Source organism: Dromiciops gliroides, chromosome 1 (genome assembly GCF_019393635.1).
Source record: "Dromiciops gliroides isolate mDroGli1 chromosome 1, mDroGli1.pri, whole genome shotgun sequence".
Classification (NCBI taxonomy): Eukaryota; Metazoa; Chordata; class Mammalia; order Microbiotheria; family Microbiotheriidae; genus Dromiciops; species Dromiciops gliroides.
Window position 1 is genome coordinate 303,171,436 of NC_057861.1, and position 72,089 is coordinate 303,243,524.

The 72,089-nt window shown below is 40.0% G+C and overlaps 1 protein-coding gene across 1 annotated transcript; it reads right to left on the bottom strand.

Moving 5' to 3' along the window:
• Nucleotides 1-4,465: 4,465 nt before the first annotated feature.
• LOC122735284 (gastrin releasing peptide) lies at nucleotides 4,466-23,975 on the bottom strand. The gene is made up of 3 exons (XM_043976668.1): nucleotides 23,650-23,975; nucleotides 11,853-12,106; nucleotides 4,466-4,831 (listed from the first exon to the last, which is right to left on the bottom strand). Exons 1-3 carry the CDS (start codon nucleotides 23,789-23,791, stop codon nucleotides 4,778-4,780), a joined length of 450 nt encoding a protein of 149 aa, XP_043832603.1. The 5' UTR covers nucleotides 23,792-23,975; the 3' UTR covers nucleotides 4,466-4,777.
• Between the last annotated feature and the right edge of the window lie 48,114 nt (nucleotides 23,976-72,089).

A 72,089-nucleotide genomic window follows, 5' to 3' on the forward strand; every position in this document is an offset into this window, starting at 1 on the left:
TTTACACTTAGCTTACTTGATCTTCATCAGATGAGGAAACTGAGGCAAATAGCAGTTGTTACTTACCCAAAGCCACACAGCTAGTGTCTGAGGAAGGATTCAAAATCATTTTCCCTTTCATGTATGCTTCCACATATGTTCCCTGTTTGTTCGAATCCTTAGGTATGACTTGGTCACAAACTTTCTATGTGCCACACACACTCCTCTCCCATGATTCCTATGCATATATAGTATTTCCAATGATAGTGTGTGTGTGTGTTTATGGAAGAATGAGTTCTGAGGGGGGGGGGGTTGGGTGGGGCAATGAGGGATAAGTGACTTGTCCAGGGTCACACAGGTAGTAAGTGTCAAGTGTCTGAGGCAAGATTTGAACTCAGGTTCTCCTGAATTCAGGGCTGGTGCTTTATCCACTTTACCACCCAGCTGCCCCCTGAGTACTGAATTTTTGTGAGAGAATGTGTTTTCCCTACTCTTCTTACTACATTATTGCATTAAATTCCTTTGAATTGTGTCCTCTGTCTGGTCAATTAAAGTAAACCCATTGGTAAAGGCTCCTGAGCTATGGTTTTGAGTGGATACAGCTCCAAAGAGTACCTTGAAGCTGGAATAGCTTTTCTGGGAGCTCATTTCTGTTGTACTTTTGTAATAAATTCTTCCTTATTGGTCAGTCAGGTCCGTGATAACAGGCCCCTTAATAATCTTCACCTTTTGAAGAATAAAATAATTGCCATTCACATCTACCTCACCCTCTCTGCTAATTTAGATATTATGAACTGTCATAAGCCATTCATCCAGAGCAACTGTCCCCTAAGCCCCTTGGACGCAGGGACTATAATGAATTTAGGGCAGGGGGAAGAAAAAAAAGCAAAAAAAATGAGCTAACTTCTCCCAAACTCTGTCATCTAAAGCTTCAGATTCAAGGCTATGCTCCTAATTAGCTGGGAGAATGTAGTTAGTTTGATGGAGCCATAATTGGCAGTATCAACAGCATTTATCATGTAACTGTGTTGTACAGAATGCTGCTTTGCCAGGCACTTCCAAGGAAAGGGAACATGCTGTTTGAGTCTCATCAAAGCACAAAGGAAAAATGCCTTTTATGAAGTCTTTCAGCTCAAGCTGAAGAGTTAGCAGCAACCCCCTCATTTCTTTCCTTGAAGACCAGTAGGCTTTCCCACTAGGTTTGCAAGATACTTTACAGAGACCACTATGATGTTGTTGTCATTGGTTTACTCTTGTTCTGGAAGAGGATCGTGACATCGGAGTGATGTCATGACTTGCAGTGAACTGGATTTAAGTGAGGGAGGGCTGTGTAAGGTCATCAACCTCACTCTCACCTCCAGAGCCATCTTTGTCCAGTGGTGAGATACAGATCAGGACCACTGGAGATGGCTTCCTCCTTATAACACCATGTTTTCATGGGTGCCATTGAAGTGATTCTCTTAGCCCAACAAAGCCAACATCAATGTTTTGATGCTGTTTGCCAAATACCTTGAATGGACACCTTACCTCAGAATCCACAGGATCAGGGCATCTAACACTATAAAGGATCTTAGAGATAGGTAGTTTGACCACCTGATTTTAAGGATGAGGAGACTAATGGAGACATTAAGCAACTTGCCCAAGGTCACATAACTTTGAAGGGTCAGATCCAGGATTGGGTTCAATCCTCACCTCTTACAGGATTCCTTTCCTTCCACCTTCCCACTCCTCCACCCCCAGCCACTAGTGCCTACTTCATATTCTTAACAAAATTACCTTGTATTCCTTATACATATTTAAGGAGGGCTGATAGAGGCCCACCACACATATATTTTGTATTTATTTATATGTGGACATGTTGTTTCCCTCATAGAAATGTAAGTTCCCTGGGGGTAAGAACTGTTTATTTTTTTTTTGTATCTCAGTACCTAATAAATTCTTTTTCATTGATTGATGACTCTAAGTTGGGTGCCATTTTTAAATCTGCAAGAAACAGTTTCTTTTTTTAAAAAAAGTACTAGGGCTGGGTGGAGTGGGAAATAAGAAAAAAAAATTGAGGGGGTCTGTTTCTAGGCTTTTGTTTAAGGCTAACTTGAGAAGGGAACGTATGGAAAGACAGAAAGGAATTAGGTCCTAAAGTAACACATACAGCCCCAGGCATCCGGTGTATTTGGTAAGTATGGTTACTCCTGTTTCCAAGGTAATTAGTTACCGGAAGTGTCTTCAGAACGAGTGGTTTTGTTATCCTTGAAGAGTTATTCCACAAAGCACTCCCCATTCCTGATTAAGGCCATCTATGGTTAGAAAAGAGAATAGTATATTTCCTACATTTTGCTAGTGATTATACTGCATGTCTGGACTGGGTTAAAGTGTTTTCTGATGATCAACTACTCCCAGAAGAAACTCCAAGGTGGGCTTTGTGGGGCTAGAAAATTGTAATGGGCCGCCTGAAGTGTCTACTGAGGCACCTCTGATCATAACCACAGGCTGAATTACCCACAGTCGCCAGCCCTGTCCCACACAATACAAGGCTTTGCTCAGAGAATATATTTGAAAAATGCTTATTGCCTCCCTATAGTGTTTTTCTTCTTTATTATTCTGCTCTGCTAAAAGGATTTCTAACCTGCCTCACCCTCTCTTTTTAATACACCCTCCTTTTCTCACTGTACAACCTCCTGTGGCCCACAGCTATCGTGAATCTGCCCAATTGGGTTTGGCTTTTCACAGAAGTTGGGGCTAGGTTATTATGCAACCCCAAATGGTTCTCTGGAGTCAATATGAGGTAATGCAAAGAGGCAACCTAAGTCCCAGAACAAGGCAAATGAAATTCTGGTTCTACCTACAAGTGAGGTTCTGGGATGGATTCTTTGGGTAGGGGAATTGTGAACTTGTCTTCCATAGGAAGAGACCTCAAGTTGCCAACTTGAATGCACTGAGTTACTGCTGGTCACTGGTGTTCTGATTGGAAGGTTTACATAAACAAATCATATGGGGTACAGCTATTGAAAATGATGGAGAAGGAAATGGCAAGCCACTCCAGCATCTTTGACAAGAAAACCCCCAAAAGAGTGATGAAGAGTTGGACACAGCTGAACAACAACAAGTTAAAAATGAGCGATAGCTTCTAGAATATAAGATTAGGGGATAAACTTAGCTGTTGTCCTAGTACAGGGTGTGATAGATGATGATGTACTTCTCTGCGACTCTTAATGCCTCTCCTACTTGTCATGGTGCCAGAAATGAATGTCTTTAGCTTCTCCATCCTCAAGTTCCCTTGGTAAATGCATATGCCCCAGGAAGGCCTAACAATTTCAATTCTTAGCTAATACCTTAGTGAAGATAATTGTTGTTGTTCAGTCATTCAATCATGTCCAACTCTTCATGACCCCATGGACTATATCGCACAAGGCCCTTCTATCCTCTACTATCTCCCAAAGTCTATCCAAGCTTATGTTCACAGGTCCTTTTTTCTACAACAAAGAGGGGGCAATCCTATCCAGGTATATGATTCACTTGTATTGCTGGCTGGTGCAGATGGCATTTGGCTGGCCTGTGATCATCTACCTCTGACGATGACTTCCCAAAAAGCAGTTAGTGAGTTTGCCCATTATAGAATCACAAAGTTTCCCAGTTGCAAATTCAACCTGAAAGGGAATTTTTTTTTTGGGGGGGGGGGGGAATGAGGGTTAAGTGACTTACCCAGAGTCACACAGCTAGTAAGTGTCAAGTGTCTGAGGCCAGATTTGAACTCAGGTCTTCCTGAGTCCAGGGCCAGTGTTTTATCCGCTGCGCCACCTAGCTGTCCAAAAGGGAATTCTTAATACAACATGCTCAATAAGTGGGAACTCCTTTCTACTTTTCTACTCATTAGGAAATTTCTCATGACATGTAAATGAAGTTCACCTCTTCAAGTTATACCCATTGCTTAAGGTTTTATTATCTAGGGTCTAAGAGAATAAATCCATGGGGCAGCTAGGTGGTGCAGTGGATAGAGCACTGGCCCTGGAGTCAGGAGGACCTGAGTTCAAATCCAGCCTCAGACACTTAACACTTACTATCTGTGTGACCCTGGGCAAGTCACTTAACCCCAATTGCCTCACCAAAAACATTTTTTTAAAAAGAGAATAAATCCAATCCCTCCTCCATTTTGCAGCCCTTCAGATAATGACAGCTATCATATATATAGCTTAGGAGATAAATTGTGAATTAATATTTAGCAACCAATAGTCAACTTATCTAACTTCAGTGTGTCCCCATTATATAGGTTGGGATGGTCTTAAGCAGAAGAGGAAATGAAGATGAGTAGTAACCACAGGAAAAACTATTTGGTCTTATAAATGTTAAGTGAGTGGCCTTTCTCCAGGTTGCAGAAGCTGAAAATATTGGGGATTAGCATGAAATTGACCAAACTGATAACCAGTCATCAAACAACTTGACAAATGTAAACTCTATTTCTGAACTAAAGCAATAGCATTAACTTGCCTTTTCAAAAGAATTTTAATTTTTATTGTGAATGTTGACATATCAGGAGTCTCCAAACTAAAGGACACATGGATCAGAAAAATACATAGATCAGAAGGTCTTTCCACAACAATTATTTACAGCAAAGTAGTTCAAACAAAATGCTGTTTGAAAAAACATGGATTTCATCAAGGTGAAATGATACAAGAAAGTGATAAGATCTGCACAAAAGAAATCTTGTTTACACAAAGCAAAAAAAATTGTTGTCTGATACAATCAATGCTCATAGATCATAGTCTCTTAAGGATAGTTTCTTTGAAAGGGGGGAATTTCCAGTTCAGCTCAGGATGCTTTCCTTCATGTTAAGAACCTGAAGTAAGGATTCCACCATCTTGAAGGAGAGAAAAGAAAAGAAGGAAAAAAAAGGAAGAAAACAGGGTTTAATGAACATTGTCAATCACAAAGTCAAGTTCTGGGAATCCACTGCCAAGAAATACCACTTCCCAGACCATTTAGAACAAATACCATCTTGGGGAAGGATAGAGAACACCAGCCCTGGAGTCAAAAAGACTTGAGTTTTCAAATTTGACTTCAGACACTTAGCTGTGTGACCTTGGGCAAGTCATTCATCTCCCAAAGCCTCAGATTCCTCACACATAAAATAGGGGGTGGGTTCAATCAGAGAGACCCCAGAGATCATCTAGTTTAAATCCCCCTTCCCTATTTTACATGAGGAATTCCAGACCCACAGTGAATAAATGACTTGCCCAAAGCCACACAAGTAGACTGTGAGAATTCTCAGCACACAGCAGAGCTAGAATTTGAACCCAGGTCTTCTCTTCAGATCTAAGTTAATTTTCACTACATAATCCTATCTAGCCAAAAGGACAGGGCTTGCACTAGGAAGGAAACTGTATACTAGAAGCTGTCTCAACCTGATTTAATTTCACTAAGGGGCAAAGTTGTACAGTATGTTAGACAGACCACAAGTTCTGAAATTAAAGGACCCAGGGTCTAAACTTGACTGCTGCTTACTCCTCGTGTGCTCTTAAGAGAAGCCATGACCTCTGTGGGCCTCAGTTTCCTTATCTCTAAAATGAGGGGATTAGAACAAAGCATTTGTAGATTCTCTTCCAATAACTCTGTGGTTCTTGGAGATCATCTGTTAACATTGATAAGGATAACAACAATAATAAATCACTACTATTTATAGAACACTTTAAGGCTGAAAAAGTGCTTTACTTTGTGTAATTTCATTTGAAACTCACAAAAACCCTGTGATTGCATTTACAGATGAGAAAAGTGAGGTTGAGAGATATTAAGTAAATTGCCCATGGATCACAGAGCTAGTAAGTGTCTGAGGCAAAATTCGAACTCAGATATTTTGGACTCCAAGTCAGGGCTCTATCCCATGCACTATCTATTTGTCCTGTCTGGTCAAACTCCCTCATTTTACATATGAGAAAACTAAAGACAAGAAAGATGAAACGACTGATTCAGGGTCATGTTGAGGCAAAGCCATGCTTAGAACCCATGGACAACATTCTCTGCACAGTACCACATTTCCAGCTGTAAGAGGACTGTATGTTTTCTTTAACTTATTACTGCAGACTACAGTGGTTAAGACAGGTATTCATTTGGGTTTTTATGTTTCGTTTGTAGCTGGCTAAGATTAACTATATTGAACAAAGGATGGGTCGTTATAATGGGAAAATACTACTTTGTTCCTAAAGAACACTTCATCTGTTTAGATGAAAAAGCACCTGCCAGCCATGCTCTCATTAATCTTCCTAAGATAGTCAGGCCATTCAGGTTTCCTGACTTCCAATTAATATCTAACTAGCAAATAACAAAAGGACTGATATCCCAGGTGATGCTATTATATTGTCTGTGACTTAACTGTTTTGCTCAGGGTGACAAAGTCCTGAGTTCAATTCCCATACTGACCAATTAACTTCCCTTGTCTTCTATCACCACAACTTGTACTACTAGCCTCTGATAGCTATATTGCAAATATCAGTATCATCCATCTTGCAAATGTATGCCATTGGTTATGAAGAGGGACAATTTGAGGAGGAATGGATGGATCAATAAAAATTCATCACTGTCTCAAAGTGAATGTCCTACTGTTGATTTCATGTCTGGCCTAAGTAGATTAAAGAAAAGAAGAAAAAGAGAACCAAACTATTCATGAACACCATTGAGGGAGAGGGTTGTTAACCCAAAGGCATCTTTTTTTGTTTGTTTGTTTTGTTTTGGGGGTTTATTTTTTGGATTTGAATAGAATTTTATTTTCCAAAATATATGTAAAAACAAAATTTTAACATCAATTTTTTTTTTTTTTTAGTGAGGCATTTGGGGTTAAGTGACTTGCCCACGGTCACAAAGCTAGTAAGTGTTAAGTGTCTGAGGCCGCATTTGAACTCAGGTACTCCTGACTCCAGGGCTGGTGCTCTATCCACTGCGCCACCTAGCTGCCCCTAACAAAATTTTTAAAAACTTTGTATTCCAATTTCTCCTTCCACTTCCATTCCCACCCCCCACCCACAAGAACTCAACAATTCAAAATAAGTTATACATGAGTAGTCATGGAAAAATTCCCATCTTTAAAGAAAGTTCTTGTTGAGTATGGATGGTGCTGTGAAAAAAAAAGAGGGTTGGCTTTGAGGTCAGAGGATTTGAGTTCAAATCCCAGCTTAGCTACTTACTACCTGTGTGAATTTGAATCTCTCAACTCTTTCCTCTGGACCTTCTCATGTACAAAACAAAGAGGTTCAATGACATAATCTACAGCATCTCTCCTGGTTCTGGATCTCTGGTCCTGAGTGGGAGGAATTCATATGTTCTCACAGATATGTGCATGACTGTTAAAAGTGAGGGGCAGCTAGGTGGCACAGTGGATAAAGCAGCAGCCCTGGATTCAGGAGAACTTGAGTTCAAATCTGGACTGAGACACTTGACACTTACTAGCTGTGTGACTCTGAGCAAGTCACCTAACCCTCATTGCTCTACAGAAAGTGACCATGCTCTCGGCAAAGAGGTGAGGGAGGAAGAGAGAAAATTCAGAACTCATAATTTTTTTTAAAAAAGAATGCAAAAGTTGTCTTTACATGTAACTGTGGGAAAAAATTAAATATTATTAAAAACATTTTAAAGTTATATTTCTATTAAAAGTGATTATGGGGGCAGCTAGGTGGTGCAGTGGATAGAGCATCAGCCCTGGATTCAGGAGGACCTGAATTCAGATCCAACCTCAGACACTTAACACTTACTAGCTGTGTGACCCTGGGCAAGTCACTTAACCCCAACTGCCTCACCCCCCCCCAAAAAAAGTGATTATGTTTTCAATTGGTGGAATTGATTCTGCTTTTTACAAGGATGACCAAGCCACTCAATATGCATGTGAATGATTCTTGGCTGCTTTTGAGTTTTCCAGTCATTACAACTTTTGGGGTTTCAGATACTTCAAACATAAATAAACTGGAGTCACTCAGTGAATGAATCTATAGGGGCATGCGGCAAACAGGAATCTACAAAGCTCAGTTTTCTTCCTCTCCATCCTTTCCCAAAGAATGCTTCCCAGCCTCTTCTACCCATGGCCACCATAGACAAAAACTAGAAGTATTTATTCCTCTGGGGACCCACCTAGAGACAGAGGGAAGCTCAGATTATCTCAGATTACAAATGAAGCCCTAGAATAAAGTTGGACTCAGGTATATATGCCTGGAACTGCTGGAAGGCAGTTCCAAAAACCCTGGATGGAGCACAGAATTTGAAGCCAGAGCACCTGGTTCAAATCCTAGCTCTGATACTTCATATCTGTGACCTAGGGCAAATCATTTTACCTCCCTGAGCCTCGGTTTCTTCATCTGCAAAAGGACAGGACTAGAGCAGACAGCCTCTGAGATTCCTTCTAGCTTTACATTGATCAACTGTGACGAATGGAGAGCCAGCAGGAAGGTAAATATTACTGAGATATTGACTTGGCAGAGGCCTGTTAGGGCCCCTGGGCATTGTTCTCAATGACACATTCATTGTTTTATAGTCTGGGGGCACAATGTGGGCGGCTCTTCCTCCTGGAGCTGAGGAAATATGTATGTAATGAAAACAAAGGAGAGAGGCTCCACATTACACACTGCAGCTCAGGGACAGCCAGCATCAGGACATGTTGCTTTGTGCCTGCGATGGAGGCATTTGAAGTTTAATTTGAAGTTCTTCATCTCCTCAATATGTCTTTGTAGATCTATCTGAAAACTATACCTAATTTTAGAAATGCTCAGTGACTTTGTAGTCTTTTTATACTACCATATGGGATCATTAAGAGAGGATTTTTTGGAGGGGGGTGACCAAGTCTATAATTCCATTGTTCTAAAATCTGCAAGAGTATACATTCTCTCAACCAATGAGATGGGCAACTGGTCTGTAATGACCTTTTAGAATAGAGAGCTGCTTGGAGTGAATTGCCCAGGATCACACAACTAATATGTGTCAAGGACAGGACTTGAACCCAGGTCTTCTTGACCCTAGCTCTATTCAATATGCCACCATTGACTCTCAGTGGGAGCCCTGTGGGCTCCTAAGAGCACTATGTTCAGGGTATGCCCTCTCTGTGAAACTTTTATATATATATAAGGCAGTTAGAACTGCTAAGAAGATATTTGATATTTCACCTTGGCCCTGCACTGTTCAAACAACTCCTGGTACATGTATATATATATAAAAGTTTCACAGAGAGGGCATACCCTGAACATAGTATATGTGTGTGTGTGTGTATGTATGTATGTGTATATATGTGTATGTATACGCATACATATGTATGTGTATTTATATGTTTATATGTATGTATGTATAGCCAATTTTCCAACAAGCACATTGTCATAATGGGAGGAAAATGATCAACACTAAGGAAATGAGAAACTACCTTGTCTAAGAGTTAAAATACAGGGAAATCCTCTTTAAGAAAAAAGATTTGATATTGATGTTACCAGGAACAAGTATTTGGCATATGGTAGAATAAAACAGAATGAGCTTCCAAAGTTTTTTGTTGTTGCTGTTGTTCATTCATTTGTTCTTGCTTTTAATGCTTTCTTCTTCTTGCTCTTGTAGGAAATAGAAATGATAAGGTTTGTCCCATACAGTAATTCTTGAATGTGCTTTGTGAAAATTCAATATCCAAATGAGTGTTGTTTTCTTCAAAGTCATCACCTGAGGAGGCTACATGACTGATCTGCTAATGCTGGCATTGGGAAAACAGTTCTGGGATTTCTTTTTAGAATTGGCTTCAGAACCAGTTGGCATCATCTTTAGAATAGTTTTGGTGTCTGCAAATCTTTGCCCTTTGAGTACAATTTTGACTTCAGGGAATGGACAAAAAACTATTTAGAACTAAGTATGATGAATAAAGGCTGTGATCAAGCTAGAGAATGTTGCTTTTGTCTTAAAAAAATAATTTGCAATTATAAAGTTAGTGGTTTTCTTGCTTCCAATATGTTCCTCTCGTCTAATTTGTAACGTTGTTACATAGTCTAATTTGCATCATGCTTCTCTCTCTCTCTCTCTCTCTCTCTCTCTCTCTCTCTCTATATATATATATATATATATATATATATATATATATATATATATATTTCTTATCTCCCCTACTAGATTCTGAAGGGAATTCTGAGAGAGGGAGTTCCAACAATACTTTGAGCAATAGCAGCAGCCCCGGAATGATGGCCAATAGAACAGAAACTCTTTGAAGGCAGGGCCTGTCTCATGTTTGTCTTTGCCTTCAGAGTGTTTAGCACATAGTGATGCTGGATTATGAACATTTGAACTGAATAAGAGTACAGCCTCTCAAGGGTGACATTTGAAGGAGACAATAATCACTTTAAAGTGGATGGACTGATAAGCTTATGAGTCTCATTACTTTATGAAGATACCTTGTGGTTAGATCTCAATCCTTTAGAAGTCTCTTTTTTACTTTCATGAATAAATCCACAGGAATGGTTATGTCCATTGCTGGTTCACATCCATCCCCAATCAGAAAAATAGAAGATAATGTCTGGATTGAGGTTTCTGTTATGAGCCTAATGTTTTTTGTCCTCATTAGAGACTGTGATTACATCAAAACACTGTGGATTACTCCAGATGATAGTGAAAAATCTCATTTGTGCTGATTCATTTATTCCTAAACTGATTTGGGTGGGGGGTTTATATATTATTTTTGATTTATTGAATCCCTTGGATCATAAAATTAAGCTGTGGTCCAGTCAAACCCACTCATTTTACAGATAAAGAAACTAAAGCCCAGGGTCATGGTAACCATACCATTTAATGCAAGGGGACTCAACTAGTTGAGTTTGGACTTGGGCCCCTAGGCCGTCTTTTTTTTTTATTTAACTTGGTGTTTGTTCTTTCCTGACCTTATGGAATGAGTATTTAACCCAAGATAAACATATCTTGGTAGGTCCAGAGGCTCTGGATCCCACTGGTTCAGAGCTGAAAGGAAGAAGACCGTGGCAACTTATTCCAATGCTCTTAGAGTACTCCCTAGAGGATTGGCCCAAACCTAGCTATTTAGCCAGAAGACATGTACCAGGAGTTGTTTGAACAGTGCAGGGCCAAGGTGAAATATCAGATATCTTCTTAGCCGTTCTAACTGCCTTATATATTTCATAAGATTTCTAACTGCTTTATATATTTCGTAAGATTTAAGTATTAGGTTCCCCAAAGATTATGAGTAGTTATGAGTTAAATAATTGTTTTAAGTCATTCTGTTAATGCATTCAGTGAGTTTTATGTTTAGCATTTATTTTGTGTTTAGGAATAAGTATGGTATCAGAATAACTGTCCCATATTTGAGTCATATTGAGTATCTTTTTATTCCCCCTTTCTGGAGAAACCTTAAGCAAATTTATCCCCATGGTGCTAGGGCTGAGGGAGGAGTATAAATAGTTGAAGAGTAAGAGAAAAGGAATCTAACCCTTTCCAAAGGCCAGGCTCCCAAAACTGAACCTAGTGCAGAACAGCACAGAAAATGTGCACGATATCCCAAACCCTCTGAACCAGCAGTGACTCCTCAATCTTAAGACTACTATGTAGCACCAAATTGGAAAAGAGAAAAAAGAAAGAAGGGAGGAAGGGAGGAGGGAGGGAGGAAGATGAATGGAAGGAAGGAAGGAAAGGAAGGAAGGAAGGAAGGAAGGAAGGAAGGAAGGAAGGAAGGAAGGAAGGAAGGAAAGAAGGGAGAAAGGAAGGAAGGAAAGAAGAGAGAAAGGAAGGAAGGAAAGAAGAGAGAAAAGAAGGGAGAAAAGAAGGAAGGAAGGAAGAAAAAAGGGAAAAAAACTTCTCTACTTCCTTCCTGTCCGATCTCCCCTCCCTACCAATAATACATAAACCTACTCTGTTCACATTTTCTTTCTACTTACATCTTTAGTGCTGTCATCACTGTGTAAGTCCCCAGTGGACTGAGGGTAGCCCAGGAGACTATGCCGAAGTAGCTCACTGCTTCTGCTACCCTTTCCTTCTAACAAGGGCAGTAAATTCTTCTCCATTTCTTCCCACTGTAGGAATTCACTTAGTGGCTTGGAACTGTCAGGTACCACAGGTGAAAGTTGTATCTTGTCCTCTCCTTCATAAGCATATGGCAAATCTCCAGTGCTCTTTTTCCCCATTAAGTGTCCTAGAAGGGAAAAACATTAGAAAACCACCTACTTAAGCCAAAGGGTAATGGGGAAGTGAGAAAGGAAAGAAACTGTGTTATTTGGGGCCAATTACCTGTTAATTGGAAAATAAAAACAATGTTTAAATATGCTGAGATACTTCTTTATTGACTGATCTCTCTCTAGGCTCCCTGCCAATTTTGGGGAGGCATTATGGGAAAATTATCAGACTGAGAGTTAGGATACCTGGGTTCTGATCATGATCTTAGAACTTGATCATAGGGGCAGCTAGGTGGTGCAGTGGATAGAGCACCAGCCCTGGAGTCAGGAGTACCTGAGTTCAAATCCAGCCTCAGACACTTAACACTTACTAGCTGTGTGACCCTGGGCAAGTCACTTAACCCCAATTGCCTCACTAAAAATAAAAAATTAAAAAAAAAACTTGATCATAGCTTTAAAGCTGAAGGGGACTTCAGAGTTCATCAGCTGTAACCCTCTCATCTTACAAATGAGGAAACTCAAGCCTAGAAAATTTGTGACTTGTCTGTCCATGGGACTCCAAACCCAATCTTTCCATTAGACTGCACTGCCTCTAAGATCCTACCTATACCTGAGGGACCTTAGACAAGTCATTCTTTCTCTCTAGGCCTGAGTTTCCTTCATGGTAAAAATGAGGAGTTTGGATAACCGGATCCCTTTCGACTATTGCATCCTCTGGAGTCTAATAGCATCCTCTGATCAATTCTCTGTGTAACAAATTCTATTCCCAGATGAGAGTGCCATTGTCTGAGTAGTTTCCCTAGCTGTTTTTTGAGTTACTGCTGACAATAAGTCTCAAAGCTTTTCTTTGAGTTGAAAAAGAAAAATTATGTTTCTATTTCTCTGTAATCCAAATTGTCACAGGAATTTTTTTCATTTAAACCATGCTGAAACTTTAGCTGAGACTGAATTTGGAAAATTTCATCCATAAATGACAATTTTTAATAAAGTAATAACGAGAGGGGAAAAAGCCAAAATATTGGCCAAAGCTTCCCTCCCACAAAGCAGCAGTGATTACTCCTGACACAATCTATTTAAGGCCCAGTTTCAACTCAAGGGTATTCATCTGATTGAAGTAGAGGCTTCTGTGAAGTGGGCAAATCCACCGAATGGATGGAAATTTACCAAGCATGAGAAGTGAGATTTGTTGCAGATCATATAACCTCAGACTGGGTCAATGAATTCAAGGTTCAGATTGTTCAATTTTTAACATTCTTATTGGTATCTTTTGTTCATACAACACCTTCATTTTGATATAAATTCATGCCTCCTCCTTTACCCAGAAAGCCATCCTTTTGTAACAAAAAAATAAAAAAGAGTCAGCTAGGTGGTAGTTGGAAAGAGCATTGGGCCTGGATTCAGAAAGATCCTAGTTCAGATCTAACCTCAGACACTTATTAGTTGTATGACCCTGGGCAAGTCACTTACCCCTTCTCTGCCTCAGCTTCTTCAACTGTAGAGTGGTGATAAATGGGATAAAATGGCACCTACCTCCTAAGGATAGTATAAGGACTAAATGAGAGAATTTTTATAAAGAGTTTAGCACAGTACCTAGTAAATGCTTGAAAAAAAATTAAAAAAGCAATTCATAAAAATTAATCATCACAGACACCAACACATCAACTGAGCCTGCAATATATGCAAAGAAGGAATAGAGTGCATTTTGTCATCTGTTCTTCAAGAACAAGCTTGGTTAATATAATTACACTATGTTGAGTCTCATTTGCAAGGTTCAGATTATTGCTGCCACATAGGTCTGCATTAAGTCATTTCCTTTCTTAAGTGGACTTGCTGAAGCTCTAGATATACAGAAATGGGCCCCACAGCACAGCCAGGCTGGTAATATTTAGAAATGTAATATGCTTTTGATTTAGGACTCACAAGTGAAGAGCTCTTTGTGATTTCAGTTTTGAATTGCTTCAAGGTCAGTCTCACTTAAGGGGACACTACCAGGAGTGAGTGTTTACTAAGCCTTTCTCCACTGCAAGTAGAAAAAGATTTTTATCCTACTGATTCACCCACTCCTGGATGAAGAGCAGTGACTTCTTTTACAGGGAAATTTCCACCACTTCAAGATGATCATCAAATAAGATTCCAGTAAGTTCCTAAAAAGAAATGGCAGAAATTTCAGTGTCTGGGAAAGGATAACGACTGTCACCAGCTTTCTCCAATACTATGGGGAAGATGACATCTGTACATTACATCTATATATTAGACACAATTTTTCATACTATGATTGAGTCTGTGGAATATCAAGGACCATTAAGGCAAGGTGTAGTCCTTCAGTAAGTAGTTGATGGCATACAGATTTCTAGAATAACTAAACAGAGTGTAAACTAAATCTAGTGCCTAGAAATAAGTTTAGAGGATCCTAACTCTAGACCTGAAAGGGATGTTAGAAGTCATCTAGTCCAGGTCCTTAATTTATAGATGAGAAAACTGAGGTCCAGAAGTAAACTGATTTATTCAAAGTCACATAGGTAGTAAATGGTAAAACCAAGATTCCAGGCAGTTAGGTGGCATTGTGAATAAAGTACTGGGGCTGGAGTCAGGAAAACTCATCTTCCTGAGTTCAAATCTGGTCTAAGACACTTACTAGCTGTGCTACCCTGGGCAAGTCACTTAACCCTGTTTTCCTCAGTTTCCTCATCTGTAAAATGAGTTGGAAAAGGAAATAGCAAACCATTTCAGTATCTTTGCCAAGAAAACCCCAAATGGGGTCATGAAGAGTTGGCCGTGACTGAACAACAACAAAGAACCAGGATTCAAACTTGGACCCACCAACTCTGAATCCAAAGCTCTTTCCATAATTTGTATTGACAACATGTTTTAAGGAAAAGCACATTGGCCTAAGTCAAAATTCCAGACAATGGGCCTAATTAATGGAATGAGGAGCTGGATGAACTTGGGCTCTACCTTGTGAGGTCTCAAGTTTCCTCATCCATAAAATGGAAGTTCTGGACTAGAAAAGCTCTAAAGATGCTTTCCTTTTGATATTGTTAAGATATCCATCATAGAGATTAATCCCCATGACTTTTCAGCAGAACTGAGATAGAGCCACTAAGAATTCAAAGTTCTGTCAGAGCTTCCAGCCCTAGGGGAGTCCCCCAAAATTTCTTGACTCTTCTTGCTTTCTAGAGTAGAATGCCATCTAAGGAGGATGCAGGTAGTGGGCCAAAACACAAGAATCTTTACCTGCCTATCATCAGAAGGAAAGGAAGTATATTTTGTCATCTCTTCTTTAAGAACAAGCTTGGTCAATATAAGTACAGTGTTTACAAGAAAGACTTCAAAACAATGAAAAGTAAAGGAACCTGAAATATGTTACAGAGGGAACTTGAAACATCTTGTTTTCCCTAAAGATCTTTAAAAATAAGAGATTTTCTTTAGTGTGAATAGTTTCTGCAACCATTCCCATGAATGTAATAGATTAGATGTTTTTTTTCTTTCTTTTTTTTTGCAGGGCAATGAAGGTTAAGTGACTTGCCCAGGGTCACACAGCTAGTAAGTGTCAAGTATCTGAGGTCAGATTTGAACTCAGGTCCTCCTGAATCCAGGGCCGGTGCTTTATCCATTGCGCCACCTAGCTGTCCCATTAGATGGTTTTAATAATGATAATAACAATTGCTATCAACAATGAATATAGGTAGTACACATAGGGGATAAAGAGTAGGCATCAGAACTGGGAAGGCCTGGGTTCATTACTTGCCTCTGGACAGTCAGGTTCTCTGATCCTGAGCAAGTTATTTTTCTTCTTCTCAATGCCCCAAGCAACTTTCTAGGACAATTCATTGCAGAGAAGGTATAAATCTGCATTGCTAAAGGGGATCTCCTCACTTGACAATCTCTGTACCAATGAAATCATTGGTCCAGTCTAAACATAAATAACAATAGCTCACATTTATATAGTGCCTTAAGATTTACAAAGCACTCTTTTTAAAAATTAGTTTTATTTATTTTTTGTTACATTTTAAGTTTTGAACTATCTCCTTCTTCCCTCCCTCCCCACCCTACCCTAGAGAAGATTGCCATTTAACATAGATGGGTAGATGGATGGATAGATGAATGGATGGATGGATGGATGGATGGATGGACAGACAGATATGTAAAACTAATCTATGCATGCTTTTTAAAAACAATTCTTTCTATGGAAATGGATAGCATTTTCCTTCATAGGTCCTTTGTAGTTTATTTGAACATCCATAATACTCAGACTAGCTTAGTCATTCACAGTTATTCTTTGAACAATATTGCTGTTGCTGTACATAACATTCTCTTGGTTCTGCTCATTTCACTCCATTATTTTGTGCAAGTCTTTCCGTGTTTTTCTAAGATCATCAAGTTCATCATTTCTTATAGCCCAGTAGTATTCCATTACAACCATATCCCACAACTTGTTTAGCCATTCTCCAATTGATGGACATCCTATTGATTTCCAGTTCTTTGCTACCACAGAGAGTTGCTATAAATATTTTAGAAAATACAGGTTCTTTTCCTTCCCCCACCCATGACATTGGGAAACAGACCTAATTGTGCTATTGCTGAGTCAAAGGGTATGCAGTTTTATAACTCTTTGGGCACAATTCCAGATTTCTCTCCAAAATGGTTGGATCAGTTCACAATTCCACTAACAGTGTATCAGTAACCCAATTTTTCCATATCCCCTCCAACAATTGACATTTTCTCCTTCTATCATTTTTAACCAATCTGATAGGTGTGAGATGATATCTCAAAGTTCTTTTAATTTGCAGTTCTCTAGTCAATTATTATTTAGAGCATTTTGTCTTATGACTATATATATAGCTTTGATTTCTTTATCTTAAAACTGCCTGTTCATATCATTTGACTATCAATTTGGGAATGACTCATATTCTTATAAATTTGACAAAGTTCTCTCTATATTTGAGATATGTGACCTTTATCCAAGAAACTGTCTATAAAAATGTCCCCCCATTTTCTGCTTTCCTTCTAATCTGGTCCACATTATTTGGACAAAACATTTTAATTTAATGTCATCAAAATTATCTATTTTACATCTCACACTGCTCTTTATCTTGTGTTAATTCATAAATTCTTCTCCTATCCATAAGTCTGATAGTTTACAAAGCATTCTATATGAAAACTCATATTGTCTTAGTTCCTGATTGGTATGTACATGTACTTTAGTCGCTTCTGAATTTTCCTCAGATTTGTTTACATTATATAGTATATAATAAACTCTTGTTGAATACAATCCACTGTGGTTTCTTATTTTTGTGCCTTTGGGTTTCATTACTGTCAAAAAATCCAATTGTCTCTACAGTATCAATAACATGTGCTTCATTTCTCCACCAAAAGCCATTTGTTAGATGATTCCACTTTACATGTAAGAAGAACTTGGCGATTGAAAGGAAATCTTATTTCCAACAAAGCTTTTGTTTGCTGTCTTCACTTTGTGTCACAGAAAGATGTCAGTACAAGCCAGTTGGTGAGACCAAGAGCCTCAGGGATAGCAGGGCTACATACTCCACTGGATCTGCTTTTGGATCAGCCACCAAAGCTATCATTCAGGAGAGCAATCCCTACTTATCAACTGCCTACCCACCACAGGGCAGGCAAACCAGCTTAGCTAGATGAAGCTACAACTCACCCTGTAGAAGAGACAAGAGGTGGCATGTTCCAGGTTAATCCAATTATTGCCACCATATTGACCATCACTTCCCTTCTAACTGACATGGAGGAAGTTCAGAACCCTGAGTTCAGGAATCCTGTGAATAGCAATGACTTTCCTCTCCCAAGACCACCAACCCTGTTCCACAGTCATCATCCACAGAATCAACCCTTGTGGTGATGTAACCTGATGACCACCTCTGCAGGTACTACAGATCCTGCCACTTCTTCATCCACAGCCACTGAGAGTAGGAGAAGAATCATTCACTGAAGTCCTTAGCAAATGGTTCAGCATCAGAAATTAATATGGTTTTATCAGTGGGAATAGCATACACATGAGGCACTACCATCTGCTTTGCCACTGAATCCGAAGGATCATGGCGGGGAGGCCCTTTCCATTGGACTTGCAGCTAAAACCTTATAGAATATTGTCTCTATTAGAACTTAAGCTCCTTCAATACAGGGTTATCTGTGCTTCATTCTTTGTATTCCTAGTGCTTTGTACATAGTAAGCATTTAATAGATACTCTTCATTCATCTGGGTGGAACTGGTAAGAGGATGAACATTCATGCAAGCAACAACTTGATAATGGCCATCATCCAGTCCCAAGACTAGGGACAAGCCTGGCTCTGTAGAGTCTATGCTTCAAGCCTATATTACTGATGATAAAAACAATGCCATAACAAAATCCTTTGGGTCCTTTGGAAATAAGCCTTTCTGGACTGGCTCCAGGGCTTCTTTGTCCCTTGCTAAAGTCTATTGACAAGGAGTGTCAGAAGGAATCTCTGGTGTATTTCTCCAGTTTCAGGCTTAGATGTACGTTTTCAATTCAGAAGCAAAACATTTCTATAAATATCAAGCCAAATGAAGCCATATTAAATTTTCAATCTGGAAACTTGTTCTCCATTAACAATTTAGATTGCTCTATCATGCTTCTTTCAGATTGAAGAAGTAATTCACTTAGAAATCTGCAAATATGTGCTGACAACTTCCTCCTGGACACCAATATATAGCTATGGTTTGATGTAATTAAAACTAAATTATGTGTCTTCAGTGATGAAGGAGGATGTGGCATTTGCTTGTTGTATCTGGGGGCCTAAATTTAAAGCCCTATCACCATTCTCCTTCTTCATCAGCGTCTTCAAATAATTCAGCATAGGTCTAGCCAACACAAACCATGCTCTTTCCAGCCCTACTGTTGAGTCAGAAAAGTGTTTCTCCTCTCCTAGATTTACTCTCACCCTCCTTTATATATCAGGAAAGGAATGACATAGAAGCCTTTAGCACCAAATATTATGATAGCCCTTGAGATATCCATTTAAAAGAGTTCCTCCATGGGAAAGCCCAAGAAAGCCTTTTGGGTATTATTTCAAAGACTCTAGGGATAGATTTAAAGGAATTTAAGTCTTCAGAGACCCTAGGAATGAATCTTTACAAGCCCAAATAAACTTTGAACTGTAGGGTCTGACACAGAACTGAATGAATTAGGAGGTTGGAATTCCCTGTAAACATGAATTAACTCCATTCTGAGCAACAGGTCACAGAATGTGAAACCTTAGAATGTCATGCTTTGGGGGATCAAGACACGAAACCCTTGGAGACAGACCATTCCATTTTGTTTGGAAGCTTTAAGTTATAAGAAACATTTCCTTCTATCAAGCCAAATCTGACTCTTGTACTTTCTGCCAATTAGTTTTACTTTTTCCTTCTTAGGGCCACACAGAACAAATACAGTATACAGAGTTTTAGAACTGGTTCACCTATTCAGAACCTCTTATTTTACAGATGAGGAAACTGAGCCACAAAAGGTAACATGACAGCCCAAGGTCACACAAGTAGTAAGTGGCACAAATGTGACTCAATGCTAGGTCTTCTAAGTCCAAGTTAGATGCAGTTTTCAATATTAATAAGAATAATGATAAAAACAACAATAATCGCTAGCATTTATACATATAGTACTTTAAGGCTTGAAAAGTGCTTAAATTTCCTATTGCCTCCAGGATCAAATATAAAATCCACTGCTTGGCTTTTAAATCCCTCTATAACCTAGGGCATTTCTACCTTTTCAGTTTTCTTATACTAGAAGTGGATAGAGCACTGGCCCTGGAGTCAGGAGGATGTGAGTTTAAATTTCACTCAGACACTTATTAGCTTGTGTGACCTTGGGCAAGTCACTTAACCCCAATTGCCTCAAACATCCTGGGCCATGATGTATATATCCTGCCACTAGACCCAGATGGTTCTGCAGGAGAGAGTGAGGTTGGTGACTTTGCATAGCCCTCCCTCACTTAAATCCAATTCAGGGCAAGTCACATCATCACCCTGATGTGATGGTCCTCTTCCAGAACTAAGGACAAACAACAATACTTTACTACCTGCCAAGTACTTTGGGATAATGTATGTAAAGTATTTTGTAAACTATAAAATTCTATGTAAATATAAATTACTGTTATTATAATGCATGTCTCTATTCTCTGAAGAGGCATTATAAGCATCTATCTCATTCAGGATGGTGTTTCCATCCATATAGTGACAATGGCCTTGTTACAACAAATACAACACTTCCATCTCTTGACTCAATGTTTTTGTTGGCTCTCCTCCATCCCCTCCCAATTAATCTTGTACATATCTTATTTGCACATAGTTGTTTGCATGCTTTCTCCCCCATTGCACTGTGAGCTACTGGAGAACAGGGACTGGTTTTGCCTTCCAGTATGTCCCCAGTACTTAGCATTGTGCTTGGCACACAGTAGTTGCTTAATTAAAGACAGCTGACTGAATAACATGTTTCATGTGACCTTCACAACAATCCTATGATGTAGTTACTATTATTATTCCCATTTTACATATAGAGAAACTGAGGCTGAGAAGTTAAGTGGCTTGCCCAGAGTCACACAGCCATTATTATCATTACTGTTATTGTAAAAACCACATTGCCCTTGGAACTAGAAGACCTGACATAAAGTCACTTGTGCTACTTACTAGTTGTGTGACCTTAGACTGTCACTTCACCTTTGGGGGCCTCAGTTTCCTCAACTGTAAAATAAGAGGTTCTTAGTCAGACAATGTCTGAGGGAGGATTTGAATTCAAGTCTTTCTAACTCCAGATCCAGCACTCTATTCATCATACTACCCAGATGCCTTGTTTCACTAAATCATGCTGACTCATGCTTTCCTCTACCTGAGGACTCAAAATGTATTTGAAGAAACCTTATCACTCTATCCCTACCCTCTAAATCAATCTTTCCTTCTTTTTTTCTTTTTCTTTTCTTTTCTTCTTTTTTTTTCAGGGCAATGAAGGTTAAGTGACTTGCCCAGGGTCACACAGCAAGTTAAGTGTCAAATGTCTGAGGTCAAATTTGAATTCAGGTCCTCCCGAATCCAGGGCCAGTGCTTTATCAACTGTGCCACCTAACTGCCCTAAATCTTTCCTTCTACAGGCTAAACAAACACTCCCTGGTTTCTGAATGGAGTGGAATGAATGGGAATATCATCCCCAAAGGAGACTGATGCTTATAATGCTCCTTTTCCATAGAATAGAGACAAACATTATACTATCAGTAGTTGATAGTTACATAGTATTTTAAGGTTTACCAAGCACTTTACATACATTATCCTCATTTGATCTTTGCTACAATCCAATGAAGTAAAAGCAACAAGAATTAGTTATATGGCCTAGTAGAATGCCCACTAGTTTTGGAGTCAGAGGGCTTGCATTCCTAGCCTACCTACTTCACAGGCTAATTGTGAGGAAAATGCTTTGGACAACTGTAAAATGCTGCTCAAATGTGTCCCATTACTATTGTCCAGAGGCAGTGTGATGGAAAGGGTCAACCTTGGAGTTGGGAAGACTTGGGTTCAATCCTGTCTCTGACACACAAAATTACTGTGGCCTCCACAATTAAGCATTCGGTGTTCCCCAGCAACTCTAAAACTTTTTAAGTTTTCACAGGAGTTCTCTGGAGTAATACAATCACACGTTTACCAAAATTTTGTTACTGAGTCCCAAAATCAGTATAGCCTTGTGAATATATGACTAAAGGGTGGAATTTTATAACAAAAGGTAAACATTTACCCAGACAAATGTAAACAAATGTATTCTCTCCAAAAAAAAAGCATTACCCAGCTACCTGCAGTTGAGGAAGCTCTTTTTTAGAACTCGATTCCTTCCCCACAACCCCAATCTCTCCCTCCTATAGATCCCCACTCTCCTCTGACACTGCCATCACCCTGGTGCAAGTTCTCATCGCCAACCACCTGGTCTATTACCATAACCTGATTGTTGTTCTCCCTGCCACAAGTCACTCCTCACTCCAGTCCATCCTCAACTCAGCTGTCAGAAGGATCTTCCTAAAATGCAGGAAGGTCTGACCATGTCTTGGTACTACTCAGTAAACTCCAGGGGCTCCCTGTCACCTCCAGGGATCAAATATAAAATCCTCTGGAGTTCAAGGCCCTTCGTACTCCTGCCTCAATTTGGTAGCTTTGGTTCAGCTAGAATTCATGGGAGACATTCCAATAAAACAACAGCATTTCCTATCATCTCTCTAACTGTTTCGAAGTAGGAAGAAACACAGATGCCTTCAGCTCTGTGGCATTTGAACAGAAGTGTCTGCTCTCCCACTTCTTTCCCGCCTGGCTGCTAAGTTTGTAGCGGTCAGGTCTACAGGCAGGGGGTGGCTGAGGACAGTGGGCATGCTACCTCTAAAGAAACTGCTTCCTTCCAGGGGATCCAGGAGACAGTGAGGGCAACACTGGGGAAGGGCGTTGCCTGACTTCGGGCTGGGGCGGAAAGTGAGCGAACTTAGTAGACAAAGCTCCCAAAACCTGCTGCTCTCCTCGGGAGGATGCCCCAGGTTCCCTCTGCCCTCCGGTCCCCCGGAGAGAAACAAGAACCCCAGCTCCCTGCACGTGTCTGAGGGCATGGACAGCAAACGAGGTAGGGAAAGGAAGCCTCGGATGAATAGAGGAAGGGGAAAGTCTCGGAAGTGAGAGAAGAGGGCGACGGCTAGTCAGGAGTCCTCCGAAAGCAGAAGAAGCAGCGCCCCCCTCCCCATTCCAAGCTCCCTTTGGATGCGTTCTTGATGACATGGAAAAGATGAGGTGCATCTTCCGGAAAAAGGAACCCTTTGTCAAGTGGAGGTGGGGGAGAAGGAGGGAAGATGGGGAATGTCGCGGAGCAGCGACTAGCAAAGAGCCAAACTCAGAAACGGAACCACAAGACCCCTCCGTACCCATTCTCGCTTCCTACCCATGGTTTGGCGCACCGCTAAAGAGCCGCCTCTCTGTAGGAACCCGGAGCGAAGCTTGAACCGCCGCCGCCAGCGGGGCTGGGGCCGGCATCCAACCCCCCTGACAGGCCGAGCTCGGCTCTTAAAGTTGCAGTGGGGAGTGAAGCATGTAGACAAAAGTCTGAAAGTAGATGGATCAGCTTGGAGCCATTTCGGGGGAGGACTCCGAGGGGGCTTTACTCGGTGTACCCACTCCCGCGGCGTAGGTGCGGACCGAGGCTCACTGGCGGGCTGCCCTGCGTGACTGGCAGGTGGTGAGCGGGCGCGGGTGAGTTGTCTCGGAGGATGGTACCTTGAGTGCACACGTGTGCGGCCGACTAGGAATCGACTAGTATCCCTGAGAGACTTGGAGGGGCGAGCAAGTGGGGTTGCTACTGAGACTTGGGATGACTAGGGGCTGGTGTCTAAATGGAACGGCTAGCACGTGGACGCTTGGAGAAGGGCATGGATTGAGTCCAGCCTCGGTCCAAAAGTGAAGGCGAGTAAGGGGGAGAGGACTCAGCAGGCAGGCTAAGTAAAACAGCCCCCGCCATCGAAGCCCCCGCGGAGGAAAAGAGAGCGGGTGCAGCTCTGGGACACTTACCAACAGCCCAGTGGTTCCCTCTCGGGTATATCTTGGCCATCAGGTTCTCCACGCCAGTTGAGGGCAAGGGAGCCGCGCCCCCCCAGGGAGCTTCGCAGAGGACCAGGACCAAAAGGACCAGGGAGATCTCGCAGCCCCGCATGGTAGCGCCGCTGCCTGGTCCCCGGGATAGCGATCTGGAATCTCCTGTTCTCTGGGGTGAGTCCGGGTGGCAAGTTCGAATCCTGTGCTCGGTTACCTCCAAAAGCTCGGGCTAGGGGAAGAAGAGGGTGACCAGAGGAGGAGCTGCCACCACCGCCTCTGCCTCTAGTTACTGCGGCCGCTAGTAACCCGAATTTATATGGGAATCCGGGGGGGGGGGAGTGGTGGAATCGGAGGGGGGTGCTATTAAACTACCAACTTCAGCGGACTGACGTCTCCCGACAGAGTAGGCGGGGGCTACCGCTATCATCTCGGAAAACCATCCATCTTTCCAATGCGTTTCATTACTCACGCAGCACCCCCCCCCACACACACACACCCCATCCTCTTTTCATTATTTCCTTTCCCTACTCTCCTCCAGTTTGAGTTTGATTGGGCACTCTGACCCTCCACCTTCATCTCTGTTCACCCTATCCCTCTTCCTGACCCTTTGCAAAACAAACTCTTCACTCCCCACTCACGCCCGGGGTAGCTCCCAAGAGAATTCTCTCTCTCTGTCTCTCAGTTCCCACCCCGCAAGATTCCCCAACACCATACCTTCTGGGAGGCAAAACCTAGAGGCTTTGTTATTGGGTAAGTCTGGTTCTGGGCAACTGATTCTAACTCTCCAAAACCTTCCCCTTCACTGTCTCTTACTTTTCTTCCCAATTCCTATGGCTGGCCCCTGCCCCTAAAGCCAGAGAGGGATATTGACCAACAGCAAATACAGCCAGCTAGCCAACCCTTCCCGTGAGTCACAATTCACAGACAGGTAAGAACTTCATTTTTGTCCCCATATCCTTTGTTCCTAACTCAGTAAAACCTAGGCACATAGTAGGAACTTAATAAATGCTTGTTGCTATTGAATACAGTCCATTTGCTTGGTAAATCCCAGCCAGGTTTTAGAATCATTCTGCTGGTCTATTCTGAGCTCCCAGGTACTGAACACACACACACACACACACACACACACACACACACACACACACACACACACACACACACACACCTCACTGCTTCTCAGGTGTGGCCCTGTGTGTCTGTATGGATAAATAATGGAATATTGAATAGGAAGAGAGCACTGCGCTCTGATTATACAGCTGCTAAGAATAGTGTCATTGTCCTTTTCATACACATATAGCTTCTACACAATACGTGAAGAGGCTGTTTTTATGAAAAGGCATTTAGTTATGGGGTATGAGTTTACATCTCTCTATTATCCTAAACTTTGTCTAATAGGGCTGTGATCAAACAGAAACCACATGGACAAAGAAGCTGGGAGCATGAGGGCAGGATCTCAGCCCTGCTACTCCCATGTTATCTAGGTTGCCACTTAACCTCATTCTCATACGTTTTAAAATCCCTAAATCAAGGACAATCAGACTGGTCACCTGCCTGAGTCCTGAGGTTCTAAGTGCCATAGGTACTATGGTGATAGGCACCATAGAAATGCATCAATAAATAGAAGTGGGCAGGCTGCTATTGCCTATGAGTTAGCTGAAAGAACTGGTGATTGTGTTTGAGTATTTAGATGGGCATGTTCCTCACTGTGGATATGTTTTCTCTGAAAGTTGCCGCCATCTATGTTGGGCCTCTTGGTAGACTAAAGAGATGTTATGTTGATATTATTAAGGATAAGTTGCTATCTGGATGTGTTTCTTGGAATTTATCTAGCATTTTGAAGTTGGGCATTCCATTCTTGTAATGCACTGAACAGGTAAACCTTCTGAATGAGTATTCTTCGACTGAGAAGGGGAGAAGGGGAACAAGCATTTGTTAAGTGCCTACTATATATCAGGCATTTTATAAATATCTCATTTGATCCTCACAACAACCCCAGGAGATAGGTAGTATTATTATCCCCATTTTATAGTTGAGGAAACTGAGGCATATGGGGTTCAGTAACTAGCTCAGGCACAATGTGAACTCAGGTCTTCTTGACTATAGGCCCAGCACTGTGTCACCTATTTGACAGCATATTTCAGGGTATGGGAATTGGTTCAAAAGGGAAAAATGATAATTTTGTATCATCATCAATGTTAGGAGACAGTGGAAAGAGCTCTAGTTTTGTAGGGAGAGGACCTGGGTTTGAAGTCCTGCTCTCCTTCTCCACCATTTACTAGATTGTAAACTTGAGGAAGTTACTTCATCTCGATGAGCCTCAGTCTTCTCATCTGTAAAATGAGGGCCTTGAACTACATAGTATTATAGGCTTCCTTCCAGCTGTACATCTATGAGTCTCTGATCATCCTCACCCTCATCCTCATGAGAAACTGTTCTAGAAAAGAAATAGCAAATGTAGTAGGGTCATAAATGTCATGCTGAAAACAACCTCAGGTTTCTCTTAATATGATTAACTCATTTTACAGATGAGGAAACTGAGGAACAAGAGAAATTAAGTGACTTGCCCAAGGTCATACATCTTTTAAAAGGAAGAGTTGGTATTTGAACCTGGGTCCTTCAAATCTTTTTTACATATGCCACACTCCTTTTCAATCCATAAGGGGCCTTTGACTTTTTCCCCTGTGCTCTAACTTTTGTTGTGATTGTTGTTTCAAATTTATCAAGTCCCTCTTCAGGTTCTAGGGCAAATCTAGCTAACACCTTCCTACCCATTATCCCTTGGCCCAGGCCTGAGGAACATGTGTTCCCCTACCTACCCTGACAGAAATATAAGATATTTCTTTTGTTTTAAGTTTACCCGAGGGCAACTAGGTGGCACAGTGGATAAAGCACCAGCCTTGGATTCAGGAGGACCTGAGTTCAAATCCTGCCTCAGACACCTGACACTTATTAGCTGTGTGACCTTGGGCAAGTCAATTAACCCTCATTGCCCCTCGCCAAAAAAAAAAAAAAGTTTATCTGAGAGAAGAGTTAGACGGTTGTGTTGTGGTGTTTGGTTTTTTTGTAAATATACCTTTATTAAGAAAGTAAGATTTTTAAAACTACAAACAGAGCCCAGGATCTTGAGCTGGTTTTAGATTGACATGGCTTAGGGAACACGGCCCCCAGTTCCTTTCTTTTGATTCAGACTTTCTTAGGGAACCTTGGTCCAAAGTCTTAATTTTATATCTTAGGTGTTTATTCCTCCCAAGTTCTCCTTGTGGTCTCCCTTCCTTCCCTGGAAAAGCTTGAATGGAAATCCTTGGTAATAACCTCTAAGAAAATAAGGCAATAGATTGCTAAGCACCAGAGGAAAAAATTAAAATCCATAATATACATGACCATATGAAAGCAATACCCTTGGCAAGCTCTTTTGAGTCTCTACATACCCTACTGGGACTGTTTTCCCTCTTGTGAAAGAGAAAGAAAGGACTATTGCCCCACATAGAATAACACTCAAATAGAACCACAAAATCTCATAATTGACCTAGTGATTATCTAGTCCAACCCATACCAGAACAGTAATCCCCTCCTATGTCTTTAACAAGCATTCACCTGAAGACTTCCATGATGAGAAAATCATTACTTCCTGAAGCAATCCATTACACATTTGGACATATCTAATTGTTTTTTTTAAATATATAAGTATTTTATTATTTTCCAGTTACATGTAGAAATCGTTTTCAACATTTGTTTATATAAGATTTCCAATTTCAAATTTTTCTCCCTTCTCCCTCCTCTAGACAGCAGGCAATTTGATATAGGTTATATATACATAATAACATTAAACATATTTCTGCTTAGTCATGTTATACGAGAAGAATCAGAGCACAAAGGAAAAACCTCAAATCAGAAAACCAATGGCACCACAAACAAAAGAAATAGTATGGTCCATTCAGCATCCATATTCCACAGTTCCCTTTTTTTCCCCTGGATTTGGAGAGCCTTTTCCATCATGAGTCCTTTGGAACTTTCTTGTTCCGTTGGATTGGTGAGAAGAATCTAGTCTATCACAGGTGATCAACACATAATGTTAATGATACTGTGTATAATGTTCTTCTGGTTCTGCTTATCTCACTCATCAGTTCATGCAAGTCTTTCCAGGTTTCTCTGAACTCCACCTGCTCTTTGTTTCTTACAGCACAATAGAATTCCATTACAGTCATATATCACAATTTGTTCAACCATTCCCCAATTGATGGACATCCCCTCAATTTCCAATTCCTTGCCACCACCAAAAAGAGCAGCGACATATCTAATTGTTAGGAATTTTTTTCGTAAATGAAGCTAAAATCTCTCTCTCTACAGTTTGAATACATTGCTTCAAGTTCTGCTTTCCACAAGCAGGCAGTTATTATAGTAACCCAGTCACAAAGTCCATCGGTAGGGGACTCTCTTATTTTGGGTGGAGATAAAAGCCCTGCCCTATATGAGAGGTGGGATGGAGTTGCTAAGAAATAGTTCCTGTTCTCAACAGTACCCCCTTTGGGGCTGACCAAGCTTCAAGTTTTCTTTGAATGTTGTCAGCTTCTAGCTTCCAGAGAGAAGACAGAAGAGGCTGACTCCACTTCCTGTTGAAGGAAAAGTCTCTGGGAAGACATGAAAGGAATAGATAGCCTCCATCATGCCCCTATCCTAGTTTGCTACACTAGAGACTTTGGGGAGTTTCCCCATGAGTGAGATACAAGACACTCTCTCTGTCTTGGTTGAGTTGAGTCATCTTGCTCCCAATGGGAGAGTGCCTTTCCTCTGTATTGCCAGGCATCTTATGGATATTTTCTCTGATTTCTGTTTTGCTATAACTTAGATTAATGGGCTTCTAGGCTATTCTCTATGTGTCTCATGTTCTCTGAGTGAGGAAGAGGTCAAGCCTTGGTTATAGAGTTTGGGGTCCCCCCTAGCCCCCAAAATAACAACGCAATCAGAAGTTAGATGGAATCCAGGCATATCTCCTAGAAGAATAATACTTAAAGGAACAAATAGACAGTTCTAGCCCAGTAGCCCCTCTGTCCAAGGAGAACAGACTGGTGGGCCTCTGGCTCCAACCTCCTGCTTCCCCTCCTGGCAGGAATGAAAGTCTCACTTGGAGAAGGATGGGAAAAGACGAGGCAGAGTCTACTCTACCTCCCTTCAGGCCACAGCCCTCACCATACATGGTCTCCTTACCTACAGCCCTTTCCTTACATTATATACTCCTCTTTTTTTGTTTTTAAAGCCCTTCATAACCTGGCCTTTTCCTAGTTTTCCAATTTACTCGCATCTCACTCACTCCATGTACTCTCCCATCCAGTAACACTAATCTCCTTGTTCCTTACACACAATAATACATGTCCCATCACTAGACATTTTCACTGTCTGTCCCCCATAGCTGGAACTCAATTCCTCCTCAATTTCCTTTTCCTGGCTTCCTGCAGGCAGTTGGTCATACAATGGACAGAGCATTTGGCCTGGAGTCAGGAAAATCTGAGTTTAAATCAAGCCTCAGACACTTAATAGCTTTATGAACCTGGGTAAGTCACTTAACCTCTACCTCAGCTTCCTTAACTGTAAGATGAGAATAATAGCAGCACCTAGCTTCGAGGAGGATCAAATGAGATTATTCTTACAAAGCCCTTAGCACAGTGCCTGGAACAAGGCTGGTACTATTTAAATGCTTATTCCCTTCTTCTATTTCCCTGGATTCCTTTAAGTCCCAGCTAAAACCCAACCTTTTACAAGAAGCCTATCCTGTTCTTCCTGACTCCAGGTCTGGCACTCTTATTTACTGTGCCACCTAGCTCCCCTTGAGAGCAGGGACTGTCTTTTGCCTTTCTTCATATCTCCACAAATTAGCCCAGTACATGGAACATTGTAGGCACTTGATAAATGCTTGTTGATTTGTCTTGCCTTGCTTAATCATCCTCATTCACCCAAATCTTCTCTTTTCAAAGATAAAGCTAACAAGTTCCTTCAACCATCCCGAGAGGGCTTTGCTTGGCTGCCCTGTCCATCCACTGACTCTGGTGCAATCCACTAAGACTCCTAGATCTTTTTCATGTGCCCTCATTCATTCCTTGTACATGTGTAATTGATTTGTTTGAAGTACACTAGAAGACATGATGTTTGTCCATATTAGTTTTGCTTCATTAGATTTTCTCATCATTCTAGCTTCTGGTTATCTTTATCCTAGTTATGTTATTCTGAAGTAATGTCTCTACAGGGAGATGCAGAGAAAGTGAGAGATGGAAAGGAGAAAGAACAAGGGGTGAAAAGATCTGCTTTGTCTTTATAATCCACCAACATCTTCCCATCTACTTCAAGCACTAGGGGCATCTCCCATATTTAATCTTTTTCTTGCCTTCAACATAGCTAAAAATGTCATTCGTGTTTCCCTTATCATTCATTTCCACCTTCCTTTTGCTTTGATTTTTTTAGTGTTCTTAACATTAGTTTTACAGGATTGTGCCATTCTTTTATATTCATATTTTACTGTCTGCACTTAAATTCACCTTTTGTATATATCCTTTTGAATTCTAAGTTATTCAAGTTTAGTTTGAAAGGAATCTCTCTTGAAAAACTCACACTGGCTCTTCATAATCACTGCTTCTCTTTCTAAGTGTTCATAAACTGTATTCTTTCTTAAACTGACAAAAAAATCAACCTCACTGACCTATCATTGCTGCTGTTCAGTCATTTCACTTGTGTTGGACTTTTCATGACCCCATTTGGGGTTTTCTTGGCAAAGATACTGGAGTGGTTTGTCATTTTCTTCTCCAGTTCATTTTACAGATGAGGAAACTAAAGCAAACAGGGTTAAGTGAGTTGTTCAGGGTTACACAGCTAGTAAGTGTCTGAGATCAGATTTGAACTCAGAAAGATGAGTCTTCCTGACTCTGGATCCAGTGCTCTATGAACTATGCTATGTAGCAGACCTTGACCTATTTTAGAAGACTCTAAAACTTTCCTTTTTTTTCCTCCAATGGTGCAACATTCACTTAATCCTTCAATGCTTCTCTCACTTACCAAGATGTTTTAGGCATCACCAACTATGGCTCAATCATCATAACCTCTAGTTCTTTATCTCTGGGTTACCAGTGATCTGTATCCCCTGTACAGACTGGTATTGGTGATGAGTTCATTAATAAGAGAACTAGATGGGATTTCAACTCTATTTTGTTTTTAAAGCTCTTTAAAACTTGGCCCTGTGCTATCTTTCCAGTCTTCTTGTACTTTAGATTCCTTCACAAACTCTGCTATCCAGTCATACTGGTCTACTTGTACATGACACTCCACTTTGTATCTTCAGGACTTTACATAGTTTTTGCATAGAGTGTTGGGCCTGGTGTCAGAAAGACCTGAAGTTCAGATCTGGCCTCAGATCCTAACTGTGTGACCCTGGACAAGTCATTTAAACTGTGCCTCAGTTTTCTCAGCTTAATGGAGATAACAATAATACCTGTGTTATAAAGATCGAATAAGATGATAATTATAAAGCATTTAGCACAGTGCCTGGCACATAGTAGCTGTTTTAATAAATGCTTGTTCCTAGTTGTGATACATGATGGAATGCTACTGTGCTATAAGATATAATGAGCACAATAGATTCAGAAAAACCTGGATAGAGTTTATATGAACTGATGCAAAGTGAAGTGAGCAGAACCATGTGAACCATGTACACAGTGAAAGCAATAGTGTGTGATGATCAACTATGCTAATTTAGCTATTCTCAGCAATACAATTATCCAAAACAATTCCACAGGACTCATGAAGAAAAATGCTATCCACCTCCAAAGAAAAAACTGATGATATCTGAAGCCAGACCGAAGCATACTATTTTTCACTTTATTTTTCTTGGTTTTTTTTTTTGTTATTGTTTGTTTTCTTTTGTAACATGGCTAATGTGTAACTGTTTTGCATGACTGCACATGTATAATCCATATCAAATTGCTTATCTTCTCTAGAAGGGGGAGAAGAGGGAGGAGGGAGAAAATTTAGAACTCAAAATTTTTTTAAATGAAAGTTAAGGGGTCAGCTAGGTGGCACAGTGGAAAAAGCACTGGCCCTGGATTCAGGAGGACCTGAGTTCAAATCTGGCCTCAGACACTTGACACTTACTAGCTTTGTGACCCTGGGCAAGTCACTTAACCCTCACTGCCCCACAAATAAATAAAGAAAGAAAGAGATAGATAAATGAAGAAGTACATGAATAAATAAATAAATAAAAAATTTACATGTAATTGAGAAAAACAAAAATAAACATCTGTACAAAAAAAAAGTCTGTTTCATCCCTCCCTTCCCACCTTCTACAGGTCATTCCTCATCTCTCTAGCTACCAGTCCCTTCCCCCTCTATTACCATCACTCTATTCTGTACATATCTTACATGTACTTATTTATTTATCACTTTCCTTATTAGAATGTGAACTCCTTGAGGCAGGTCCTTGGGTTTCTCTCTATCTCTCTTTTTTTTGCAGGGCAATGGGGGAGGAGGGGGTTAAGTGACTCACTCAGGATCACACAGTTAGTAAGTGTCAAGTGTTTGAGGTCAGATTTGAACTCAGGTCCTCCTGAATCCAGAGCTAGTGCTTTAACCACTACACCACCCAGCTGCCCCTTCCTTTCTTTATAGTCTCATTGCTTAGCACAGTGTCTGGCACATAGTAAATGTTTGATAAATACTTTTTAATTTGACTTTTGTGCATCAGAGTTTCATTCTTAAGCACTGCCTGTCCCAAGTAGAATTTTAAACCATGACATCCTGTCTATCCTTTCTCTGCATTTTATGAAATCAGCTCTCAAATTCAGGCTGCGTGTCAGACCATACTCAGCTTTCCCTGCTTTGACTAATATGAACTCTATGAGGGCACGGTCACTTCCTCTCCATCGTTTCCACTTAAACAACCTAGTTTTCTTTATGGGTCAGAATCATGATCATAATGGCAGTTTCCCTTGTTGCTTTCTCAATGTTTTAAAGAAGACACGGCTTCTTGAAGGGATTTCTCTTCTCTTGTCCTTAAAACAATCCTGTGAAGTCAAGTAGTAGCATTTTGGGCATCATGGTACAGTGGAGTCCAAGTACCTACATTCAAACCTTGCTTGCTGCCTCTGTGATGTGGAAACATCCCTAAATCTCCCTGTAAAATGGAGGGGTTGGACTACATGGCTTCTGAGGTCCATTCAAGCTCCAGACCAAGACTCCTGTGATCTCCATTTGACAGATAAGAAGGACATCCCTACCTTCAAATTCCTTGCCTCAAAACTTCAGGATTTCTCTCTCTCTTTACTGACACTCTTTTCCTTCCCTGTAGAATCAGAGCAGGGGGAAATACTCAGTCATAGATATAAGGTAAATATCCTCTACTTTTAATGCTAACCCCAATCATTCTCCTCCTGGACCTTGCATCACTGATTACTCTTCCTTCCCCCTCCATCCCCTGACCCCCGTCATCATCATTGTTACCTTCTGCTATCCAATTAAGAGGTCCTGAATGGTTCCTAAATCTGGAGTGGGAGGAGCAGGGCGAGAGAGGAAGGGAGCACATTGCTCAGGCATCTTCTCCATCATATCCCTGCACTTCCCGATCACCAGCCTGGTTGTGTGCTCAGCACAGACAGCAGGCCGTGTTGGGGGATCACTTAGATCTCATAGGAAGGCCTGTAATGAAAAGAGACAAAAATGGGGAGTAATCATATGCAAGGTGCTGCATAGAGACCAAGGGTCTCCTAAAATTTCTACGTAGCTGGCCGACTGACACTGAAGAAGAAACACACACTCACACACACAGACACACATGAACCCCACTGTCTGTCATTTAAAGTCCAAATGGTATTCATGAATAGGCTTGCTCACAGGAAAGGTTTTGAAAACCTAGATGAGTCATGGCATTAGTGGGCCGCTTAATCAATGTTTGTTGAACTGAATGGGAAAATGCTAAACCAAATTATGAATTTGATCAAAATGTTCCTTATCTGTGTATATATTCAGAGCCAATCTACGTAAAATTACGTTGTCCACGTTCTCCTTCCTTACAGTTATGCCTACTCCCCACCCCTCAGGTTATCTTCTATTATCACACACACACACACACACACACACACACACACATACACACACACACCTCTTGTGCTCATGCTTTTCCCAATACAATCACTGCAGAAAGTCATTTAACAATATAAAGTGAGGTGACAATAATTTACTGCTTCCAGGGGAATTTGCATTCGAATAATGGGGAGTGAGAAAGAAGGGTTAAAGAAATGGCTCATTAAATAATGGAATTTCAGGCACTGTAGTACATGGATCAAGGAGATTGGTTGTAAGGGGCTTTCCTTGGGTTAGTCAAATCATACCACATAGATGACCATTTTTCAACTCACAGGAAGAAATTGTTGAGCACCACCTATATGCCAGGCACTGTGCTAAGGCATCGGAAGTCACCTCTCTCAGGAAGTGTAGATTCCAATAGGGAGAGAATATGTTCACAAATAAGTAAATACACACAGGATCAATTAAAAGTAATTTGATTGGGGGAAGGAGGAAGCACTAACAACTGGGGAAACCAGGAAAGGCCACTTGTAGGAGAGAGCACTAGAATTTAACCTGGAAGGGAATTAGGGATTCTAGTAGAAAATGAGGAGAGAGAGCATTCCAGAGCAGGGAGCAACCTGTGCAAAGGCGGGGCGATGATAAGTGGAACATATGATTAGCAGCAGGCAGGCCAGTTTGGCCAAAAGGTAGTGTGTCTATGTCTGTGTCTGTGTGTGGGGAGGGGGGTGGGTGGCAGTAGGGAATGTAATCAGCCTGGAAAATCCAACCAGAAGGACTTTAAACAAAGTTTATATTTTATTCTGGATGAAAGAGGGAATCACTGGAGAGTCTTGATTAGGAGTCTAACTGGCCCTGAGCTTCAGAAATTGCTATCCAGTTGACAGCTTCGTGGAAGAGAGGCTGGAGAAGGAAGAGATTGGGTGAAGGGAGACCAATTAGAAAGGTGTTCGAATTTATTATTTTTAGTCATTACTCTTACGTTGTTAAGCCATATATGGCAGCTAGGTGGCGCAGTGGATAGAGCCCTGGACTTGGAATCAGGCAGGCTCATCTTCCTAAATTCAAATCGGGCCTCAGACACACTGTGTGATTCAGGGCAGTTCACTTAACCCTGTTTGCCTCAGTTTCCTCATCTGTAAAATGAGCTGGAGAAGGAAATGCAAACCACTCCAGTATCTTTGCCAAGAAAACGCCAAATTGGGTCACAAAGAGGTGGACATGACTGAAGCAATTGAACAATAGTCGTATTGTATATTATATAATAATTGATATATTGTTAATAATTATATTCAATAGTCAACATATTAGTGACAGTCATGTGTTATGATATATTAATATATTATTAATAGTTGTACATAATCAAATATATAGGTCAATAAATTAATAGCCACATGTTGTATATAATGATATAACATATAACATATATTAGATGTCATATATGCAATGATAGTATGTTAGTAATAGTCATGTTATTATATATTAACACATTATTAATAGTCATACATCATCACATATATAATTGCAAATATATTATTAATAGCGACACATTATATATCATCATGTAACATAATATTATACTATATATTATTGTATATATTATACACCATATATTCTATGATAATCTATATATAAGTAATAGTAACATTATAGATAATGTATTATTAATAGTCATATATATAAGATATAGTAGCCAATATATTAATAGCCACATATTAGATGTCATCATATAATACAATACAACATAATATGATACAACTTATATTTCATCTATTCTATGATAGTCAATATATTAGTAATAGTCATGTTATTATATATTAACATATTATTAATAGTCATACATCATCACATATATAGTTGCCAATATATTGTTAATAGCCATACATCATATATCACCATGTAACATAATATCATGCTTTATATTATTGTATATATTATACATCATATATTCTAGATTAGTCAATATATCAGTAATAGTCATATGTTATAGATAATATATTATTAATATCCAGATATGGTCATATATTATTGTGATGTTTAAAATATAAATTGTGGTCGCCTTAAATCAGAAGCTTCAGCACCAGTCTTTAGGCATTAAACATTTATTAAAGCATAGAGGTATTCACAAGGAGTTAAGAAAAAAAAGTCCTACCTAGCCTAGAGTTCCAGCCTGGTTGGGTTCATCCTGAAGTCCTCCTCCATGAGGCTGCTTCAATCACTAACTTTCTCCAGCAAACTGATTGTGGAAGCTTTTTATAGGTCTGGAACAGAGGTGGTCCTTACACACTGCTTCAAGGTGATTGGTTGGCGTCGTCCAAATCCATTGGCTTTGAAGTTATTTCTCAAGTTGAGTTCACAGTCTAGTTTCTGAGAACAATACCTTCTTAAGGGCTAGCCAGGTGTGATTACAATCCAATTAACTTGAAGTAGGTTTAATCAGCAGTCAATCACTCTCACTTGATTCAATCAGTCTGGATTAATCTCCAGGTGGGTCTTTGAGTATCTGCTAAATCCCATTATTTCTTCACATTATATATAATAGTCTATGTGTTATTAATAGTTACATATCATATGACAGTCACCATGTCATTGAATAGTATATATAATAGTCAATATAATTATTACTCATGTATTATTATATATTAATGTTATTAATAGTCATATATAGGACAGACCCTTATTAAGCCATTTATTAAGTCCTTACAATGTTTCAGGCACAGCTCTAAGCACTGGACATACAAAGACAAAAACAAAGCAGCTCCTTCCTACCAGAAGCTTATATTCCAATGAGGAGACAACATGTATAAATATATGCATGATACATAAAGTATAGATACAAGGTAACATTAGAGGAGAAGGGACAAATAGCCAGAGGAAGCAGGAGAAGGCCACCTACAGAAGGTAGCAATTGAGATGAGTCTTGAAGGAAGCCAGGGATTCTAAGAGGCAGAGGTGAGGAGGGACCAGCCAGTGAAAAGACACAGAGACAGGAAATGGGAGTGTCATGTGTGGAGAACAGAATAATATGCCCGGATGTTAGAAGGTGTGGGAGTCAGTAATGTAGTTTAAAAAAACCAAAACACTAGAACGATAGGGAGTGGCTGGGTTGCGTAGACATAAATATCGAACAGAGGGGATTATATTGGATCCTAGAGGTGTTTATTGAATAGGAGGAGGATGTGGTCAGACCTATGCTTTAGCAAAATTGTTTTAACAGCTGTATGGAGGGTTGGAATTGGGGGAGATTTGAGGCAGGGAGAACAATGAGAAGGCTATTGCAATAGTCCCAGTGAAAGATGATAAGAGTCTGATCCAGGGTGATGTTCATGTGAGCAGAAATAAGGGCACATAAGAAATAGATGTTGGGGACATAGAAACAACAATACTTATCAGCTGGTTGGATGGGAGGTAGGGAGGAGAGGGAGAGTGAAAAGTACAGCCATAGTGTTAACCTTGGTGACCAGAGGGACAGGGACACCCTCAATAGGAAAGCTGAGAAAAGAGAAGGGTTTGGGGAAAAATATAATGAACTCTGTTTTGTGAATGGATGATAGAGAAATAGACAGACAGACAGACAGACAGATAGATAGATAGATAGATAGATAGATAGATAGATAGATAGATAGATAGATAGATAGATGAAAGACAGATCACTTATATAGCACTTAATATGTGCCAGGCACTATGTTATATGTGCACATGGTGAGCTTGAGATGCCTAAGGGACATCCAATTTGAAATGTTCAGTAGGGTGTTGGCCATGGAAGCAATAAACATATTGTAGAGCTAGATGGAATAATGGATAGAATGTTGGGCCAAAGTGAGGAAGATCTGTGTTCAAATATGTCCTCAGACACTTCCTAGTTGTATGACTTTAAGCAAATCATTAAAAAAAAAAAACAACAACCACCTCTGCTTTAATTTCCCCATCTATAAAGTGAAGACAATAGAACCTTTTCCCTAGGGTTGTTGTGAGAATAAAATGAAACAATATTTGTAAAGTGCTTTGCAAATCTTAAAGTGCTAAATAAATGCTAATTATTATTCTTATGGAGATAGAATTGATAGGATAAATGTGATTGCTGCCTCTAATGCCTACTGACTATGTGACTCTGGGTAAGTTACCTAGCAATCAGTGCTGCAAGCAATTCTCTAAAACTAGAAGTTCCAAAATAGTTTCAATTTACATTGGTAGAGGAAGGAAGGAAGGAAGGAAGGAAGGAAGGAAGGAAGGAAGGAAGGAAGGAAGGAAGGAAGGAAGGAAGGAAGGAAGGAAGGAAGGAAGGAAGGAAGGAAGGAAGGAAGGAAGGAAGGAAGGAAGGAAGGAAGGAAGGAAGGAAGGAAGGAAGGAAACATTTATTAAGTATCTTCTACATGCCAGGCACTATGCTAAGATTGAGAGTTCCTTACTCTGACAAAATTACGGGTTGGAGGCAAAGAAAATGCATCAAGAAATACTAATACTGTACAGTTTTATGTGTATAAATCAAAAGGATTTTTTTTTTCTCTGATTTCTCCTTAGCAAGGTTGCCCTTGGTAGAAAAGATATCAAAGGAGAACAAAAGAAAGCTTTGAGTTGGATCATCTATTGTGCTTCTTTCATTGTACAGATGAGAACAGTGACATCTAGAGGATGAAGTAGTCTGCCTGAGATCACACAAACAATTAGTAGCAGAGCAGGTACAATGAACATACATGATGCAATTTCAATCCCCCTAAAATCTTTTGTTCTCTTTTGGCTGAAACTCGTAATTTTACTACTAGAGCCTCCATTTAACTTTAGCTTAAGTCTTGTTTCCTATTAAGATAAGAATTTCGGGGCAGCTAGATGGCGCAGTGGATAGAGCACCAGCCCTGGAGTCAGGAATACCTGAGTTCAAATTCGGCCTCAGACACTTAACACTTACTATCTGTGTGACCCTGGGCAAGTCACTTAACCCCAATTGCCTCACTAAAAAAAAAAAAAAAGAAAAAAAGATAAGAATTTCCTGGAATGCCTCTATGTATATGAGATTATCTTTGAGTAGGCTTTCATGGTGGAAAAGGAAAGAGCCTGAGGTACTAAGTTTGGGTTTAGAGTATACATTGGGAGCAAGAAAAGACTTCAGGAAGGAAGTAATAGAGCATCACTTGCTTAATTCACAAGTTACCTTAGCATCTCTAGTGGTAGAGAAAGTGTGGGCTCCCATGTATAGGGATAGGGACTCCGTGTGTGGCTAGAGCTGTTGTAGTTTGTGGTATGAAGGGAGGCAGAATAGACATCCCTACCCTCTTTGTCCCCTACCCTTCTCCAAGGAAAATTTTCATTCATGGTAGAAGCAAAAACAGGAAGTTAGGACCAGAGGCCACCACTCTGTTCTCTTCAGAGAGAGGAAGGAATTACTGGAGTAGAAGTATATCTATCTGCTCCCTTAAATATTATTAGTCTAGGGATTATGATCCAGTTCCATCTAACTGTTGAACACTTTGCCATTTCTGAGAGCATGGGGGACCCAAAGCTCTATATCCAAGGTTTGACCTCTTTCCCAGCTAATACTAGTTGCACAATGAACATACATAATGAATAGCAAAGAAGCCCATTTATCCAAAACATAGTATATAAATGAGAGAAGATATACATAGGAGAATTATACCAGACAATACAGAATGAAGAAGCTCTCCCATTGGGATAGAGATAGCTCAACTCAACCAATAGGGACATCATAAAGATTATACCTCTTCTCATGTCTTCTCAGATTCTTTTCCTTCAGCACCCTGAAGGGGAGTTGGTTTCTTTCATCTTTTCTCTCAAAGCTGGAAGCTGAGATTGGAGAGTCCTGAAAAGGACTTGAAAGGGACTCTCACTTGGAGAGTCCCAAAGGGAGACTGGCTGAGAACTGAAGCTCTCACCAACTCTGTCCAGCACCTCTTACAGAGCCGGGCCTTCATCTCTACCACTGAGGAGACCCACAGACTTTGGTACAGGGTTATATATTGTAGAATGTTTGAGTTAGAAGGGACCTCAGAAATCAGCTAATCCAATCTCTTCACTTTAAAGAGAGAGAAACTGAGGCCCAGAAAGGAGAAATAACTTGCTTAGAATAAGCTTAGACTTAAACCTAGGTACACTGATTCCAAATCTCCCTGGGGCCTGGAGTTTTCACACCACCATCCTTGAACTAGCCCTGGTCTTTAGAGGCATTACTGGGAATTCTGGTACCTGGGCCACATTGGGACAGGTTGAGGTGTGGTGTGAAGGACAGGAGTGCAGAGTCACTCCAGGGATGAGGCCAAGGAGGAAGAGGGCTCAGAGAAGAAAGTTCTGCCTTTCCTGCTGCACCTAGCAAGGTGAAGAAGAGTGCACAGCATCATTCATTTAGACCTGGAAAGGACCTTCAACTTCACTAAATACAACCTTCTCATTTTACAGATAAAGGATCTGCAGATCAGAGCAATTAAGTGACTTACCTAGGGCCACCCAGCTAGTAAGTGTCTGAGGCAGGTTTCAAGCTATTGAAATGCCTGGGAAGGGGAAGGAAAAGGGAAAAAGAACACTTATTAAGCACCTACTATGTGCCAGGCACTATGCTAAGTGCTTTATAAATATGATCTCATCTGATCCTCACAACAACCCTGGGAAATAGGTACTATTGTGATCCCTGTTTCACAGTTGAGGAAACTTAGGACAGAGGTTAAGTGACTTGCCCAAGGTCACACCCCTGATAAGAGTCTGAGGTGGGATATTAATTCAGGCCTTCTTGATTCCATGCCCAGCTCTCTGTCCACTGTGCCACCCAGATGGCTCATAACATCATAGTAAGAAGCTATGATCCTAAATATATAACAATAATGAAGATTGTGGTGATATAGACCTGAGACAGAGGAGTCTGGTAAAAATTATTTGTTTTTTTTTTATGGCTACAGAGATTCAAGTCTTTTCTGAGGCTTAAGTAAGCCAACCAATCTAGAGAATCAATAGAAGGAAGCGCCTAGCATCAGAGATGAAACAAAGCTCCTTCTCCATGCATGCACTCTGCCATGTTTGCTTGTTTTCAGCATATCTGGCCTCTGTTCCCCAGCCCACACCAAACTCCCACTCTAAACTCATGCATGTAGCCTCAGCCAATGCATGGAAGTGGGTGTAAGTCATGGGAACATCTAAATTTGCCTCTCTAGAGAATAAAAGACTCATAGTTCAGTCTGCAGCAGGGATGACCATCGTCCCAAAACAGAGCCCACAGTGTCTGAACAAGATGCCGGCTCACATGTAGGGCCTATGAGAGTAAGAGAGATTCAGAGCATTTCTTCTTATTCAGAGCAACATTCTTCATAGAAACAGAAAGGTCAGTGATTGTATAGAAGGGACCAAACTTGGCTAGATTCTCCCCACCCCACCCCGGAGGACAGTGAATCATTTATCTAAGTGACCTGTCAGCTAGCCTGGACTTTTTGGACTTTTCAAGGCATGGGGGAGGAGGTGGGGAATGAGTCCTTGGGAATTCCCTAGTAGCCTGTGGCTATGAGGACTTGCCTACTCTGTTTTGTGCAAGTTGTTCGAATGTATTTTGAAAAATCCTCATTTTATCAGGGTTTTGTTTTGTTTTTAACACAGTCATTTCCCCTTCCCAATCCTCTCCTGCTAAACCAAGCCCTCCTTTGTGACAAAGGAAATCAAATAAGCAAAAATATCTGATACAGAAACCATGTCTGATAATGTAGGTGATATTCTTTCCTAGCAGCACCTCCATACCTCTCACCCCCACCCGCACCCTGTCTACTGTGAGGTAGGAGATTTGATTTGCTCATTTCTCTTCTAGATTGATTTTTTTCCATTACTCAGAATCCAACTTCATTTTGATGCTCTTTTCTTTCATACCACTGTAGTTATTGTCCATCTAGCTCTCTTGGTTCTTTTTATTTTGCCCTATATCAATTCATACAAATCTTCCCACATTTCTCTAAATTCTTCATATCCATCATGTCTTACTGTGACCATAATATTCCACTCCATTCATATTCATAACATATTACCCCATGCTACAAAGTTTTACCTTGTCCCACAAGCTCGACCTGAGCCTGCCACTCATGACACTCATTTGGCCAAGGGAGAGTCTACAAAAGGGTCACATGGACACCAATATTCAGAAAACTGTCATTGTGAGGGCTTTGCATATATGTAACTCCACACTCAGGAAGCCTTGGCAGTTCCCTGGACAGCCCTGGGATGCTATGCATGTGTATTGAGAATTGATTTCTGATTGTCTAAGAGACAATGGACAAGAAGAGAAGGAAAGGTGTGGCATGGACTTGAATAGACTTGAATTTGACTTTTCTCAGAGCCACAAGCATAGAACAGAAAGTCAGCATCCAACATGCCATTGATTTCCAGACTTTACCTCCAGAGACAGCTAATACTGAGCTACTCAGGAGAAAGCATTCTTTCTCCAGTTGAGTTGAGATTTCATCTCATTCCTGGGTCACTTTACTCTAGAGTATTCTATTACCTGCACTTATCCGTGTGACTTCTCTGTTTGCTATTTTATTTTTTATTTGATAAATATGTTTATTTGTTATCTGTGATTATCTTTGGTGTTACACGGAGAAAGATTACTAGATTACCTTCCAGATCTGGGGGAGAATTACTCTCTTAGGGCTTTAACTCTGGACCCCCCCCCCCAAATAATATATTTAGACTTTGAAAGTTTGATTTTTGGTATATCAGTATAATTCTAACCCCAATTACACAGCTACCACCTATAAAAAAGAAGAAGGAAGGAAGGATCACTCAGTCACAGTCCCCACAAAAGTGAATGCCAGTCTCCCTGAAAGGTAGACTGGGGCATTTCAGATCAGACCATCCAGTCCTATGTTACACATTTTACCAGATGTATAGATAACCACCTACATATAGATAATTGTTGAACAGCATCTTCAGAGTAAGATACTCAGGGAAGTTTTCCTACCTCCTGTTATTTATTTGTACATTTCTCTGCATTGTTTTGTCAATATGTAGAGAATCATATTTAGAGCACAGAGAGATCTCTGAGATCATAGAGTCGGACTTCCTCATTTACAGATGAGGAACCTGAGACTAAGAGATAGAGAAGTTACTTGTCATTTTTGACACACACACGTCTTGTTATTGTTCCCCTTCAGTACTGCCAGCCTAGGAGATGCCCAGTAAATATGGCTGATAAACTGGTTCTATAGAAAAGATGAAAAATACCACCCTCCCCTTCCTTAGTAGAGAAGTGGGGGGTCTATGGGTAGTAAATGTTGATTTTGCTATCAGACAAGTTTACTCTGCTGGTTGGTTTTGCTAAACCATTTGTTCTTGATAAAATAGAGGGTTCAATTAGGGGTGCTGTATATCAGAAAATGGCTGTGGTTTAAAAACAAAAAGCATCTATGAAACATTTGAAAAATATTTGTATACACATAGAGACTGAACCAATGAGTTCATTGGCAGAGATCTTCCAGATGGGGAAGTTTCCTCCACCAATGCAGGCTGGCACCTGCTCTTCAACTTAGAAAATGTTGAGAAGTTAAATGACTTGCCAAGCATCACACAACCATTGCGTGCCAGAGGCAGGACATGAACCAGGTGTTCTTAGTCTAAAGTCAACTCTCTATTCTCTACTCTACTATGCTGTATATAAGCACACACACACACACACACACACACACACACACACACAGGTTTGTATTTAAAACTAGTTGACTGGGGGTCAGCTAGATGGTGCAGTGGATAAAGCACCAGTCCTGGATTCAGGAGGTCCTGAGTTCAAATCCGGCCTCAAACACTTGACAATTACTAGCTGTATGACCCTGGGCAAGTCAATTAACCCTCATTGCCCCGCAAAAATTTTTATTTTATTTTATTTTTTTTAGTGAGGCAATTGGGGTTAAGTGACTTGCCCAGGGTCACACAGCTAGTAAGTGTTAAGTGTCTGAGGCCGGATTTGAACTCAGGTACTCCTGACTCCAGGGCTGGTGCTCTATGCACTGCGCCACCTAGCTGCCCCGCCCGGCAAAAAAAATTTTTTTTTAATTTTAAATTAAAAAAATAAAGTACTTGACTGATTGACTACATGGAGACCATTAACTTTGTTGTTCAATCGTGTCCAACTCTTCATGACCCTATTTTGGGGTTTTCTTGGCAAAAATTCTGAAATGTTTTGCCATTTCCTTCTCCAGCTCATTTTACAAATGAAGAAACTGAGGCAAAATGGGTAAAGTGACTTGCCCAGCATCTCAAAGATAATAAAAGTCTGAGGCTGGATTTGAACTCAGGAAGATGAGTCTTCCTAATTCCAAGCCCAGTGCTCTATCCACTGTGACACCTAACTACCTGACGATTAACTACATAATGCCAAAACACCTGAGCATATTCAGACAGCTATTTAAAGAACTCAATCTTTGCTTCAGTGTCATATAGCTGTTGAGTGTCAAACCAAGGCTAGCCAGGTCACATTGTGCAGTACCTATAGGTCTGCACTGTCGAGAGACCTGGTCCAAGAAAATCAAAGAGGAGGAGGACATTTTCAGAGTCCAGGCAGTCTTAGTGAATTGAAAAGAATGGCAATAGTGCACAGGCATTGTCAAAGGTGAGCTCTTATCCCAGACAAAGATATTTCCAGCTGGGAATTGATAGCTACCATTGCTTCTATTGTGTTCTCTTTGTGTTGTTATTGCTGAAAAGAATGGAATTTCTCCTCCAGAGCCTTGGGGTTCTTGTCCTTTCCTTCTCCTCTCACATACCTTTCCCCTGACAATGTCCAACGTAGCACAGCACATGCCAAACATTTGTTTTAAAGTGCCTAGTTCAGGGGCAGCTAGGTGGCGCAGTGGATAGAGCACCAGCCCTGGAGTCAGGAGTACCTGAGTTCAAATCCAGCCTCAGACACTTAACACGTACTAGCTGTGTGACCCTGGGCAAGTCACTTAACTCCAATTGCCTCACTAAAAAAAAATAAATAAATAAAATAAAGTGCCTAGTTCAAGGGAATTTGGGGAGATAAGCTGTATCTAGATCAGATGGTTAACAAGTATATACATAAATATAAATAATGGTGACTATATATATTATATATATAATATTATATTAGATAGCTCAAGCATAGGTTTAAAGCATTGATTTCTTACTTCTAGCCTCTCTGTCTCACCTGCTTTCCAATTAAATGGTTTCTACTCCATCCTTAACCCACAGCAAGCAGGTCACTATTCTGGAATCAGGCTCACTCTGCTTTCTCCCTCTAGTCCAAGGCCATAGTTGTTTTTTTTCCCACGTCCATTGGTCTCTCTCTTGTTCAACCCTCAATTTCAGAGCAAAGCTGTTCTTCTGCCAGACATTTTAACAATAATTCATTAGAGTCTTCTGGGACTCAGTCCACAAAAATTCCCTGAATTAGCCTCCATCTGTTCTGGGCACGCAGCAATCCTGAGGTATCCTTCCAATGTCAATCACCTGTCCTAGGGTCTCTCTCATTCTCTATTCTCTTCTTTAAAAGGTCCAAGTCACACACACACACACACACACACACACACATGTGTATATACATATATGCATAGATACTCATATACGTGCATATACATATGAGGATATATATGCTTAATAACAAATAACCATAAAATAAAAAAGGAATAAAATTCCATATAGAACCTTTAGCATTTAACAAGAGAGAAGCAAATGAATTAACAAATAAGAAAAAAAAATTACCGAGCTCATTTAGAATTCGAGCTCTCCATTTCCTCCCTTTCCCTTCAACTACTTCCTCCCCCCCCCCTTCATTCCTCCAATTTCTGGAAATCTTTTTTTTTCCCCAGTGCACATTGTTCCCTGCTATGTTCCTATCTATTACCTTACCTATTCCTATCTATTACATTACCTTCCTTAAAAAGAGAAACACATTTATGTTTCATCTCTGCTACCCTAAGTTTTCCTACTAAATCACAGTAATATTTGAAAAGGATTTCTTTTGGTTAGGGTTTTTTGGGTTGTTTTGTTTTTGCCATGAGCTGTTTCCTAGAATGAATTGGAGCCAGTTCTGTTTCCTATCACACTTATGTGTACACCCTCAGCAATAATTTGTACAATCTGCTATTTGTTCTCCCTGTTTCATCTCTCCCCACTTCAATCCATCTTTCATTTATCTGCCCAAGTGGTTTTCTTAAAACACGTGTCTGACCATGTTGCCTCTCTGCTCAATAGAAGAAGCCAAGTGGTATAATGAATAGAGGACTTTGGCTAAGTAGGAAGGCCTGAATTAAAATCTAACCTCAGATACTTATCAACTGTATGACCCTGAGCAAGTCAATCTATGTCTGAGTTTCTTCAACTTTAAAATGGGGGTAATAATAGCACCTACCTAATGGGTCGTTATGAGGGTCAAATGAGATAATATTTGTAAAAATTTCTTAGAACAGTGTCAGACACATAGTAAGCAATATAAATACTTATCCCCTTCTTCCCTCACTCCCGAATGAACTCCAGCAGCTCCCTATTACTTCAAGGATCAAATATAAATGCTTGTTTTTCATTTAACGCCCTTCATAACCTGGACACTTTCCACCTTTTTCCCAATGAAGAGAATAGGTTAATAAGGATCCCAGAGAGCCTAACTATATCTAGCAGTTTTGACACCCATCACAAAATATGTCCATAAGTCAAGTTTTTAAGACAATTCAGTTAGTCATCATAGGTGAGGGAGGAAAAGACCCTAAGACAATAGGACTGGAGGAAGAAGTGGGGCCAGACCAGAGAAGAATTTACCTCAGTTACAATCAATGAGATGGGAAAGGACATATATCCCCTACTTTCACTATTTTAAGTAATTTTCCTTGCTCCCTAGCTACTTAGTTCAGTTCTTTTTATTATCCTGAAGAAGTGTAAGTGCTGTTGGAACATTTTAGATTTTAGTGCCATGGGGCAAAGTCCCAGTCACCTCACTCTAAATTATTTGAGGGCACACTTTATACTGATTGCCCTGGGTACCAAAATTGTTTCTTATAGGTCTGCCAATTCTCTTTCCAGTACAACACACAATAGAAGACCCTAGAAACTGGAGGCCCAGAGACTAGAAACATTATGAACTAGAACTCTTGGACTGTCCTTGGACTGAATAGCTCTTGACCTTCTGTAGTCTTCTGCACTATGGCCACCTTATTGACAGTACACAGTATTGTTGTAAGGATTAAATGAAAGAATGGATGTGAAAGCCAGGACCACATGCAGGACTAGTGGTGGGAAGGGCCCAGTAATAGTTGGGGTACACATGAAAATATTATTACCTTCCTGTTGGGACCATGCCTCCAAATGTTTCAGTGTGGTAATGGCACAGGTGCTAAACAAAACAAAACAAAAACCCTGTTAACATTTGACATAAATGGCCTGGAGTCAAGAAGACCTGAGCTCAAATCCAGTCTCAGACATTTACTTGTTGTGTAATCCTGGGCAAGTCTCTTCTTTCTGCCTCAATTACCTCATATATAAAATGAGGATTATAATATCACCTACTTCCCAGGGTTATGGTGAGGAAATCTGTAGAGTGCTTAACATAGTATATGTGACACATGGTAGGTGCTTAATAAATGCTCATTTCCTTCCTTAATTCCTTCCTCCTGTTCCCTCCTTCTTTGCTCCCTTCTTTCCATCTTTCTGTCCTTCCTTCCTTCTCTTCTTCCTCAGATCATAGCTCTTGTTCTAAAAGAAATCTCAGAAATCCTGTAGTCCAAGCCTATCATTTTATAGATAAAGAAAGCAATACCCAGGGAGGTTAAGTGATATGCTCAATAAGTGTTTGTTGATTGTCTGACTGACATTGCTCTAGGTCACATATGTACTATGTGTCAGAGTCAGAATTTGAACCCATGTCTTCTGATACCAAAGCCACTGGTTTTTATGTTACATATCATCTAAATTTATAAAAGTAAAAATATTATTATTACTAATAATTATAACAACAATTATAATATCACCCCCTGAATTTTTTCCACACACTAGGCTCTGCTGGCTCCTTATTCTAGCCCAGCAAGTAACAATCAATCTTATTATAAAAGTCCTTAAGAGAAAAAAATATATATTCAGAAAAATCTCTGAATGTCATTAGCTTAATCTGATTTGACTTATCAAATAAAGATACATCTCTCCATCTCTCTCTACTCATTTTAATGGCGCCTATCACTGTAGCACCTCAGCATTCAGACCAGTATATTCAATTACAGCGGAAAAGAGAGGTATCTGGGAAGGTCAGGTAGAGGTGGAGTCTTCTTCTAAGACCCCAGGAATATATGGAAAAAACACAGAGAGGGGGTGGGGGGAAAGGGGAGAGGAAGGAAGGAGGGAAAAGGAAGGGTGGAAAGGGGGGGTAGGAAGGGAGGGAGGGAAGGGAGGGGAAGAGAGACAGAGAGAAAAGAGAGAAACAAGAGGGGAGAAACAGACATCTAGGCAGAGACAGACAGAGTTTGAGAGAGTTGTGTTCTGCCTATGGGGCAATGGCATGGTAAGGTTGTTAATCTTTCCTCTAAGAATTTTTTGTTGTCTGTTGAGCCTACACTGACTTCCCTGTTAGGAAATGTTTTTAGAGCTAACTACTTAATAGTACTTACTTCCCAGTACAACTAGTAGGGATCCAGTAATGGTGGCAATAATAGGGGAGAGGAAAATAATAATAATAATAATAATAACTACATTCATATATGGCAGTTTCAATAAATCAATCGAAAAGCATTAAAGACTTGCTACGTGCTGCCAGGCATTCTGCTAAGATACCAAGAGCCAAAAACAGTTCCTGTCCTCAAGAAGCTTACATTCAAATGGAGCTTAATTCTATGGACTTATTTATATATAACATTTATATGTTCGTGTGTGTGTGTATATATATATATATATATATATATAGAGAGAGAGAGAGAGAGAGAGAGAGAGAGAGAGAGAGAGTAAATGGGAGGTAATCTCAAAAGGGAAGGCATTGGCAGCTGGAAGGACCAGGTAGTGTCTTCTGTAGAAGGTGGGACTTGAGCTGAGTCTTGAAGACAGCCAGGGAAGCCAAGTGGAGAGGTGAAAGGGAAGAACATTCCAGTCATGGAGGAGAAGCAGGGCAAAGGCATTCAGAGATGGAGTGTCATGTTTGAGGAACTGCACTTAGACCACTGTCAGTGGACCATAGAGTGTGTAGAGGGTAGTAAAGTGTACAAAGATTGAAAATTAGGATGAGGCAAGGTTATAAAGAGCTTTCATTGTTCAGCAGAGGACTTTATATTTGATCATAAAAATAATAAACAGTGAAATGAGCAGAATCAAGAGAATGGTGTAAACAGTACCAGCAATCTTGTTTTAAGAACAACTTTGATTGAATAAGTCATTTTAACTATCATAAATAACCAAATTAGCTACAAAGGACCTATGAAGGAAGATGCTATCTTCATCCAGAGAGAGAACTGATAAATAGAAGTATGTATAGAATGGTTTTACATACACACACACACACACACACACACACACACACATATTTATGTCTAATGGTAGCCATCTCTAAGGTGGGGAGAGGGAAGAAAAAAGGGAAAAAAGAAATTTACATAACTTTATTTTATATTTAAAAGGAATAGCAAGATGTACTGTATAGATTTTCAGTTTCATGTGCAATGATTTTTTAAAATTATACTGTGATGGAAATGCTTATTTATTCCATAAATTAAAAATAAAACAAATTTTTAAACATTTTAAGAGAGTAATAGGGAGTCACTAGAGATCATTGAGCAAGGTGGGAATGATATGAGCAAATCTGTATAGAAAAATCATTTTGACAGCTGAGTAGGGGATGGATTGGAATGGGGAGAGATTTGCGGTAGGGAAACCTATTAGAAAGCTATTGCAACAGTCCTGGTGAGAGGTGATGAAGGCTTGAATTAGAGTGGTAGCTGCTTTAATGGAGAGATGTTGTGGAGAAAGTAACAAGATTTGCCAATTGATTGGATATGTTGAGTGAGTGCAAGTGAGGAATTTAAGGATGAACTTGTTAACAGGTTAACTTGTTCATTAAAAATAATTTTAGAGACATTAAAGCATTATTGGTGAAGTTGTAAAATGATTCAAACATTCTGTAGAGCAATTCGAAACTATGGTCAAAGGGTTATAAACCATGTATATTCTTTGTCCTAGTAATACTACTACTAGGTTGGTATACAAAAAGAGATAAAAAGCAAAAAAATTGAATTCAAAATTGAGGAGATGCCCATCAATTGGGGAATAGTTGAACAAATTGTGGGATGAGATTATGATGGAACACTATTGTGCTATAAGAAATTGATGTAGGAGGCAAAAAAAGGGTTAACAGAAAAACCTAAAACCCAAGCTCTAATTTAGATATGAGCTCTAAGAGGGATTCAGACCCCAGTAAATGGATAACTTCTTCATTAATATAAGTAAGGACCTAGCTTCTCACGTACCCACATTAATCAGTGCCCATAACAAGAACATAAAGAGGCAGGTCAGAGACACCATAACAATAACAATGATATACTGACAGGCTATAGAAAATCAAATTAGACATAAATGAAAAATGAAGATATTTTGAAACTAGCCATGGGAATCAGAAAGTGACATGCACAGAAAACCCAAATTTGTCCCCAGATTCACCTTCTGATGGGTAAACCCCCAAAACACACCTCCACAGAAGAAGAACCCACCTCAGGGGTTGGCTTAGGACCCCAGGAACTCCATATTAGGATAAGCACTCCCCTGTACCTCCCTAAGGTGGAGATTATTATAAGGAGAAGGACAGGCCTTTCCCTGTACCTCCCTAGGGTCCAGATTATTATAATGAGACTGATAATCAATTTATCCATATTATAGATATAACTGTATTTTCTTTCCTCAAATAGTGCCTGGACATAGTAGATGCTTAATAAATATGTGTTTGCTGGTTGGTTGATTGATTGAGCAAAGATTATTCATGACACTGTGTCTCAAACTAGCTAGACCAGATAACACAACTGGGCTTGAAATAAATTGCTGATCACTCTCTTTGTGGTGGCAAAGAATTGGAAATCAAGGGGATGCCCATCAACTGGGGAATGGCTTAATAAGTTGTGGTATATGAATGTAATGGAATACTATTGTGCTATAAGAAACAATGAGCAGACAGATTTCAGAAAAACCTGGAAAGACTTAAGTGGGCTGATGCTGAGTAAAGTGAACAGAACCAGGAGAACATTGTACACAGTAACGGCAACATTGTATGATGATCAGCTGTGATAGACTTGGCTCTTAGCAGTGTAATGATCCAAGACAATTCCAAAGAACTCATGATGGAAAATGTTCTCCACATTCAGAAAAAACAACTGTGGATTCTGAATGCAAATTGAACTATACTGTTTCTACTTTTTTATTGTGTTTTTTGAGGTTTTCCCTTTTGTTCTGATTCTTCTTTCACAATATGACTAATGTAGAAATATGTTTAATGTGATTGCAAATATATATATAATCTATATTAGATTGCTTTCTCTCTTGGCGGGGGAAGGAAAGGAGGGAAAAAATTTGGAACTAAAATCTTATGAAACAAATATATTAGAAACCCCAGCTGATTTTCCCTACCCTTGGGACAGAAATAGGGTGATCACATTTAGTTTTACTCACCACAAGAAGATAGATAGGGCCAGATGTGAGAGACTCTGCAAAGGCAAAAATGGTATTTAATATTTAGCAACCAAGGTATAGGGGTCAGGCCTGACTCAGGCAGGTTAGAATCCTGGCTAAGGATTAGAATGAAATGAAACATTCATAGATCATCTAATATTTAACCCTCCCCCCACCAAATGTTTAACAAGAGGATTAAAGGATCTTTATCAAAGATACAATATCTGTTCAGTTGGGAGTAGCTTCACTCACTTCCTTTGCCAAGGTGGTTGGTGTCCCTAATCAGAGCAAAGACTACTCATGCCCTGGGCTTTAATCCTCAGGCTACTGGAAAGGTCTTTCAGCATTATTAGTTCAAGTCTTAGTTCTTTGGACCATTTTAAGTCTCGAGGTCAATTCCTTGCCTTTTCAGGGAAAAACGAGACTATGTGGCAGGAACCTTCCAGACTTACTGCCATGGGTCCCAACTAGGTCAGTAGAAGTTCCTCCTACCATGAAGAGAAGGAGGTGGCTGGAAGGGAGAGAAAAGGAAGAATCAAAGATGATTCTGAGGTTATGAGGCTGCTACACTGGAAGGATAGTGGTGCTATTAAGAAAATTGGGTACTTAGGGAGAAGGTCTTGGGAGTGTAGATTAATAGTAGTTGTAGTAGTGGTAGTAGTGGTAATAGTAGTGGTAGTGTGGTGGTGGTAGTATTAGAAGTAGTAGTAATAGGAATGGTAGTAGTGGCAGCAGCAGCAGCAGTAGTGTAACAGTAACTAGCATTTTAGTAGCTTACTATAAGCCAGCCACTGTGCAAAGCATTTTACCAAAATTATCTCATTTGATCCTCACAACAACCCTGTAAGGTAGGTGCTGTTATCATCCACATCTTGCAATTGAGGAAACTAAGGAAAACAGAGGTTAAGCAATTTGCCCAGAGTCATACAGCCAGCAAGTGTCTGAGGCTAGATTTGAATTCCAGTATTTCTGTGTCAAGGCCCCAAGATTTATCCATCCTATCACCAAGCTTCTTAATCTCTTTTTGGATGTGTTGAGTTTGAGGTAACAGCATGATGCCAGGTGGAGATATATGATAAATGTTCTCAGAGTTTTTCAGCACATCCATCATCTAATCAATTGTCTTTTTTCCTCTCAGTTTGCTGAGAATAACTTTTTAAACTAGGCTCAGAATAATATTTAATCAGCTCAGTGTCAAGGAATATCACAGCATCTAAGTGAAGGACAGCAACATTTGAAGCATGCTGGAGCATCATTCCCTCCCCCAAACCTCTCACCTGTGATGCTATGCAATGATGCCTGCCATTAGCAGTTGATGCCATGGATTCTGAAGGACTTTTTATGAGTTACCCATGAAAAATAAAAGAGAGCTGAGAGGACCGACACTTCGAGGTCCTAAATACTAGTTACTCAGAAGTATGGATGCTAAGAGGAAGATTACATAGAAATTTGAAATAGAATGAAGTTGGTGGAAGTTCTAGCACAGTAAGAAGAGTTGAAGAATGTTGAATTTTGCAGGAGAAACCATGGTAAACGTTGTAAACCTTAAAGCACAATCAGGGGCAGCTAGGTGGTACAGTGGATAATGCACTGGCCCTGGATTCAGGAGGACCTGAGTTCAAATCTGACTCAGACACTAGACACTTATTAGCCGTGTGACCCTGGACAAGTCACTTAAACCTCATTGCCCCACAACAAAAGCACGATAAGCTATTGTTTCTATTGTTGTTGTTGCTTCAAAAGACCTGCCCTCTTATGGTCTACAAAAAGACTCCTCCACCAACCCCTTCAGCTTTTCTAGGATTCTCCTGGATTCTTTGGAAGCTTCCTTGCTTCTAGGCAGAGTTTTATTTGTGGATTTTCTTTTCATAAGATGCCAAGGTGTGACTGTCAGCAAAGCTCCTGAAACAGTACATTTGCACTGAGCCCTTCACTTCTTTCGGAATGCTGGTGTCCTGGGAGAAGATGTGACATCACCCCATCTGTCTGTGTGGGATCCTGCAGGGCAGCCACATGTAGCCCACCCCCGCCCCCTGCTGCAAAACGTACTATGCTATAGTATAATTGACAAGTTGACAAGCCAACCTACCAGAGTAGCCTTGCATGGAACACGCAGCCCGCACCTTATTACCTTTTGTCCCACAGTGCTGCAAAGGAAGCTCGATTTCACTTTGTCTGGGCTAGCTGAAGAACAGTTTATTTCTTCATTTGTATCTGTCTTTGTCTCTAACGATGTTAACATTTCCCTTTTTGACTTATTTGGTTCTGACCAGGGTTCTCAAATGTCCAGATCCTTTGGTAATTTTCATTTTAATCTATCTTCGGCATTTGCCATTTCCTACTCATTTTGTATCATCCATAAATTGAATCTGTGTCAAATTTGCTTTATCCTCCAGGTCATTAATGAATTCTGTATATTGAATAATTCAGTTTCCTGTATTGAGCCCTATGGGATCCCATTTGAATCTTCTCCTCATCCAGATTTAATTTAAAATAACATTAATTATTACCTGTATTGGCCATTTGTCAGCAAAGTCCAAATCCATTCCCCCACCACATCATACATACTTTCCTAATTGTCCCATGAATTGTTTGGGTCAGAGATTTCACATCATATCAATATATACATTCTTTTCCTTAAATTCCCCTGTGGGCCTCTAGTCTATAATTGTGTTCAAAAATATTTCATCTGGGATTAGGAAGCATAATTTGTGCTTCGTAAATATGGGCTGCTTGATGTTCATTAGATTCTCTTACACCATGTGCATAGAGATCAATTTTCTTATTAAGATTCTTAGACTCTTACCTGGGATGACAGTCAGACCAACAGAACATTCATTTCCTGAATCATTGGCTTGATAAATATTCCTCTGCTTCTGAGATTTGGGAGCCTGCCAGCTTCCAGGATTCCAAAGATTTATCCATTTCTTCCTTCTGAATTCCCAGAAAAGCTCCCAAAGTGTTCCGCTTTGGCTTGAGGATTGGGCTCAAAATACTGGTTTTTTTAATGTCATAGATTCAGAACTTGAAGGAACCATAGAGATCATCTAACACAAGCCCCTCTTTTTACAGATGAGGAAATTAAAGTCCAGAGAGGTATATTACTTATCCAGGGTCACCCAGTGGGTAAGGGAGCAGAGCTGAGATTCTAACCCAGGTGCTCAGATTCCAAAGCTAGCATGCTACATTTGACTGAAGCCTGCTGACTCCATATATCATTTATTATCCCCCAGGGAACTGCTTCCCACAACTATTCCCACCTTCAAGCCCCCAAAGAAAATAAAATGATGTAACAGAAAGAGCAACAGTCAAGGTCATAAGAAATGTGGGCCTGACCACTAACCAGCCTTGTTGCCTTGGCTGTTTAGCCAAGTCACTCCAACCTCTCATTTTGATTTCAGTATCTGTAAAATTAAGAATTAGATTAAGAATATTTCTAAGGTCCCTTCCAGCTCTAAATGTAGTGGGTTCTACAATCCTTTCCAGCTTTAACATTCTATGTCTTTGTGTGTGTGTGTGTGTCTGTCTGTCTGTCTGTGTGCGCAGGGCAATGAGGGTTAAGTGACTTGCCCAGGGTCACATAGCCAGTAAGTATCAAGTATCTGAGGTCAGATTTGAACTCAAGTCCTCCTGAATCCAGGGCCGGTGCTCTATCCACTGTGCCACCTAGCTGCCCCCACATTCTATGTCTTTGACAACTTAACACAGTGGCCTGAAATTCTGATCCTCAGAACCTACCTCCTTCAAGCTTCAGGTCTATTTTCTATCAATTTGATTGTTCTTCATCATCCTTCTCCCGCTGATTTTACCTAGTGAATGTTAAGATGTACAAACTCAGGGAATATAACTTATATATGCCAAGACTAAAGAGGTCCCCATCTCTACTCCCTTTCAATTTGGGAGTTGTGGGAATATGAATGAGATATCCCTCATCCTAAGAGTCCAGCTGACCAAAGATGACATTCTCACCATCCCTACCAAACCAACATTTTGGCCAGTGTTTTCCAATAAATTGGCTGAAGTTTCCTTATTCTCTTATAGTGAAGACAAAACCTCTGTGGTGTCCCAGAAACCTGAGGAAACAGGAAACAGCTGCATAAACAGTTATTGACTATCTTCTCTTTGGTAGCCTGAAATAGAGTATCTTATTAGTCACCACCATCATCCTGCCCCTATACCAAGAATCATCATCACCATTTATAACATGGTAATACAGTCCAGGAGAAAAAGAATTGGACTTGGAAACAGGAAGACCCAGATTCAAGCACTACCTTGACTACACTAGGTATTCAACTATGGTCAAGTCTCTTAAACTTTCTGTGGCCCAAGGCAAGCCTCTTAGTTTGTAAGTGACAGAAGAGTTGCTGATTTGTATTGGTGAAAGGAATTTCTAGACTGAGCATTACCTGTACTTGTGACATAATAGGTCAAAAAAAAAAAGAAAGAAATTAACAGATCCCTTTTGGTTCAGGGAACACACTTTATAATGGATCTCTGAAAATGGAAATCTAAACACTCTGATTTTTGACCAAATCAACTAATCATTCACCAATCAGCAACTTGTCATATAAAGCAAACAATTAGTTATCAACTGATCAGTTGAGTCCAATGGCTAAAACCAGGATTTTGTATAGATTAGTCCAGATTGCCTCTGTTTCATATTATTATGGCATTAAATTCATACTATAGCACTAGTCAGTGAAAAGAGTACTAGGTTTTTAGATAGAGAATTTAGGTTCAAACTCCAGCTTTGCTACTTGACACCTATATGACCTTGGACAAGCCATTCAACCTTTATAGGCCTCTATAAAATGAAGATGTTGGACTGGGTGACCTCCAAGGTCTTTTTCAACTCAATGATCCTAATGTGCCTGAACTGGGTTTGAATATAGACTTATTCCTCTTAAGGAAAGTTCCCTATTTTAAAACCTGAGGCACAATTATAAACTTGATTTTAACCCCATAAACCACAATTGGGCATAGCTATTTATTCATTTTCTAAGCTTTGGTAGTTAGAATCATAGCCATGACTAACAATTTTTGTGCCTGGGGTAAACATGTCTTCCAATCAAATGTTAAACTTAAATTCAATTGAGCAAGGCAGTGGGAGGGAGGAGAAAACAAATTCTACAAAGCCAATACTAGACAGGATTAAATGGGGAAGAGTTCTTTGGGGTTAGAGCCAGTAGAAGAATAAGTTGCAATTTGTAATTTCCTATTTTAACTAATTATTTTTAGGTTAATTATTTCTAAGCTGCTGCAAAACTCCAAGTGTTGTCAGTATCCTCTAAACTTTGGTGTCCTGAGGCAAACTCCTAATCATTTCACCCTAGTTACAGATCTGATTTGAATTCAATGACTTAAATACAAACAAACCAACCCAACACCAATCATATTGTATTATTCATGCAACTTATCAAAAGGAAATGTTTAATTTTACACTGATGAAATATCATTACTTTGGAAATCTTTATCTTGAAGAGTCCAGGTAAAACAAATCTTTTTTTTCAAACACACACTCTGATTCATTTGAGATATAATACTTCTTACTCTCTATCTCCAGCCTCAGGCAAAATGAATCAAGAATGAGTCTAGGAGCAGGAAGACATTAAAGGTTTTAATTTCTGTAATCTTATTGTTTTGTCATTAAAGTAGTATATATGGAAATAACAAGAACAAAATATTTAAAATGTTCTGTCATTGTCATCATTCAGTTTATAACTGGATCTTGACTTGGTAGTTTCAAAAACACAGGATTGATAAGGTTGATAAGGTTTGAACATGCTAGAAACAGTTACTAAATTATATTCTGGCCATGCCTACAACATGCCAAATATAATAGAGAAGGAAAGAAAATAGCTTGATAATTGGTCACACCCATAGTCATGCATATAGCATGTTGCTGGGCCACACTCCAACTTGAGAGAGCATTCTCACTGACCCTGCCTCTTAGCAAAAGAAGGAGACTCAGTAGGAATGTTCCTTCTAAAGTATATGGGCACACCCAGTCTACTCTCTATGCATGGTTATGCTCATAACCTGAGATTGAACCATTAGTTATAACTATGTCATCCACCTCCGTGATTTCAAACCCTGAAATTCCTGTGTTTGATCATAAAAAACTCCTATACTTCCATTTCTCTACTTTTCATTCCTCCTAAACCTTTTTGTGAGGAAATAGGGATTGGTCTCTCAATAAGAATACACTCCTCCTGGCAAACAAAATCACATGGTTCAGGGAAACCTTGAGCTGGTTGCAATTAGGTCTGCTCCTGAGCTGTGTCCATATAAACTAGGAATTGAAGAATTGTCCCTGTATCACCTCACCCATTGGCTAAGAAATACTGTGTTCCATTTAGCTAGTTTTTGAGCCTAGATTGATACCCTTGAGTAATCAGACCAATGATGAAAAAGGGGAGGGTCTATTTGCATTAGGGACTAGGGGACAAAAGGGGGCCTGCAAGCCTCCATTTTTGGTCACCCACCAGCTGCACACTGGGTGGCCCCTTCTCTCGAGAATGACAATAAATGAGCCTTTGACATATCACCACCATTGAGTTCCAGAAAGTTATTGTAGGAGTCATTTTCCTCACACTTTTCTTCATCCTAAATGAAATTCCCAGTCCTTCTATCCCTCCCTGTGCTCCCAGGCTATCATCTTTGCTCTGGTTTCACTTTCCTCCCTTCATAATCTTGAACCTATTCAGGGGTATGCTGAAACTGATTGTTAAATTTTCAGTGTGTGCATTTTATACCTTGGAAATTAGCAAATGCTGCAAATTAAGGCTTCATTTATTATTTTATTGATTGTCTAAACTTAAGAGAGTGCTAGAAAAAATTGCTAATAGTGTAGATTAAATTTTAAAATGTATGCATACATTTTGGGGAGAGCCTATTGTTAAATATTTACCAATATACCACTGCCTGCAGTCATGTGTGCATTGTTCTTCCCCCTTAACCACCTGGTTCTATTTTCCTCCTCTGTTACACTAAAAATGAGTACTATTAGCCCTATTCAAAAGTTGAATAGCTGCTTCAAGAAGTAGTAAATTCCTCCTCACTTGAAGGTATACAAGAACAGGCCTTATGTTACTTGTCTTGTAGAGGGTTTTTATTTAGGTATGGGTTGAACTAAATGGTCCCTGATATCCCTTCCAACTCTGATATTCTGTATTTTTTGTGATCTTGACTACAAATTCATGTTATCTAATTTCATCTGGGCACTCACTATTGTGAGGCAGTCCTTTTTATTCTTCCTTAATTGACTCCCTATATCATTCTCCTTAAGGTTTGTTCCACACCTTCTGCTGAAGTTCTTTTCTGTTTTGAGCTCTCTCATTTACATTTTCAGACTTCTTAAAACCTACTATACCTTCACTGAACCTCTTTTCTCTACTCTATTCTCTGAGAAAGTGGTAGACCTTCTCTTCACCAAAATCAGACCTTCTATTTGTGTACTTGAACTCCTCCCCTTGTGTCTTTTGTGTCTTTGTGTCATTACTTCTTTAACTTCTTCTTCTTCATCAACTTCTTCTTCCTCTTCACCACCATCATCATCTCCTCTATGTGTCTCTCTGGGTCCCTCTGTCCTTCTATATCTGTTTCTTTTTCTCTGTCTATCCCTCTTCAATCCCTCCCTATCTGATAGTTCCTTTCCCAAGGTCCACAACCAAGGTCAGATGTATTCTAGACTTAAAACACATCATGGGATCATAGATTCAGAATTGGATAGAATCGTCAATGCCATATCATCTGACTCTCATACAGATGAGGAAAATGAAGCTCAGAGAGTTGAAATGATATGCAAAGGGTCACACAAGTGAGTCAGGATTTGACTGAACCTAAATCGACTTTACATTTAATTACTTTCACTCATTTGATGCTGCCATCTTGTCAAATTACTGTTTTGTATCTCCCCTCTCATTTTCTGCCACCCTCATATAAATTATCTTCTATAAGCTCTGCCTCCACTTCCTAAGGATCTATTCTTCTCAACTCTAGGTAATATAGCTTCTGTCACCAACACTCCGTTCTCTCCAATCTTATCAATGAGCTCATTACTAATGAATTATAGAGCTTTTTCCTGTCCTCAGTCCTCCTTGGTATCATGGCAGCTTTTTACAGAGTTAGCCACCTTCCCTTCCTGGCTATTCTCTCTTCCCTTGGCTTCTGTGACACTGTTCTCTCCTAGCTCCCTTCCTACCATCCTGATTTCCCCTTCTTGGGTTCCTTAGCCAGATCATCATCCATCTCCTGCCCCTTTAGCCCAAATGTATTACAAGACTGTCCTGGCCTTATTCTTCTCTTGCCATATACTCTCTCTTGATGACCACATCAGCTCCAGTGGGGTCATGTTTTACTTCTTTGAAGGGTCTTCTAAAATCTGCATCCAAACCTATTCTCTCTTGACCTCCATCCCATGCCACCCAGTACTTGCTGTATATCTTCTCCTAGATGTCCTACTGTTGTGGTTCAGTCATTTCAGTCATGTCTGATTCTTTGTGATCCCATTTGGGGTTTTCTTGACAGAGATACTGGAGTGGTTTGCCATTTCCTTCTCCAGCTCATTTTACAGATGGGGAAACTGAAGCAAGCAGGATTTTGAACCCCAACACACAAATCCTCTGCCAAAAGAGAAAAGGATCTAACTGATTGATTGCACTTTGGATGAAACTCTTTTACACCAAAGTAATACATCAACTAGCCATTTACTTTTTAAAACTTGTTTTTTCTAAGTCCAGATGTAAAGTAGATGATTTTCGCACTATAAAAGAATCAAAAGCACCAGAAAGAAAAACCATAGATTTTTTTGGACCTTGAAAATGATGTAGTCCAACCCCTTAATAAGACAGAAGGCGGGGGCAGCTATGTGGCACAGTGGATAAAGCACTGGCCCTGGATTCAGGAGGACCTGAGTTCAAATCTGGCCTCAGACACTTGACACTTAATAGCTGTGTGACCCTGGGCAAGTCACTTAACCCCCATTGCCCCACAAAAACCAAAGCCAAAAACAAAAGACAGAAGGCAAAAGAGCAACCCAGATCTATGACACAACAGTCCCAAAGTCACCCAATTAATGAGAAGCACAACCAAGAATCAAAACTTGAGTTCCAATTCCATGCTTAGTGCCATTTAAAAAGCAAACAAAAACCTCTTCAACATAAACACTTGCTAAACAAGAAGCAAGAGCAGTAATAATTATATCACACTTGCTAAACAGAAGACAAAAGCATGAATAAATAGAAGAGAATAATTCATCCATAAACCTGGGTCACAGTCTCCTAGCAATGCACAGGGTTTGTAGGGAACCCGCAGAGTAGGTTGAGGGCTCTCTCCAGTACCCTACAAGAGCTACCTTAATGAAGATCTATTTTAGAGTAAATGAGGGGCTCCTAAAATTACATTAGACTCACTCTGACTGGTTCCAAAGGTAAACTTGATTGAATGCTTTTAGTAAGTCAGGAGTTAGGAAGAGAAAAACCTCTGGCTTCTGTCACATTCTGTCACATTCAAATTACTTCTTCTCTGGAGAGTATGTCTAAACATACCCACAGTGAGAGTTCTTGGAGTGGAGAAGCCTCTGCCCCTGTTCTCACCCATGTCTTCTAGGACTTGCAGCCCACCCTGCCTAAGCATAGATCTGCCTTCCCTCTCCTTACGCCCCAAGTCTCCTACATACATACTTTGTATTTATTTCCTGGCTTCCTTGATGTTGGCTTAGTTACTATTTAATGATTTTTTTGTAGCACAACCTACCATATTGTGTGCCCTGAAACATATTCCCCATACCTCCACTGTTATTGCTACAATTTAGTCATGGAAGTTTCTGACAAAGAAGTGTGTCGTGGGAATACATCTTTACTAATGGAGAAATTACAGTGCTAGGCACAAAAGAGGCGTTCGATAAACACTGGCTGGTTGGCTGTTTGATTAACATAGCAGGCATTGGAGTGCTGAGAGGGACAAGTCAGTCAGACACGATACTAGATATAAAACATTCATATACTGCCTCCGGCCTTCTCTATTTCATGTCCAAAGGAAAGAAAAAATTCCAGAAGTCAGCAGAGGCTTAGTAGCCATGGATCTTTTTTCAAAGACACATATCCCTCTCAAACCAGCTGCAACAACAGCAGACAAAGATCCAGCTTCTACTTTGCCTGGGGTTTGATTGTCTGTCCTCCACTGTCACCCATAAGATGGGGGCTCCCCAGTGGATGCCTCTTTCCCAGAAAGGATTTCTGAGTATTGGTCATCAGTCATCAAGTTTAATAACTTCTTATTTCTCTCCGGTCTAAACACCATCTTCCTGGAAGAAAAGAGTTGGGAAAAGAAGATGAGAGACTCTTGCTGAGCAATTAGGAAAAGAGAAGTATAGTGCCAGTGTAGGCAAGACAGGAAGCACAAGCGTGAGGAACCTCACCCTGGTGCTACAGGGTGACCTGAATTGCATGAAAATGGCAAAGAGACTGAATACTTCCAGTAGGACTTGAACTGCCATCTACATTGATGTGGGAAAATACTTTTCTACCAAAAGATTGTGAGGTCTCCCTAAATGCCTCACTGCTTGTAAGCCACTGAATTGTCCTCCTATCTGCCTTGGCATGCAGCTCCAGGGCATGGATGAAAAGGCAGCATAGTTTAGTGGAAGGAGCATTGGTCAAGGAATCTGGAGAGACTCGCATTCAGATTTCACCTCTGACACTTACTAGCTGTGTTATCACTGGCAAGTTACTGACATTTTCTAACCTTAGTTTCCCTAGTGATAATATGGGAATGATAAACCATTAGTGTCTACTTCACAAGGTTGTTGGGAGGATCAGATGTGACAAAGTGTTTTCAGACTTTAAAGGGTCATATATTACCCTATTGATAAAGGTTTAAATGTGCCAGGCACTAAGCTGAGTAATGGAAATACAAAGACTAAAGGCTTCCTATCTTCAAAGAGCGGACATTCTAATGGGAGAGACAAAATGTAGGCCTATGGATATATACAGATTATATACAAATTAAATACGAAGTAATTTGGGGAAGGGGAGACTAAGCCTTCATGGGCAGCTAAGTGGTGCTACAGTACATAGAACGTTGGGCCTGAAGTCAGGAAGACTCATCTTCCAGAGTTCAAATCTGATCTCAGACACTTACTAGCTGATTGACCTTGGGCAAGTCACTTAACCTTATTTGCTTCACTTTCCTCATCTGTAAAAAGCTAGAGAAGGAAATGGCAAACCACTCCAGTATCTTTGCCAAAGAAAACCCCAAATGGGGTTTTCATCAAGGTTCAGACATGATTGAACCAACTGAATGACATCAACTAAGGTTTTATATAGAAGATGGTGTTTGATCTGAGTCTCAAAGGAAACTAGGACTTTCAAGAGAGAAGGTGAGGAGAACATGCATTCTAAGCATGGGAGACAATCATGGATATGGGGGTAGTGCTGTGAGTACAGAAGACCAGTATGCCTGGATCTCACAGTGTAAGGAGGGAAGTAAAGTATAAGAAGCCAAGAAAGGAAGAAAGGGCCCAGGTTGTGAAGATGCTGTATTTAAATGTCAAACCAAGGAGTTTATATTGGATCTTAGAGGCACCAGGGAGACATTGGAGTTTATTAAGCAGTGGGGTGATGTGGTTAGATTTTTTTTACTTTAGAAAAATCATTTTAGCAGCTGTGGAGGATGTGTACAGAGGGGAGACAGCTGGGGAAGGGATGGTGACTAAGAGGATATTTCAATAATCCAAGCAAGAACTGATGAGGGCCTAAACTAGAATAGAGGCTATGTCAATAAGAGGAGTGAAACATATGTGAGAGATGCTGTAGAGAAAAAAAAGTCAAGATTTGGCAACCTACTGGATATGTAGCATGAGTGAGAATAAAAGAGTTGTGTGCCTGGCTTGATAGAAGGGTGGTGATGACTTTGATGGTAATACATATATACATATATATATATATTTATATGTGTATATATATTTATATATGTATATATATATGAATTATTATTAGTTAAGAAACTGAGGCCCACAGAAGTACATAGATCATAGGATCTGAGATTTCTAGATGGAAACTATATTAGAAGTCATCCAGTCCCACCCTCTGATTTTACACGGGAGGCCCAAAGATGTAAAATGATTTGCCCAAGGCTTATTACAAAGGTAGTAAGCAGTAGTAAATTCAAACTTGGGTCCTCTGACCCTATCTAGTGCTCTTGCCCCCAACACTAGGCCAAGTCTCAGAAGATTTATGTTTGATTCCCAACTCTATTACTTTCTAGCCATGTATTCTATGCAAGTCATGAAAGTCCTTGAACATCAGTTTTCTCATTTGTAGAATGGAAATGTACTACTTACTGGCCTACCTCACAGAGTTGTTGTGAGGAAAGCATTTTGCAAGCATGAAATTGCTGTATAAGTGTGGCTTCTATTTTTTGTTTGTTTGTTTGGTTGGTTGGTTTTTTTTTTTTTTGTGGGGAAATGGGGGTTAAGTGACTTTCCCAGGGTCACGCATCTAGTAAGTGTCAAGTGCCTGAGGCCAGACTTGAACTCAGGTCCTCCTGAATCCAAGGCCAGTGCTTTATCCACTGTGCCACCTAGCTGCCCCTTCTATTTTTTTTTCATGCCACACATATAAACACATACACAGTGAAGGTCCTGATGTAATGGTAGTTTCTGGTATCTCACTTATTTCTTTCCCCACCCTCCAACATTTCCTCATTCCACATTTGGGACTGAAACATATGAAGGTTCCCATCATGGTACAGATTCCTGCTCTCGTCCTTGTCTTGTTCAACATTTTTATCAAAAGCATAGAGGAAAACCAAGACCAAATATGGAGATAATGCAAAGTTCAGAGAAAAAGCTAATATTGAGCATGACAGGATCAGAATTCACAATGATCTTTCAAGGCTGCAACACTAGGCTAAAAGCAACAAGATCAAATTTGGCAGAAACAAATTAAATATCTGGAATTTAGGTTCAGGCCATCAATTTTGCAAATACTAGAGCAGGGACACCTGTCTTGGTAGCAGTTCACGTGGGAAAAAAAATCCTGGGATTATCACTTACCACAAGTTCAAAATGAACCAAACGAGGAATGAGGCCGCTAAAAACAGCTAATGTCACATTAACCCAGAGAGTATCCAGGGTTCCATTGTTCTTTAGGCTAGTCAAGCTATTTGCTTGGAAGTTGAACACTTTTGTCAATGTGGTTACTCCCTGAATCCATGTAGAACACATATAGATCACAATCCATACTAATCTTTAGAAATGGTCTTGGGGCAGCTAGATGGTGCAGTGGATAGAGCACCGACCCTGGATTCAGGAGTACCTGAGTTCAAATCCAGCCTTGGACACTTAATACTTACTAGCTGTGTGACCCTCGGCAAGTCGCTTAACCCCAATTGCCTCACTAAAAAAAAAAAAGAAATGGTCTTTATGAGTTGCAGTGGCCAAAAACCCCCAAACACCCAACTCTGGGGTCTAATCTCTCCAAAGTTAGCTAGGATGTGCCTCTGATAACAGTCACTTTGTGTTACAAGGCCCACACTTAAACCCTTTCTACCTTGGTAGGACTTAACAATGTACATGTGTTCTGCTCCCTCATCAAGCCTTCAAGAACCCAGGTTACTTCCATTCCACAATAAGACATCAAAGTAGGAACTTAGTGGAGGTCTGAGGAATGGGACATTATGTTCCATTCTGAGCACCATATTTAAAAGGAAAACTGACAAACTAGAGCTCACTCAGAAGAGGTGGGCCAGAATGACTCGTAGTCTAGAAACAAAGTCATGTAAAAATCATTCAAATTGGGAGGAAGACAAGATCAATAGGAGGCAAAGCAACTATTTTAAAGTCTCCCAAGGCTTTCATATAGGAAAAGAAGTAGATGTTCATTGTTCTTCCAGACGACAATTGGTAGAAGTCTCCATATAAGCAAATTTGGTGCCATTTTTTCTGTATTGGACCTGTCTAACAAAAGTCTGCTTCAGAGGAAATATTTAAGCAAGTTGTGGCTAGAAGTTGCTTGTTAGGGTTGTTATAGAGGGGACAGTAGGCTGGCAGATCTCTGAAGCTCCTTCCAGCTCTAAAATTCTGATTTCTAACCTTAGTCTCCTTGAATTCTATTGTCCATATTTTTTATGTATGAAAAGAAAGTTCATAAATATATTCCTGTGTGAATCTGTTAACAGCAACTTGGGTCTACACATCTTTAGAAAATATTTTTTTTCTTCAGTTCCAGTTACTTAGGGTTTTTCAAACCAATTTAGGGATATAATTCTTCATCTTTTTTCAATCTCATTATAGAGAAAAAATAGTTGTCTTGATTTCTCTAAGGCATGGACAAGTCAGCAGATATATCCATATAGACACAAGCAGAGTCCAACACCAAGAACTACAAGTAGAATCAGTTCTAGACAGAAATGGGAGACAAGCTATTAGCAATTGCCTCTTTTTTTTGAAGCTCATTTTTTTATTTAGCATTTTATTTTTCCCCAGTTACATGTAAAAACAATTTTTAAGATACATTTTTAAAACTTTGAGTTCCAAATTCTCTCCTCTCCTCCCTTCCTACTCTCTCATTAAGAAGGCAAGCAATGGGGCAGCTAGGTGGCACAGTGGATAGAGCACCGGCCCTGGATTCAGGAGGACCTGAGTTCAAATCCGGCCTCAGACACTTAACATTTACTAGCTGTGTGACTTTGGGCAAGTCACTTAATCCCAATTGCCACACCAAAAAATAAAAAAGAAGGCAAGCAATTTGATACAGGTTATACATTGTAGTCATGCAAAACATTTCCATGTTGTGAAAGAAAACAGACCCCAAAACTCAAAAAAATAAAGTATGCTTCATTTTGTCTTCAGACACCATTAGTTCTTTCTCTGGAAATGGATAGCATTTTTCATCATAAGTCCTTCAGAGTTGTCTTGGATCATTAAATTGCTGAGAATAGCTAGGTCATTCACAGCTGATCATCTTACAATATCACTGTTACTTTGTACACAGTACATTTCACTTTGCATCAGTTCATGTAAGTCTTTCGTGATTTTTCTGAGAGCATCCTGCTTGTCCTTTCTTATAGCCCAGTAGTATCCTATAACAAACATATACCATAACTTTTTTAGCCATTCCTCAACTGATGGGCATCCCCTCAATTTCCAATTCTTTGCCACTAGAAAAGAGCTGCTGTAAATATTTTTGTACATATAGGTACTTTTCCTTTTTGTTTTTATCTCTTTTGGGATACAGACTTGATAGCACTTGCCTCTTTTTGACCATTTTCTCCATGTCACGTGCCCAGGGACACTTGACTAGCCTTGGACATTATTTTATGCTCCTATCTTCTCTTTCCCCACCTCATGTCTCATTCTAACAAACTCTTACTCTCCCATCATATGAAAATAAATAGTTATAGGCAGCCTCTCCTTCCCTCAGTGGATCCATGCCACAGCTAGGAAAGCCCGTACTTAGAAGTAGAATGTCTTTGATGGTTGAATTTAAGAAGTATTTATTCAGTACTGAGAGTAGAAATTTTTTTGGTGGGGCAATGAGGGTTAAGTGACTTGCCCAGGGTTACACAGCTAGTAAGTGTCAAGTGTCTAAGGTCGGATTTGAACTCAGGTCCTCCTGAATCCAGGGCCGGTGCTTTATCCACTGTGCCACCTAGGTGCCCTGAGAGAAGAGATTTTTAACCTTTTTTGGTAGTAGATCCCTTTGGTAATCTGGTTAAGTCTATGGACCCCTGCTTTGAACAATGTTTTTAATTGCTTAATAGAAAATACATAAGGTTATAAAGGAAATCAATTATATTGAAGCAATAATTTTAAATATTTAAAACAAATTCATGGACCCCAGTGTAAGAACATTTGGCCTTGAGTGTATGGTAGATGCTGAGAATACAAAGACTGAAAATGATATGGCCCTTGCCTTCAAAGTACACACAATGAATCTAATAGGATAATATATGTACGTACATAAACATGATTTTAGGTAGAATGTGATAAAATCAAAGGAAGGGTCTTGACAAAGGAATTTAAGAAGTATGAGAAAGGAGAGATTACTTTCAGCCAGAAGGAATCAGGGAGGGCTTCATAAAGGAAGTGGGCTCTGACCAGGGCCTTAAAGGAAGAGAAGGCTGTAACCTGAAGGGAGATGAAGAGTGAATACATTCAGTAAATAGGGAACAATGTGAGTGCACAGAGGCAAGAGTGCGGGACAAGATGAGGAAGTAGTTAATCGTCCAGTTTTCTTGGAATATGAGTTGCATGAATTTGTGAATAAATAGGGTAAAATAAGGATGGGAGGGTAGTTTGGAACCATACTATATAAGGTCTTAAAGGGCATCATTGATTATTTTGGGATGGGACAACGACACAGTCAAACTTGTGCATTCAAAAGATTGTCTTGGCAAGGATGGTTGGAGTACAGAGAGACTGGAGGCAAGGATACTAGTTCAAAGACAATTACAACCATCTAGGGGGAGAGATGATATAAAACCTGAAGTAAGGTGGTGAAGGTATGGATTGAGAGGAGGAAAAAGATGCAAAATACATTATGGAAATAAAATCAATAGGAATTAATGTTTTTAAGTGGCTCTAATTTTCCAAGATAAAATAAGCCATCTTATAAATACAAAACTATTGTATTATTGAGAAATGGCAATTATGTCTTCGAGTTAGACGCTAAATTAAAATAGAAATTGATTCAATACTTCCTTCTTATTACCTGTGTGATCTTCAGCAAGTCACTTGAGTCTGAGGAGGAGGAGGAAGAAGAAGAAGGAGGAGGAGGAGGAGGAGGAGGAGGAGGAGGAGGAGGAGGAGGAGGAGGAGGAGGAGGAGGAGGAGGAGGAGGAGGAAGAGGAGGAAGAGGAGGAGGAGGAAGAGGAGGAAGAGGAGGAGGAGGAAGAAAAGAAGAAGGAGGAGGAGGAGGGAGAGGAGGAGGAGGGAGGGAGTAAGGGAGGAAAGGAGGAAAAGAAGGAAAGGCAAGGCAAACTAAGGGGGTTAGACTAAATGACTTATAAGGTACCTTCCTATGCTAACTTCCCAAGATTCTGTAACATTTATTCATCCGATGAGCACTTAATAAGCATTTACCGTACATTATGTATTACACATTGAGCTAAGTTCTGGGGATTCAAAGACAAAAATGAGTCTCTGGCTTCAAGGAACTTATATTCTATAGGGGGACCCAATATGTAAATAGATAAGTATATAGATGATTATTTGAAGGTGAGGGAACTAACAATTAGTGAGAACAGGAGAGGCTTCACAGAGGATATGACGCCCAAGTTGAGCCTTGAAGGCTGTCAAGGATTCTAAGAACCAGGGGTGAGGAGAGAGCACATGTTTTTAAATATATTTTATTAATATCTCTTATTTAAACTGCTGGGATTTCCCCCTCTGCCTCCCTACACCCTAGAGAGGCATCTTTGTGTCATTTTTTAAAGAAAAGGAGGGAAAGGGGGCAGCTAGGTGGTGCAGTGGATAAAGTACCAGCCCTGGATTCAGGAGGACCTGAGTTCAAATCCAACCAGATGCTTTACTAGCTGTATAACCCTGGGCAAGTCACTTAACCCTCATTGCCCTGGAAAAAAAAAGAAAAAAGAAAGGAAAGGAAAAGGAGGGAAAAGAGAAGAAAAAAATTAAACAAAATGTTGGAAAAACTAACATTCTATGCAATGTTCCACACCCATGTACTCCCTTTTCACCAACCTCTGCAAAGGAGAAAGGTGAGATGTCTTCTCACATCCCTTCTTTAGGGCCAAGCTTGTCCTTCATAATTCTGCTCGAGCTGCTTCTTTTTCTTTTAAATAGATTTTATTCGTAACTTTTGCTTTTAAACTGCCCCCATCTTTTCCCCTTTATCCTTCCCCAAGAGCCATTCCTTATAACAAATAATTTTTCAAAATATGGAAGATGAGAAGAAAATTCAGCAGAATCTGTCAATACATTTAAAACAATCTAACTTCACATTCTGTATTCTATGCCTGTCGACCTCTCACTTCTGCAAAGGAGTTGGGGAAGGTGTCCAGCTTTGCTGGTACATTGAATATACAGAAGGGAGTAGTGGGAAGGATGGCTGGTAAGGTGGGATGGTAGCAGACTGTGGAGTGCCAGGCTAAGGAGTTTTGATTTTATTTAATAAGCAACAGAAGGTTAAAGCAAGCATGAGACTTCAATGCTATGGTAAAGTTTTGAAAAGAGGTTAGGTATTCTTTAGCAATATGTCATAGCTAATGACTAAATGAACACACCAGTCATTCTCTAAAATGAGAAAACATAATGAGCAAATTAATTAATTAAGGTCCTGTTTATACTTATGTTGTCAAAGATAATCATGTTCTTGCCTCAAATAAGATTTTCTGCCTTCATTAAATTTACTTCCCAGGAATATGTGAAAATGTGTTTAAAATCCCACAGATTCAAGGGTTCTCCACCCACTGACTGCCAGGAACCCACAAACCCTGGCATGGTCATGATTAAGAAAATGACCAAAACAAAGAAATCTAAGGTGAAAAACACTCCGAGGTCATCTAGTCTGACCTGTATCTGAAACGTGACACAAACACAATACTCCAGATGTGGCCTTAGGCAGACAGATCAAAATTATCATCTCCTATCATACTTTGATTTTCTGAGTTGATTATGAGGGAAACAGCATGGTATAGTGGAAAGAAGGCAGGAAGGAAACAAGCATTTATTAAGTTCCTACTATGTGCCAGACACTGTGTTAAGCACTTTAAAATATTATATCATTTGATCCTCACAACAACCCTGAGAGGTAGGTGCTATTATCATGCTTGTTTTACAGTTGAAGAAACCGAGGCAGAAGAAAGTTAAATGACTTACCCAAGGTCGCACAGCCAGTGTCAGAAGCTAAATTTGAACTAAATCTTCCTGACCCCAGACCTAGCACTCTACTGTGGCATCTATCAGCTTCTTAGAGCACTGGCATTGGAGTAGAATCCAATTCTCTTTCAGTGCACCATGCTGCTTTCATCATAATTAATTCATAAAATCACAATAGGATTCCTCACCCCACAAAATGATTATTTTAAAGGATAATCTTTCATGAGTTTTCCACTTGTTCTCCCTTTCTTTGAACATTAGCCAGTGTTCTGTTACCAAATGAGATAATGTATCTCAAGAGCACTGACATGTTTAAAGTACCATACAAACATTAAGACATCTAGATGCACAGTGGTTAGGATGCTGGGCTTGGAATCTGGAAGACTTCCTGAGTTTAAATCCAGTCTCAGACCCTTACCAGCTGTGTGATCCTGGGCAAGTCACTTAACCCTGCTTGCCTCAATTTCTTCATCTGTAAAAATGAGCTGGAGAAGAAATGGCAAACAACTGTTTTTCTTAGTTTTTTTGCCAAGAAAATCCCAAATGGGGTCACAAAGACTTGGACATGACTGAAAAGACCAAAAACCAACAATAAAAGGACCATTAGTTATTCTTATGATCCTATCTTCAGCCATATGTAACAGATTGATATATAATGTCTTCAGTTCTCCATTGTCATTTGAGAAAGTCTGAAACATTGAAATGTGTAGATAATTTATGAATTCTATTTTAGTCAGTACCAAAAGGCAGATGCCACTAACTTTCCTATCAAATATTTGGTCTTTTTCAACCAGAACATCTGGAAGCAGCCTGATATAGTAGAAGGAGAGCTAGTTTGGCAGTAAGAGAATCTGCATTTAGATCCTATATTAGTGTTTACTACCTATGTGACCTTGGACAGATCACTTAACCTCAATTTCCTTACCTGCAAATGAAGGGCTTGAATTAAATGGCCTATGAGGTCCCTTTTATTTCTAGTTCCATGCTCCTTGGTTGTAATTAGCATCAAGATTTCTGATTTGGATTTCATCTTTAATTTAACCCCTTTTGCACTGAAATGGACAAACCAAGAAAGAACCTAGTTCCAATACCAGTTTTGGTAGTCAATGCTTTTGTGACCTTGGGTAAGTCACTTCCCTCTCACAGGATTGCAATTTCATCATCTCCAAAATAAAGAGTTCTCATCTCTCTAAATGCCCTTAATGTTCTAAATCCTATGAATACAGATTTCTACATGATCCCTCTATAAGATTATATCTTTCTAGACCAAATAGCTGTCCTTTGTCAGGGCCTGAAAACAGAGGCAGAGTTAGGCTATCTGGAAAAAAAGAAGAAAAAGAAGAAGCCATATAAGGAAATCAGAAGTTATCTAGCACTTTAAGACTTGCAAGATACTTTACATACATTATCTCATTTGATCTAATATCCTATTACAGCTTAATCAGTTATAAACAAACCTGAAACAGCCAATGGAGAAAACAAAAACAAAACCTTCCTGAATATTGGGAGAAAAGGGCAATTCTTTTTCATGTGGACCTTAAAGATTCTTAATGTACTGTTCCTGGTTCAGCTCTCATTTCTAACACCTTTTTATTGAAGCACCATTTTTCAGCTAGCCTAGGAATTTCACTCCATCATTCTTAATATTTCTACTTTACTTTGGGCTGCCAGAGGTAATTTCCTTCTGATTAGAGATGCAAATAGCTTTGGCCTTCCTTTGATGGTCCACTAAGGTCTGCTCTCATTTCCCTTCCTGGGAATGGATTTTATAGAGGAAATAAGCAAAGGAGAAGGAAAAAAAATCAACCATAGGAACCCTAGCCTAAAAGGTGCTGTTTTATGAAGGCTATGGAATACTCTTAATGTTACCATCTTCAGAAGGCATCATCACTGTGAGGATCAA

Excerpts from the sequence above, each read along its gene's own strand:
- LOC122735284 (XM_043976668.1), bottom strand. The coding sequence starts at position 23,791 with ATGCGGGGCTGCGAGATCTCCCTGGTCCTTTTGGTCCTGGTCCTCTGC. Across the intron at positions 12,107-23,649 it reads AGGGAACCACTGGGCTGTTG|GACACTTAATGGGGAAAAAG; the intron begins GTAAGTGTCCCA and ends TTTCCCTTCTAG. Across the intron at positions 4,832-11,852 it reads GTGATGACAGCACTAAAGAT|ATGGTGGAATCCTTACTTCA; the intron begins GTAAGTAGAAAG and ends CTCTCCTTCAAG.